Raw genomic sequence first — 58,963 nt, forward strand, 5'->3', positions numbered from 1 at the left:
TTATTATTAATATTGAATTTATATAAAAAAAAAGTTATTATTTTTTTTTTGCATTTTCTTCCAATTTATGTCCACTATGATAAGCGAAAATTTCAGCTCTTGACAGCTCTAATTCTTTTTTCTACTTCTTCTTTGTCTCTGGCTGTAGCCGGCTACTCTCATCTACATTCAAGGCGAGGTGTTTGTCATCTCAAATGAGCTCATTGTGTTTGCGGATCTGTTTGCTGAAGTTGGTGGCTAAGATTTAATATAACTCGGCCATGCTGCACTTAACACCAAAAAACATTTAATTTAATTCAGCACAATATTTCAGTTCACTTAAAAAAAAAACCCTAAAAATACAATTCTTTTTCTTTAAAGAAATTAAAAACATGGATTAACCAGATTACTATTTAGTTTTGCACCCAAACAGTTGCTAGTCTCTAAAACTTGTTCCAAAATGTAAATTCCATGTCATATTCATTTACATTCACATTCAAGTTACCTGACGTGCAACATAAATTGTTACCATAAATTGAAAGAAACAGAGATGCGAAAGAAGAGTTAAGAAGATGCGGGAATACAAGAACCTATTAAAAGAAGACATGCACAGTAATATTATGAAAACACAGTAAAGCACCTCATTAAAGAGTGGTGACATCTGAACAGACAGTATAAAAAATATCTGCATTTTCAATTTATTTAATAAAAAGTCCTCTTACCCTTAGATGAAGCCAGTAAGCTCGCTGAGACTGAGTGAATGTTTGTGGAGTGAGGAACTGGAATTTAGATAACAGACAGTTAACCCTTGAGCCACAGTGTTACTTATAAGAAATGAATAAATTATTAAAAAGGAGCTGAGCAAAATGCACTTACATTTGTCTGTTCAGCATAATTAATGTTGTTTTTCAACGTATTCAGTTAGACTATGTACAGTAATTGTGTTAAATTAAACACAATTAATTAAACACATTGTTTTTGGCCGAGATGGACTGGTGAATAGGGAACACTGAGTCTTTCTCATTAAGCAGTTTTTTGTTGCACACAGTGGAACCAGTGAGGTTTAAAGGGGTCAGAGCCCAGGGCCAGCCCAAGTCTAATCAAAGTATGTGGCTGCTTTTTTTCTTCTTTTGCTTATTTTTTCCTTTAAAAAAAAAAAAAATTGATAAAATAAATTATTCAATGTAATACTATATTTTGTTAACAGGCTGCTGCAGGATCTATGCAAAGCTACATTATGACTGACTGACGTAACTGAAATTTATTGAAGATCTATGATCAAAAAATCTTTCTGTTGCGGGAGAAAAAACCGAAAACAGAAAATTTGAATAGGCCTATGGCTGCGTCCGAAATTGCCTACTACTCAGTAGGTACTGCATTTGAATTTAAACGTACTACTCGGCTGTTCGAAAAGAATACAGTATATAGTTCTATATATTCTGTGCATATATATATATATATATATATATATATATATATATATATATATATATATATATATATATATATACAGTAGTTCTATATATACTGTATATTTTATACAGTATGCATGTCAGTAGTATGAATGAAATGGACGTACTACCAAAGTCCCATTAAGGCAAGTCATTTCACTTGGTGGCCATCTTTGAAATGCCTCTCGGGCAGTATTCTTGGGCATTCTGTGTGAATGGGGAAATATCAAATTCTCCAAAACAGCTTGCCAAGCTTATGATTACATTACATGTTTGGAACCACCGATAAAATAAAACATCAACTTTCTCTTAAATTTAGTTTCTAAATGTTCGAATCAAACTAAATCTGCATTTTTTTTAGGTTGTCAAAGCTAATGCGCATGCACACTCAAAAGCAATGAGATCACGACACCAACCTCATTTATGTTTTTTTTTCGTTATTCATTATCATCCTCTGGATAATGATTGTCAGACCGCGCTGGTCTTCTGAAGTAATTCACAATTTAGTGTTGATAATGAATCTCCTCCAGAAATGACAGCGACTCTTTGTTTACAAGTTTGTGGGCGTTTGAGTAGTTGCTGTCATGTGATGTGCCTTTGACAGGACAGACTGTACCTCACGTATGTTTCATACAGATTACAAAATCAAAAAACTTTAGTTTTCAAGTGCACTTGGTTCATTTTTAAAGCACAGATTTCAAGCTTTATATGCATATATTCTTATGTCTGTGAAGCAATTATTCACTGAGATTCCAGTGTGTTTGTTGACCACCAAACTGTCGTAAAAGCACACGTCTGCACCAAGCTTTTCCCCCGGAGAAACTTCAGTCTATAGCGAGGCTGATTGGCTCCTGTACAAGTAGGCGGGGCTTCATATGCCATATTGACCATTATACTTTTCCCCATTCAAAACTATACGAGTGACATGTCTTGTGTATTCTATAGTCTTTGGTACTACATCTGCCATTTTTGTCATGTGACCTACCCGCATCAGTCGCATCACTTTTCTCTCATTCATGATTTCTTTCGTGGTGCATCATGGGATTGCGTAGCGTCCATCCGATGTGCACTTCAGAATCTTGCCGGAAGTAGGTCATCCAGGTACTTCTTGCATACATTTATTCAAATTATATTTGTGCGTCCCAAATCGCATACTTATGCACTATTCTACGCCATTTTGTAGTATAAATAGTGTAAGTAGTGCGTTCACCCTGAGAACTCTAAAAATAATAAGTGCACTCTAAATACCCGGATGATGCACTTATTCAACCGCTAAAATGAAGTGTGGAATGATGGACAGAAGGGGCAGAGCTATCGGGCGCTCATGTTGAATTACTTTAGTTATTTTGGATTGTGAAAGCCTCCCGATGGTGAATGCGATTATACCCATGGCAGGTATTATTTGGTAGTTTGGTCATTTATTTTACTAATTTGGCAATCGTCAAACATCATCTGGTAAACGATTTGAATTTCCGCTTAGTAAAAAAACATTACTGTTCCATTTGGGACGACACTACATATAATTACTATGCTGTTCAGTGTGTAAGCGCATAAGTACATAGTGCATCAGTGTATAGTGTGCCATTTGGGAAGCAGCTTATGAATGGAATTCGGACAAACTGCACCCGCCGTTTTGTCAACATCATGTGACCTACCCGCATCACTTCACTCTCATGTAGCGGAGCTTCCGTCTGATGCGCATTTCCAACACAATCTCATGGCAATTCGTAACTTTGATTTAGTGGCTAATTTGTATAAATTCGTACGATCTAATTTGTACACTTTAGTACGATTTGCTCATCCCCCAATGACGGTTGGGGTTAAGTGCCACGCCTCCTTTTTAAAATCGTACAATTTCGTACGACTGAACTCGTACGAATTAGTCACTAAACTGACAAAACGTAAAATACTTATGTTTTCTCATGAGATCAGGCTATAATTTCAGAATCTTAGAAGTAGTAGTTCATCCGGGTACTTCTCACATACTGTTTTTAGAATTCTATGAATTTGTACATACTACTCGACTCGCATACTGATTTTAGAATACTAAATAGTATGAAAGTATGCAATTTCGGATGCAGCTTATGTCTATGGTATAGGCCTAAACATTTGGGCTTTATTGAAAGCTAACATTAGCTGGCTATAGTTCATTAAATCAGCAAGAAAGTTAAGGTTTGATTAAACATTCACAAATAGCTTTTGCAATTTTAATATATTATTATACGACATATTATTTATTTGGTTTAACTTTTTGCCTTCTGTGTAAAAAAACTTTCTTGGATATATTTCAATACAATCAAGCTTATGTTGATGATAAAAAATGCTTGTTTTAAAAATCTAGAAATTTACTTAAGTACTAAAAAACAGGATAGTATTACTTTTACACAGCCATGTACTATGAATCATCTTGACAGTTGGTAAATGCACTGCAAAAAGTGCTTTCCTAGCATTTTATCTTGTTTCTCTATCTATCTAAAAATTCTTGAATCAAAAAAACATTTTCTAGACAAGTATGGAAAAAATACTGACTTATTTTCACAAATATCTTGTCAAAATTAAGTGTTTTTTTCATAAACATGCCAATGGGGTTAGTAAAAAAATCTTTTTGCAGTTTCAGGATTATTTTACCCCATTGGCAACATTAGTTTTCTAGGTTGCAGTGCATTGAGCTCTCTTGGCAACTGTATGCAAGCCTTTAGCTAACATTTCAGAGCAGCACCACCAATGATGTATCCAAAATTGCATATTTCGCTACAATATGAAACGTGGAAAATAGTACATGATCCAAGTAGTAGGCACTAGGCAGTTTTAAAAAGCAAGAATTTCCTGGCCTATTACTACTTACAAAATTCTTAAGTGTACATTGGCAGAATGCATTATAAAAAGCATCAAATGATTAGCAGTTTACTTTAGCTAGCTTAATGTGCTAGGTAGATGTGCATTTTTATTTATTGTTTAAGAAAAAATGATACAACTTTGAGTACAAATTTTTTATACTTTTGATTTTTGAAAAGAAAAATCTCTGAGATACAGATGATCTTTCACAGAGAACACAACATATTTTTATTGTAAACTTTATTATAATGAAATTAGCATACAACAGAGAATATAATGCAGCATGTTACATCATATATGACAGCGCTTGATTGCCACAAGTTGCATAGATGTTTCGAAGACTACAGTAATAATGCTATAATAATGCAAAAAACTTTATTCAAGCCAAAAAGTTTGGAAGTGTATACATTCGTGTATTTTAGCTAGTAATTTCAGCATAGCTGGGAACAATGATGCTGGCCCATTTATAAATAACAGGGATGAAAAGCAGAGCAGAGCCGAGCAGTGATACTAAGAGAAATGCCCACAGGAAAACCCGGTCCAGAACTTGGGCCACAAACTTCCAGTCCTGAACAACCTGAAATGAGACATTACATGAGAATTTATTAGAAATCAGAGCTCATGCACACATACAGTTGAAGGCAAAATTATCAGATGCCCGGGGAAATTTGAATTCTTTTTCAATTATTCCCCAAGTCCCAAGTGATGTTTAACATTTGTAAGAGGTTTGATTTAAAAAAAAATTATAGGTCATTTTTATCAGTTGTGGATAGCAAAACTTGCTTTACCTTCCATATAAGTAGTTTTTTTGGCTTCATGGGCTAAATTAAAAACTTAAATAACAAAGTATAACTAAGATATGTCACTATTTAGGGCAGCGATGCCCAAACTAGGGCCCACAGGCCAAAGTTGGCCCATTCTAACCTTTGATTTGGCCCACTATTCCAATTGCGAAGAGAGGGAGAATGATTGGTTGGTGGTTGGGGCGAATATCTTTGAAAAATATTAGCATTTTGAATGTAATGGAACCATTTATTTGTTTGTTTTTTAATTTCTTTAGTTTTGTAAATTCATCAGATTTTTCGAAAAATGTAAATTACTGTCACTCGACGGATATCAGGCAATGCACAAGACATTGGTGAGCAAATCAAGGCAAATGCAGGTGCAGCTTAGTGTATTCAGCATTGAATTCTATTGTATTAATGGGATTGTTTATGTTTTTGCTGTAAAAAATTAAACTTTTTAAAAATATACTGCATTCGTTACTGTAATTTAAAGCAATGTTTTCTATTTATTTTTAAATATTAGGAAATAAATTAGGAGATTACTCATGGAAACTTTAATTCGGCCCTCAGTCAAGTTTGGTTTTTGGCCCTTCATAATAAAAAGTTTGGGCACCCCTGATTTAGGGTATGTAGAGTTGCTGCTCTACAGCAACACAATAGGTGGGTCAAATTAACCCACGAACAGAACAAGTGTTTTCAAAACCCAGCAGCAAATTAAATCTTGTATGTATGTATGTTCATAACCCTAAATGAGGAGAAAGTTGCAAGGTTTCAATTTTCAAATTTTGCTGAAACAAAATTTATAGCACAATTTTACAAATTAGCTGGTAAAAATTCAGTTACTATTTATGGTCTGTAAATGTGCTGTAGAACATTATGATATGTGGGAATAGAACAGTGTGTAACATAAAAGTTGTCAAAACACATCAGCAAGTTCATGACCCTAAATGCAAAAAGTCTAGAAATTATAAGAAAAGACATAAGACACAAATTAAAAAAAAAAAACATGGCAAAACTGGCATTTCCAACAACAACAGAAACAAAAAATTGGATCAGATTGATCCAACCATATTATAAAGGTCAATATATTGTTTTCGTCTTATTTCTTTGATTTCTTTAACGTAAATAAAATAAAAAAAAATTGATATATATTTTTCAAGTGGATGATGGACATGCAGTGTTCTCCAGCCTCCAGACTGCAGCTCTGCACAAGTAGTTTAGGCAGAGGAGAAATGGTTGTGCCCAACTAAGCCTGGTTGCTCTTGAGGTTTTTTCCTTCACTTTCGTCAATTGGTGAAGTTTTGTTCCTCCCCAGTGTCACCACTGGCTTGCTTGGTTTTGGGACTTGTGGAGCTGGGCATTGATGGATTTGCTCTTCAGTGTTTGGACTTTCAGCAGTGAAAATTAAACCACACTGAACTGAACGAAACTGAACTTCAACTCTGAAAACTGGACTGACACAGTTTCTATTTACTAGAACTTCTATGTTAAGCTGCTTTGACACAATCTACATTGTAAAAGCGATATCCGCTTGTTAAGTCGTGACGTATCAGTGACGTATGGAATACTGTTTCCGGGTCCAAGCCGCTACTCATTCGAATTGAGAAAATATTTGTTGATGGCCACCAGGGGCGTAGCTAGACACTAGGGGCACATGTCCCAGTAAAAATCTCCAGTGCCCCAGTAAATGCTTTGAGATATGATTTACCTCATATGCAAGTGTATTTATTAAGAGTGGTAATTCCGAAATATAGACCCTATTCTCTATGTGCAACCGAACCAACGCTGGTGAAAGCAGTGTAATCTAAAAGCAAACTGACGCGTCTCTGCGTGTGCGCAGAGAACCCGTGCGCCTCTCGCACGCGTTGCTCTTCTGCTGGTGCAAGTCCCGGTAGTTAACATGCGCGCCAAAAAAGCAGGCTACTTGCTTGTTATGCGCCGCTTATGCGTTGTAAAACCGGTGCAACAGTCTTTTTTGTTTTGCAAGTCGACAAAACTAAAGCTTAAATGATATGATGGTGATCTTACTAAGCATGCCTCCTGATAGATTTTTTTTGTTTGAAGCAAAATAGGAGGGATGAGTCAGGGAGGTAACCTAATTCTCTGCCATGTGTCAAGTCTACGACAACAGATAATTCTATAACGCATATTTTTGTATTTTATTGAATTGTCTATAGAATTTCATTCCAATGAAATTAATATTTATGCAAAAGTTTTTTTTAAATGATCTTAGCATATCACTCTAGTTGTCTTAACATTGTTTTCCAGTTACATGTAAGATGATTTAGAATAATAATTGTATAATAATATGTATGTATGTATATACACATACACACACACACACACACACACACACACTGACTGTATATATAAAAAAATATAAATAGTTTGTGGGGGAGATGGGGGAAGGGGGTGCGTGCCCTAGTAGAGCTTTATGTCTAGCAACTCCCCTGATGGCCACTTTTCAGTAATAATCACACAGTAAAATGAATTTTATATAAAAAACAGTCTCTGGCCTTGCTGCATCACAAATACCAAAATGTTAACAATTTCTAAACAATGAATCACTTTCTGGCCATTGGATATTAGCCATGGATGGATATACAGTTGAAGTCAGATTTATTAGCCCCCCTTTGAATTATTATTATTTTTTTATATTTCCCAAATAATGATTAACAGAGCAAGGACATTTTCACAGTATGTCTGATAATATTTTTCTTCTGGAGAAAGTCTTATTTGTTTTATTTCGACTAGAATAAAATTAGTTTTTAATTTTTAAAAACATTTTAAGGTCAAAATTATTAGCCCCTTTTAGCAATTTTTTTTCAATAGTCTACAGAACAAACTATCATTGTACAATGACTTGCCTAATAACCCTAACCTGCCTAGTTAACCTAATTAACCTAGTTAAGCCTTTAAATGTCACTTTAAGCTTTATAGAAGTGTATTGAAAAATATTATCAAATATTATTTACTTTTAATATAACAAAGATAAAATAAACCAGTTATTAGAAATGAGTTATTAAAACTATTATGTTTATAAATGAGTTCAAAAATCTTCTCTCCATTAAACAGAAATTGTGGAAAAAATAAACAGAGGGGCTACTAATTCTGACTTTAACTGTTTATATTGCGATTGTGATTTTTTCGAAAGTATTACATCGCTTTGTAAACATTTATTATTACCATTTGTTGAGTCTCCCCAAACAGTTTGATAGAGTGCTTGGACTCGGAAGTCGCTTCGCGTGACGTCACACTTAACAAGCGGATAGAAATAAAGATGAATTAAACTGAATTGAAGTTCAGTATTGAAGTCGCCATAAATTGGAAGTTCAGATCAAAGAAGGAAATCATCCACCGACATTTTTTTTTCTCATTTCTCTTTTTCGTGGTGTACATTCACTTGCAATGGTCCTAAATTTAGAAACATAATGTAGGGTTGTGGGGGATTTTGTCCTTTTGAGAACCGATTGAATAGTTGGAAGATGGGTGTTTCTAACAGAATGAAGGAAGATTGACGAATAGATTAATAGCCCCACCCAAAAAGTATCCCAGAAGTAAAGAAAAGTCATTTAGAGGGATTTTTAGGGGGAAGTTTTTTTTTTTACTAAATAATGAAGTGCACCGATACACTACTATTAGGAAGAGTGCATTTGGAAGAGTAAATTTGATTTCATTTCGACTTCTATGTTTTTTTTTTTTTTTTTTTTTTTTTTTCATTTTAAATATTTGAAAAAGAATTGGAATTTCACAGAAGGGCGAATTATTTTGCCTTCAACTGTAGATATCAAAAACATCAGCTTTACCTCTCTGACTTCATTTTCCTTTACCACATGGCGTGTGATGTAGCGAATAGACTCTAAGGCCGCCTGCAGATTGTGTTCTGCATCGAGAAGGTTGGTATCCTGACCCGAACTCTTCCCATAGCCCAGTCTTCCTGTTCCAGTCCCAGCTGTGGTGGCGTAACGGTCCACATGGCTACGCATGCAGAGCAATCTAGGCAAGTGGTGAAGAAAGATACGGCGGACCCAGGGAGCCATGCTATGATGGGTGGATGAGGAGCGATGGTGGATGTTAATAGCAAAGACGGTGATGACAATGGAAAGTGTCACGAAGATCATAGTGAAGACCAAATATTCTCCAATCAGAGGAATTACCTGGGACAGAAAACAAGAGAAGTGCAAAACAATCATATGACAATTGAAATGCTATTTGAAAAAGAATCTACAGTTGAAGCCAGAATTATTAAACCCCTTGAATTATTAGCCCCCCTGTTTACTTTTTTTCCAAATTTCTGTTTAACGGAGAGATTTTCAACACATTTCTAAACATAATAGTTTTAATAACTCATCTCTAATAACTGATTTCTTTTATCTTTGTTATGATGACAATAAGTAATATTTGACTAGATATTTTTCAAGACACTTCTATACAGCTTAAAGTGACATTTAAAGGGTTAACTAGGCAGGTTAGGCAAGTTATTGTATAACGATGGTTTGTTCTGTAGACTATCGAAAAAAATGTAGCTTTAACTGGGTAATTTTTGACCTTAAAAATTCAAAAAAAAAAATTAAACTGCTTTTATTCTAGCCGAAATAAATCAAATAAGACTTTCTCTAGAAGAAAAGATATTATCAGACATACTGTGAAATTTCTTTGCTCTGTTAAACATCATTTGGAAAATATTTAAAAAAGAAAAAAAAATTCAAAGGGGGTTTAATAATTCTGATTTCAACTGTATTATTGCTTAAATTACACTAAGCGCTAAGAGACTGCCCTGATGCTAAAGCTGTTTATACTAACTCCGCCCACTTGTGCCTGGATGAGCCAGTCAGAATTTCAAACATGTTTATCATTCTTGTTTATACTTTATATGTTTTTATTGCGAACATACAACAACACTGAGGTGCAAATTTTAAATAGTATCTACCATTATTAACAATATTAACAATTCTAACAAAGTGTAAATAGAATTTATCACTATTTACCATTTGCAACTTCTTTAATATTCATAATCATTACTGGAAATAATTTCAGTGTGAAAAATATGCCAGTTTTGATGTACAGTACATTAATTTAATAAATAATTATGACAATTCTACCATTGACATTTACTAAGTTTCACATTGCTCCATCCCCATATGATATGTGTTAACTTTTGACAACATGCATTTAGATATTTAAGGACACATAAGAGGTTTTATTTACCTACTGAAAGGCCAGGTAAAACACATAATTTGAGGATATAAAAAGCTTATTTTGAAGTCAGTCTGCCAAAATAAATATTATTGGTTCTTGTGTAATACGTATGAATGTTTGAGACTCCATATTACCAAGTGTAATGTGCTCTGTGTACTGTATGAGTGTAAACATTCATTCCTTTTTCTTCGGCCTAATCACTTATATATCAGGGGTCGCCACAGTGGAATGCATCGCCAACTATTCTAACATGATTTATGCAGTGAATGCCCTTCCTACGGAAACGCAGTACTGGGAATAAACAAAAAAGCCTAAATGTATCTGTTCATCATACAAAACAATTGTATCTCTTCATAAATTTATTCATTTTCTTTTCGGCTTAGTCTCTTTATTAAATCAGGAATCGCCACAGCGGAATGAACCGCCATCTTATCCAGCATATGTTTTATGCAGCGGATGTCCTTCCAGCTGCAACACATCACTGGGAAACAACCATACACTTTCATCCACACACATACACTACAGACAATTTAGCTTAACCAATTTACCAACAGCGCATGTATTTGGACTTGTGAGGGAAACAGGAGCACCTGGAGGAAACTCATGCGAACACGGGGAGAACAAGCTCCACACAGGAGTGCCAAATTACCCAGCCGAGACTCAAACCAGCGACCTTCTTGCTGTGAGGCCACAGTGCTACCCACTGTGCCAACGCACATAATCCAACTACTTTTATAAATGGACTTTTAGCAGAGAAATGTTATTTTTATTTTGCATAGGCTATGTTATATATTGGGCTGCACGGTGGCACAGTGGATAGCAAGTTCGCCTCACAGCAGAAGTTAGACTTTTCTTCCTTTTGTCCGTTCATTTTTCGTTCGTTCACTCTGCAGCTTTCAGCATTGAATTGAATAATTTATTCTAATCTTACGTTTATGTTTTGTAGCAGAAATATTATGTGTTTATTAAATTCAAATGCGTATAAAAATATTGCAAATTGTATATTTCTTACTGCAATGCTTCATTTTTGTTTGAAGCAAACCGTAGACTTATTTTTCATAATGTAACAGACTTTTTATAGCAGATAACTCACATTCAAGGCAACATAATAATGAGAAATGTAATTCATTGTTTGTATTATTGGAATTATTGCACACATATCAATGTCATTACAGAATTAGAAAGTTGTTACTGGATTTTGTTAGTCCTGATTGATGTTGTTTTCAAATACAACACATTTGCAGTGGTGCTCATTCATTTTTGGTGGGTGCTTCTACATTTTTGAAGTTAGGAACACCAGTGCTACCAAGTAAAAAAAAAAGTACATTTTTAAGCCCTGCATTAGACAAATACAATTTTTTATTTATTCTTATTTTTATTCATTGTTCTGTAATATATTTTCAGTGTAAAAATATTACTTATGTTTAAATGTAAAAAATAATGTCACCTATTTTTAAGCACAAAGAGAGAAATGGACTATTGTTTGTTTTTTATTAATATTTTGTGCTGTATTAATTGGTTACTGAGCAGCAATAAATAACACTAAAGTATAAGGAGTCTTTCTAAACTAGTAGTGTTTTGAAATTAATAAATGCATGATACTCATGAAACGATGAAATACGACTATAATCGTACAACAAAAATCTATAATCATTGCATCCCTATTCCAAAGTGGAAGCAAATGGTTAGATTTTGATTAAAAATGACCAAAACAAACATTATTTTGATTAACTGTTAATTAATAAGTAGACAATAACAATGTGTGCTAGCAAAATAGACAGATAACGAATAGAATAATGGTCCATTAGTGGATGTTACTGTATTTTCTAACATTAACTAAGTATGAATAGTCTTGTAAAGCATTTATTAGTCATATTTCAACATTAACTAATGCATTATTAAAGTCTAAAGTTGTGCTTGTTAAAGGACGTGAAATTAAAGTAGATTTTTTTTTTAGATGTTTTCATCAGTATTATTCGTTTTTAGGATATCTATAAGCTAGTGCACCCAAAAACAGTGACAAAATTCACATTTAGAAGATATAAATCTATTATAAACATGTAAAGCTTGTAGTTTGTCACATCCGTCCAAATGGATCCACGTTTTTTTTTTTTTTTTTCACGTCACCTAACACTATACTTTCTCATCTCATCATAACCAATCATATGCTCTCTAGTATCTGACATACCCCACTCCCTTCATGACACTTTTTATTTGCTTTTCATTTGATGCGCTTGAGCTCGACCACCTTCACTGGCAAAGCTGTGATAAAACGAAACACTATTGGCTGTTTTTTTTAAATAGGGGAGGAGCTACCCTCTCTTCGTGTTTCAGTTGAGATTTCATCAAACTTATTATATTTATAAAAATATTTGAAAGCATATTATGGGACCGTTAACCTTAATTAATGGACAATGAGTTAAGAACTAACTAATGTTGTTAAACTTAACATTAAACTAAACCTAACATTAACAAAGATTAATAAATAAATTAAGAAATGTATTACTAATTGTTTGTTGATGTTAGTAAATACATTAACTAATGAACCATTATTTTAAAGTGTTACCAAATAAACATTGTGCATTTTAACAAAATTTAATACAACAAAATATGTTCGATAAACTTATATTTGCTGTACATTTTTATCACAGACAACCAATAGCACACAAATACTGCAGTTTACTCAAATTGTTTACCAATAATGGTAACTGATTCAGAATAGCAATGTGTGTGGCACACTGACATACACTCAAGATATCATTTAAATAAATAAGTCACCTTTGAGGAGGAAGGGATGATCTCTTCTATCACCAGAAGGAAGACCGTAAGTGAGACGAGGACAGACGTGCAGAGGGAGATTTTTTCCCCTCCATTAGACGGGAGATAAAAGACTAGCACAGTCAGGAAAGACAATCCAATGCAGGGGATGATGAGGAAGAGTGTGTAGAAGAGAGGAAGACGTCGGATTATAAAGGAGTAGGTGATGGATGGATAGAAAAAAGTCCCATCTCTTCTCAAACCTCGGTTACCAGTGGCCTTCACGATCTCCCATTCGCCATTGTCAAAATAGTCACGTTTGTCCACATGTACGTCTTCAAGGAGAATGTCGACCTTTAAAAGAAGAATATTGTACAATTCCTGCATAAATATGCATGTATTAACCATTATGTACTGCTGGGGATGTTTTTATCCACTCTGGGGTGATTTTGAGTCTTAATTTGGCCATAACTTTTTCTTTTGTTTCAGCTAGCGGAATGATTTTGGGTGAAAATTCATATTTTGACACATAATTTGGGAAAATGCTTTGAAAATTGTAAGAAATTCAACAAGTCACTCAAATTTACTACCCTTTCATTCTGTTAACTAAATTATAAATGATAAAACTGCTGTAACAAATATTTAATATAACAGTAATCAGATAAAAGTATCAAATGTAACCAACCCAGACTCATTCTGAAAACGTACCACTTTATACATTTCTGGAGAGCGCCAAATATGTTTCAGGAGCTACACTTTTTTGCAGTTTTTGTTTTTGTGAATCCACAAAAAGCCACTGTGAACACTTTTTGTGATCTCAAATTTCTCTCGCAAGTGCCATTCTTGTCTGCTGTTCTCGCGTAAATCCACCAGAGGCAGCTGTCGACTGACTGACTAATCGACTGACCCACCCTCCTCCTTCCCTAAACCCAAGCAATAGTGTTTTCAAAAGCACTGATTGACCCGCCCACCCACTTCCCTAAACCCAGCCGACAGTTTAAAAAAGCAATCCAGAAAAAGAAAAGCATCTGATTTTTACCACATTTTCAGATTTTACCACATTCTCACCCTGTTATTTACTTGTTTATTTTATTTTTTGGCTTCTGTTTTTGTCTTACCCGCTTTTGAGAATCGTTCTTCGCCGGACTCCAACCCCGTCGTCGTGGTCAACTCCTCTCTGCGTCTTAAGTGGACGTACATGGCGAGCTACTGGACAAACTGGTAACAGCCATCCACATGGAGGTAATCAGTCAGCTGGTAACAGTGTTGTGCACTAGCACTGCTACGTACATGTAGTGACATTACCAGCTTAACTACATTTCTCAGTAGCATCGCTATTTTCTAAATCAAATAGCTTTTCACTAGCAAAGCTTTTTTTTAGTCAAGTAGCGCATTAGCGTCCACACAAGCTACAATTACCGATTGCGGATCAATAAGTAATGGCACTGACATTTACGGAGCTGTAAGGCCGGTGAAAGTAAATCCAAATGATGGTCAGAATGACGATTTCTTCTTCTACCTGTTTTATGGTGGTCGTCAACAATTTTTTTGGTGCAGCACTGACACGTTTCGCTCTGATCGGTGACGTCGCCAACCAATAAACTTCCACGAGAAATTTGCTTGATGGAAAGATGACTGAGGGAGAGGAGTTATTTCTGAAGCAGGATTCCTTGTGACCATACCTCGAGAAGTACATGTTAAGATGCAATAACGTTAATTCTGATGCTGTGCTCAAAAAATACTTTAGTAATTTATAGTAAGTACCATAATGTTTTTAAACTACACAGTAGTGAAGCACTCAAATTCATTTGTTGTGGTACTTTTTATTAAATACTGTAGTAAAGGCCAAAGTATACTATGGTAATTAGTATTAGTTCATGATAGTTACTAATGATACTACATTATATAGTGTAAGTATTAATGAAGAGTTGTAAATATACAATATAATGCTTATTCCTAAATATTTCCCTTTACTATAAATTACTATGGTATTTTAAATGCATAACACCTGGTTTTATTAGATTTTGTGTTTTTGCTGTTATATACTATAGTTTGTTTTATATTTATTGCAGTAAATAACTGAAATGAACAATTATGTTTCATAGGGTATATGCCGAAGCATGCTAATAGGACTTTTAATTTACCAGTAACCTGGGTTACTCGTTTCTGGTGAAGTGTATGCCAATGCAAAATCGGCGCGTTTAAGGTTTTCTGTTTTCTTTAAAAATCAGCGATCTCCACTGAGTGATATCCTATATAAAGTGAGTCTCAGATTGTACAAGAAGCACTGCATTAAATTACATTTTTCCCGCCATGTCTTTATAATATGAGAATTTATTTTACCCCAGTATATTCAATGGAGTTTCTGCGCTAGCCTGCCGATTCTGACGGGCGCGTGCGAGCAAATAGCTTGTTATCTCATTTTACGCTTGAGCAACTAAAGGAATGCCAAAGTCTGTTTAACTGATTGTATTTGAATTACATTACAACATCGATGCTGTAAAAGGAACAGTATAAAATGAAAAAAACTCACAATAACAGGTCACCGGAAGTTTATCAGTATGGGAAAAACACTAGCTCGGCATATACCCTATTGACAGTTTTATTGATCACTATAAGATACGATTGACTTGGATTTAAGTTGCATTGATTTAAAACTGAAAATTGCAAAAAATTGCTTAGATGTAGCCAAGCTACTTTTGCCAAGTATCTTTTAGCTTAGCTTGCTACATTACCCAGAGGGTAGTTTTAGTGTACTGTAGTTAAGCTAAATTTCAGTTAGAGTAGCTAATAGCTTAGCTCACTACATTTTTCAAGTATCTTGCCCAACACTGGCTGGTAAGCAAAAAAAAAAGGAACGGTGTAATACCGCCCTTTAGCATTAGTTTTAAAGATGAAGTGCAGCCATACGTACTTCTAGCTACATAGCTCGCGATCTCCAGAAACATATATAGGAGTACATTTTCAGAATGAGCCTGTGTTGAATGTAACATTGTTGAATGTAACAGTGCATAAGAGCTAAAGAAACAGTCCACTTAAAAAAAATGCTAATTTTACATTATAGTTATATTTGATATATTTGTTATGTTTAATCGACTTAATGAAATAAAAAGCTAACAAACTAGTTTTTGTAGGAACAACATGAATTTAGCTTTTGGTTTATACTAAATAAAAACATACCTGGGAACCGTCATAGGTCCAAGAACCAAACTTCATGGAGCAATTCTGAAGGTCAAAGGGGAAGAAGGTCACATCAATGGTGCAGGCAGATTTATAGTTGGCAGGAGGAGTCCAGGAGATTGTACCATCAAATCTCACCACTGCTTTTGTCACTGTGGCCTCGAAATTACCATCTGCACTGCAATCAATCAACCATGAGATATAGACAGGCTCCAAAATTAACACTGTGCTAAATTAACATGTCTGTCTTATTCAGTGTAGCTTTTCAACATTGCAAAATGTAATGTTTTGTTTACATTTACAAATGATTTGTTTAGATTTTCTGACAGGAAGCTGGAATCATTAGGAAATAAAAACTGACCTATTAAAATGACAGTCTGAGCAATTATCCATTCATAATTGCAGTTTAACATAGTTCACAACAGTGGTGTAGTCCTTGCTATACTCACGTATACTCAGTAAATCTACTTTTTTCTACGAGCTGTTTGAGTATTACGACTTCTGAGGATCATACCCTCTGTATACTCACTTGTTTTCATGATTAAACGTCCCTAATTTATGTGTATTCGCATCTTCTTTAATGGTAAACCAAATGGTTTTTTTAACTCGGATAACTTGTTGCAGTTGGTGCATTTTTGTTTAACTTGCGCCATTCCCTGCCCCTTGACAACCGCAGCAACTGTGAGAATATTTCGTGAGTTTTTCGAAGATCACAACAAATCAGCTGAATGATGTCTCATTGAAACATTCAAGTAAAATTATAAAACAGCATGGGCGTCTCTTTAACACAGTGCATGTGCATTAACTATAGCACACATTCATGCACAGGAATAAATACAGTGACAGAACCACGTAATGAATGTACTCATTTTAACAGCATATCTGAGTGACATCAGAGTCTAACAACATGTGTTGTATCGAATTAAAAATTATTTCCTATTATAACTTATATAATGATAGTAAAATATGTAAACTAGCCTTTAAGTTTTTAATCTGTTTATATTTATGCTATGATGAATTTAAAAAGTGTCAGTTTTATTTAATACATGGATAAAATGTACTTGAGAATAGGCTAGTATTTATTTTTATATATATATATATATATATATATATATATATATATATATATATATATATATATAGGCTCATATACATTTAAATACAGCTCAATATACTCAGCCAATCTCCAGGTCAACTGGGGTCACTATTACCTACAGTAAGCATAAATCATTGAATTGGGATTAAAATGAATAAATTTGTTTAAATACTTTTCCATTTTAAATGAATAGTTCACCCAAAAAAAATTTAATTGTCATCATTTACTCAATCTTTACTTGTTCCAAACCGGTTTGTCTTTTTTTTATTCTGTTGAACACAAAAGAAGATATTTTGAAGAGAGCTGGAAACCTGTTACCATTTACTTTTTTGGAAGTCAATAGTTACAAGTAACTGATGTGTAGAATATATATATATATATATATATATATATATATATATATATATATATATATATATATATATATATATATATATATATATATATGGATTGGGTAGGTAATAGTACACCACCTTTTTTCTAGGACTACACCACTGGTTAACAAGTTACAAAAACATCTACCTTGAGAACTATTTACGCTTGAAACAACATTTAAAATAAAAGTATTTAACGTGTCTAACGTCTGAATAGTATGAAAAATATACAAGATATAGGCAAGTCAGGGTAAATTGGAAAATCATGCTATAACAATGGTTTGTTCTGTAGACAATGGAAAATTGCTTAATTAGGCTAATAACATTGACCTCAAAAAAGTTTAAACAAATTTTAAAACTGCTTTTATTTTATTCTAAATAAAACAAATAAGACTTTCTCCAGAAGAAAAAATATTATAGAAAATACATTGAGAAAATTCTCTGTTAAAGATCATTTGGAAAATATATAAAAAAAAAAAAATCAAAGTGGGGCTTTTGACTTCAACTGTATATTGCTCAATTTTCCCATAATTTTGGCTTTGACTTTTGCTGATTAATATTATTTTGCACACTTGCTGACAAATTATTGCAGTGTGGCATTTATAATTTTATAACACCACATACTTGTCATAGAGCACAATGTCAGGAATCCAGATGGAGTCTGAAGGCACCCTGATGGAGGTGATGCCCAGGTAATGATCCGGATTCCATCTGAGCTTCATGTCTGTCCATTCCTGAATGCGAAAGAGATTGATTTGTCTCACACAAATAAAACTAAAGAAACTCATTATCAAAATACAACCAAAACAGCACATTTTGACATAAGAAAAATATTATTGAATTATACAGTACTGCTTTACCTGCTTCATCCACACATTGGTCGTCATCAGCTGGTTCTTCTCATCCTATTCAACAAAATCTCAATCATTACTAGTAGTTTACTTTATTTTCCTACGTAAACCAGAAACAGGGCTAACAATAAATTACTGAACCACTTTGATCACATAAATTTGGTTTCACTCTATTTTACAGTATGTGTAGTTACAATGTATACTAGGTAGGTATAGTTATTGCCCAGTTTATGTGGTGGGTGAAATTATGCCATGTAGGGTGCAATCCTAGATTAACATATTGATCCTGGAACATCATTCCTGTTCGAAAATGTGATCCATACCTAATTCCTACCTCTAAACTCAACTCTAACTACATATTATTCCCAAAATCAGAGGGTATTAATAGTTTCTTAACCTGGCCATGTTTAGGTTAAAATATGTAAACACATCCCTTAAATCTGATTGGTTGATTTGAATGTTGTATTTCTGTTGTTGATCCAGTAACATGTCCCACTTATTGAAATCAAACTAACCCAGTTTATGTAATGACTATGATAAGAACAAAGTATGTACATGGAAAAATGGACTGTAAAATCAAGTGCTCATTTAAAATATTAGTTAAATGTAATTTAAATATATCACTTCCATCCAAAGATGCTAATTAAATATGTGCAAAACTGGAATATCGCATAAAACATTTGCAAATAAACCCTATTTCCATTCAACGAGTTCAAGAGAACAAAATCGTAGACTGGCGCCAAATATCAAAATGGAAGTTTCTGCGTTAGGAAAAGGCCTTTTTTTCTTATATAATAACTTACTTGTGTCTTAGAACGCCTGCTGAATTTTCTCTTTTCAGCCATGTATTCTTGCTTAAGGTTCTTTTATTGATTACACAAAATAGTCCACGGTTTTAGAATCATCTCCGTTCTACTTCTTGGAAGATTTGCACATTCCGCTCATGTTTTCCATCTGACCAACTAAACTTCTCTGACCACATTTCTAGAACTGCTCGATCTTGCAGATTCGCACTCTATAACATCAGAAAGGTCCGACCCTTCCTATCTGAACATACCGCTCAACTCATTGTTCAAGCTCTTCTTCTCTCCAAACTGGACTATTGCAACTCTCTACTAGCCGGGCTTCCAGCTAATTCTATCAAACCTCTTCAGCTGCTTCAGAACGCAGCAGCACGAGTGGTCTTTGATGAACCCAAAAGAGCACATGTCACTCCGCTACTCACCCGTTTGCACTGGCTGCCAGTTGCTGCTCGCATCAAATTCAAAGCTCTGATGTTTGCTTACAAAGCGACCTCTGGCTTTGCTCCTTCGTATCTGCTCTCACTTCTGCAGATTTATGTGCCCTCCAGAAACTTGCGTTCTGTGAATGAACGTCGCCTCGTGGTTCCATCCATAAGAGGGAAGAAATCACTTTCCCGAACTCTCGCATTCAATCTGCCCAGTTGGTGGAATGAACTCCCTAACTGCATCAGAACGGCAGAGTCACTTGCTGTCTTCAAGAAACTATTCAAAACTCAACTGTTTAGTCTCCACTTTCCTTCCTAATCTTAACTGCCTCTCTGGCTATACCGCTAACTGTACTCTCTCTCTCAAAATAAAAAAATTAATAAAAAAATAAATAAAATAAAATAAAAACTTTACTAAATGCTTTGCTTCTTAGACTTTACACACCTGAAACTTGTCTATAGCCCTTGTTCACTGCTGCTCTTATAGTTGTGTAAATTGCTTCCTTGTCCTCATTTGTACGTCGCTTTGGATAAAAGCGTCTGCTAAATGACTAAATGTAAATCAAGGATGGTTGTCAACTCATTCTCGCATATAACATTTATAAATATTCGAACCTCATCGTCCACCCAAACATACCTGTCACTTTCTGCCAATTTTGGTGTCACATGATCTGTTGAATGCGCATGCTGGACTTTATTCGGTAAATGGATTTCCATTATGCACATTTTTTCTAATCAGATAAAAAGTTTATCCTCCTCATCATTTTATGGCATTTTCAAGCTTTATGTGCATCTTGGCATTTCCATCCAGGGTTCTTTATGCGAGATTCCAAAATGCGATTAAGAATAGGTGGATGGAAATGCAGCTAATGATGTAGAAGCATGTAACTCTTAACTGTAAGCATGAACTTAACTAAAACTGTAAACATATGCCTTAAATCTGATTGGAATATTGTTCTAGGATCAACATAAATGTTGATCCAGTAACATCTCCCACTTGTTAAAATCACACTAACCCAGTTTACGCAATGGCTATGATAAGTACATAGTATGTACATGCAAAAATGGACTGTAAAATAAAGTGCTCATTTAAAATATTAGTTAAAATGTTGTTTTATTATGGCACTTCCATCCAAAGATGCAAATTAAATATGCGCAAAACTGGAATATCACATAAAACATTTGCAAATAAAGCCCTGTTTCCTTTCAATAAGTCCAAGAGAACCAAATGGTAAACTGGCACCAAATATCAAAAGTAAAAATGGAAGTTTCTGCGTTAGGAGAAGGCCTTTTTTTCATATATAATAACTTACTTGTGTCTTAGAACACCTGCTGCTGAATTTTCTCTTTTCAGCCATGTATATTTGGTTAAGGCTCGTTCATTCATTACACAAAAAAGTCCACGGCTTCTCATATCCTTTTACCATCATCTCCCCTCACACTTCTTGGAAGATTTGCACATTCCGCTCATGTCTTCCATCAAGGATGGTTGTCAACTCTTTCTCGCATATAACATTTAAAAATGTTCTAACCTCATTGTCCACCCAAACATACCTGTCACTAAAGCATGAACTTAACTAAAACTGTAAACACATCCCTTAAATCTGATTGACTGTAATATTGTTCTAGGATCAACATAGATGTTGATCCAGTAACATGTCCCACTTGTTGAAATCACTCTAACCCAGGTTATGTAATGACTATGATACACATGCGAAAATGGATCGTAAAATGAAGTGCTCATTTAAAACATGTTAAAATATAATTATATTATAACACTTTTGTATGAGAATGCTGTTTTAGGATCACTCACCACATCCACCAGCTGGGAAATTGCCAAGCCAAACTTCACTTGAATTGTTGTGTTTAAATCTTCGATTGGTCTCACCCATTTCTGGTAGTTGCTGAAGAGATGTTTAAACAGCTTGTCTTCAGTCTTGGCATAGGAAGACAGCACAGGAGGACCTTGAGTAAAACATTGACATCCTGTTAATCTCTTAGATTCAATCAGAACAGACTGGGACACTACACAACAGTAATTAGAAGGCAAAAGTCTCAGACACAAGAACCACACAAGCTTATAAAGGCATGCCATTTCATCAATGAGCATATTGATCGCACTCAAGACATATAGGTTTTGTAACAACCTTGCACCTGCCCCTCTTAGTGACGACAAACACAATTCAGATCAATATAGTTAATTCCTATAAGGAGTATCAGGCAATCTTAGAGCTTGGGCCGTCGTGATGTAGGTATGAAATGAAAGCTGCAATAGTAACACTAAAGAGATCTCCCAAAAATGAGAATTAACCCACTATCTACTCACCCTCAAGTGGTTCAAAACCTTTATGAGTTTCTTTCTTCCGTTCAAGACAAAATAAGTTATTTTGAAGAAAGCTGAAAATCTGTAACATTTGACTTCCATAGTAGGAACAAACCGTTCTGAAAATGTAGCCCTATATATATTTCTGGAGATCGCGAATTATGCAGCCAGAAATACGTATGGCTGCATTTCATTTTTAAAACGAACGCTACGGGGTGGTATGACACCGTTCCTTTTCTCACTAACCAGATGACTGCTTACCTCTGTATAGATCGTTTTCCTACTGTTACCAGTTACCTTGTCATGTACGCCAGCGGACTTGAGATGCAGAGAGGAGATGACCATGATGACAAGGTTTGAGTCCGGTGAAGAACGGTTCCAGAAAGTGGGTGAGGCAAAAGCAGAATCCAAAAAATAAAATAAACAAGTAAATAAGAATGTGGCAATGTGGTAAAAATCAGGCGAGGGCTTTTCTTTTTCTGAATTGCTTTTTAAAACTGTCAATTGGCTTTAGGAAAGTGGGTGGGCGGGTCCATCTGTTCTTTTTAAAATACTATTGGTTGGGTTTAAGTAAGGAGGAGGGTGGGTCAGTTGATCGATCAGTCAGTCATTCAAACAGTCAGTCGACAGCGGCCTCTGCTGGATTTACAAGAGAACAGCAGATGCAAATGGCAATCGTGAGAGAAATTTGGGATTTCAAAAAGCATGCATAGCGGCCTCTGGTGGATTCGCGAAAATAAAAACTGTAAAAAACTTTGCTCATTCACAAAGTCTTTGATTCTAAAAGCACATTTAAACTAAAACTTACAATGGTTGTCACACCTCCAAGCTCATCTGATTGGTCTACTGCATCACTGTACTGACAGTGATGAGCAGTGCTGTAAGTAAAATTTAACCCATGCTCATTGCGGATACGTATTCAGGTCTACATTTCTGGGGACATTAAAATATGTATCTGAAGGTATGCCTGCTCGCAGTTTTTGTTTTCGCACATCCACCAGAGGCTGCTGTGTACACTTTTTGATGATCTCAAATTTTTCTCATGCGTGCCACTTGCATGTCCTCTTATTGCGCACCAGAGGGCGCAATATACACTTCAGTTCACCAGCTTGCTGTCGACTGACCAACTAAACTACCCACCAGCTTCCCTAAACCCAACCGACAGTATTTTTAAAAGCGATCTAAAAAAAAAAAGAGAAAAGCCTTCATGGCCGCGTGATTTTATTACGTTTTCAGTTTTTACCAAGTTTTCAACCTGTATTTTTATCTTTTTTGCTATTGTTTTATCTGGTTTCTGGAAACGTTATTTGCCAGACTTGGACCCTGTCATCACAGTCCACTCCTGCTCTGCATCCCAAGTCCATCGGCCTATGTGGCGAACTACTGGGCAAGCTGGTAACACCGGAAAAGCCGTCCACACGGAGCTAAGTGGTCAGTGGTAGCATGAAAAGAAAAAGAAGCTTTTTTTCTTTGGTGTCATACCATCCGTAGAATTCGTTTCTCACACAAAATGCAGCCAGACATGGTTTTCCAGGGTATGTATCCATTACTAAAAAAAAATACAATTTGAAGTGATTTTAACTTGACATCGTGTCTAAAAAATTAGGCATTCACCTGCGTGGCGCTTCAAAAGAGTTGCAAGCTTAACAACAAGTGTGTGTTTACAATAAAAATAACATATGAGTAGTGACTAGACACTATATTAAACTTTTGTGGATTGACCTAAATCTGTTGCCGTGTGAATGGGACCTTAGTCAGCATGCATTTTCAAGTGAAAAGCAGCATCTAGTAAAGCTATTTTTTTATAATTGGTTTCAGTGGAAGTTGCCCTTCTCTTATGAAGGCTGCAACACTTCAGTCCTTGGTGCCAAGGAAGCACTGAGAGTGGCAGTCATGCTCTCTAGAATAACTGCCAATCTCAAGACCTGGTTGTTGACTTTTGAAAGACAAGGATGTGCCTTAGTGTTGTTGAGGTTTGACAGACAGGACATAATGGATCATCTCCAGCCCACTGGTTTAGTGAATTCCAGCTCCTGAATATTTCCCTCTGCCAAGCTAGCTTGCTGCAGTGGTTATGTCACATGTATTTGGAAGTCCTGAAATCTCTGAAAATGAACTTAGGGATTCTAAAACTGTTGAATTTAAATTATGCTGACAAAACTGAAATAACATTGTAACAAGACATTTCATGAATAGTAATTATTCTTAGTAATTTCTTACACCCTTACTGGAAAATGTATTATTATTTCTGTAATATGTTACAAGACACTGCATGTGCGTGCACCATATAATGGAGCACTGTCTAATGAAGCCCATTCTGCATTGTTATTGGATCTCCAGCAGCTGCTGCTATAATGCCAACTTCCTGATCAGATTTGCCTCTCAGGACCTCCACAGCCTGAGACACAAGGGAAAACTCAACGTGATTTGCTGGACACGTGCTCATCTCTTCAAGGGTGGGTAGACTTGAATGGAGATTTATGAATTTCTGTGTGAAATTGGTTTAGATGATCTGGGTAGTGTTACCAGCTGTGGTGAGTAGGATGATCTTCACTGTGGTGTTCAATACTCTATATCTCTATTCCAATACTGCGCTACTGCCTACATAAACAGCTGCATCCACACAAAGCATATTGAATTCAATGGAACCTCACAGGAGACTGATTTAAAATGCTTAACATATGCAGTACCTTCATGCATCCAATCCTTTTCATGTGCTAATGAATGCTGAAGCACATTTGAGTTTGTCTTACCCATGTTGTTAAATTTAACACCTTATGCGTGTACATTATGTACAGACTTGCATTTAATCTATTTTATTCACACTTTCCACATTTTTAGGACACTGCTTTTTTATTATTAAAGGAACCCTCATTTTACAAGTCCCCTAAAGTTAAACAGTTAAGTTTAATCATTTTATAATCCATTCAACCGACCTCTTGGTCTGGCAGAAGCACTTTTAGCTTAGATATCATTGAATCGGATAAGACCATTAGCATCTTGCCCCAAAAAGAGTTATCCAAAAAGAGACTATTCTTTAGCTATATTGTGTAATAAGACCAACGAAAAATGAAAACTCACTATTTTCTAGGCCCATATGGCTAGGAACCATACTAATATCATTGCATCTGCTGCAGCCATTGTCTGGCAGCAAAGTCCCTTAATTATTATTCCAAAATATAGCCAAATCGACCTGGAAAATACATGTTTTTCAATTTAATATTACACAATGTAACTACAGAAGGGTCAAATTTTAAAAAGGTTTTGGGGGTCTCTTTCATTGTTTTATAATACGCATTTATTCTTACCTAATTATCCCAATGACTCCCGTATGATCCCGTATGATTTCATTTATTCCCAAACCCCTCCTGAGCACTTTGCTAATCTGCACTGATCGGCTCGATGACCCAGTCTGTTGCGATTGGTCGACTGTATTCAGCATGAGAGAGATCTAGAGTGCATGAAGATTATATGTGTGAGTCCAATGCAAGAGTGCATTAAAGCAATGCAGTTAAACACCAGTGTTTTGCTCTATTCTTAACCATAAATAAAAACAAAGACATACATTCAGTATTAATCCTCACAGTGGCAAAATCTGAACTATTTTAAAACTTAAACACTAAAACACGTGTGTAGGAACAGCTGACTGTGGCCATAGCAATGACAAACGGCTGGATTGCGAGCCCACAAATGCATTTAAATCCTTAAAGTAAGTAGCACGGATCGCGTTTTCAACATAGCTTTAGACACGATCAGAGAATATAAAGAGTTAACCAGATACAGTACAAGCCGCGTGGAGTTACAAAACACAATTAAATACATATTCTGCAAGCATTGGCAACCATTTAAATCGCACTTACTTAAACTTGTGAACTGGAGGAAGAAACTGATCCATGAACTGTGTACAAATAAAGTTCCTGTCAAGCTCTGACAAAGTCCTAAACATCATTAGTCTTTTCTGACCCTTCCTTTAACAAATGGCCGATGAACCTCCCGTTGCAGGGTAGATTATTGCATTAATCACCAGAGAGTTCACTCATTAATGTTCACTCATCTTCAGTCACGATCAGTCCCACAAACACCCGCACACTGCTAGCGTTTGAAGAGAAAGGCGCGTTCACGTTTTACCGGATCCAGCACTTCATATTTGGTATTGTTTCATGTCGACGTAGATACGAACAACGAATCATTTAAACAACTCTGAGTCTAATCTTTTATTAGAAAAATTGATATTTCTAAACAAGCACTTTCAGATTTAAACATCAGCTGGATGTTTTCATTCACTTAAAGCAGTGCCGCCCTGTAGGGTTGAGGGGCCCTAGGCGAGATAAAAAATAATTGGGCCCACTGGTGTAAAAACAGTGAGAAGAAAGCACAAAAAATCCAATTTTAAATTTGTATTAACTGTAACATATTTAACCTATAATACATATGTAAAAATATTTACACATATTTAAACAAATACGTTTGCAAGCTAGAAAACACCTGTTTAAAAAAATAAAGCATATATATGTATGACATATACAAATAAAACATGAATCAAATGCATTTTTTGTAGATGAATAAAATACAAATATATGCATAAATAACTAGAAATGCAGGAGACAGTTTAGCTTGTTTTTACACAGAGCTTTACACAAACAATTTTGACAGAATGAGGGGGAAACCTGTTTTTTTTTAGCAGGGTGAATTAGTGGGATAGATAATTAATTGATTATTTAATGAAACATGCTAAATGTGGCCTCTTTTTGTCTCACATATTACACAAGTATTTATGTGATCATGGGCATCGTTGCATTTATTAAAACAAGTCTTAATACTACTACTACTAAAAATGTATTATGCATAGCAGAACTTTAGCATACCTTTACGTTGAGCTTGCATTTCTTTCTCTGCATTTCTTTTTTTTTCCCTTTTGGACGCCAGTTGTTTTCAAATTAAAATTAGATTAACATCGATTAAAAATAGTAATGACACTTGTGACTTTATATTACTTGAGACTTTAAGACACTTTTTCGGCTTTATATCCAACATGAGCAATTTGGAAAGATATGTTGACTCTGTGTAGGAAAATGTTACGTTCTAGTTCACCCAATAGCTGATCGCAGGCTGGGTGATCTATGCTAAGATACAGTAAGCTAAAAGTTCTTCCGCCAGATCAAAGATCAGCTGAATGAATTCAAAGATTGTAAAATTCAACTTAACCTATGGTGACTTGTAAAACTAGCCTACTTACAATAACAATTTACAAAATTAGCCTTGTAAAATTTGCCATTTACATGTTCTAGAGAGTTTGTCTTAATATTTGTAGATAATTTAAGTAATTTTGTGTTTTGTTTGTTGTGATTTAGTCATGAGTAGGCCCACACGGAATCTGCACGCACAGATTTTCCGCAGATTTTTAGCCCATCGTTAATTCTGTTTATTTACTTGAGTAAATGTGTGCAAATCTATATTTATTCAGTTTTTAATTTAATTACAGTAATATAATTGACTAATGTGAAAATGTTCATCTGATTTATGTACAATGCAGTGTGTAAAGTAATATGTTCTGTCTTTTAGTAGATATATTCAACACAATCTCATGGCAATTTGTAACTTTTTGATTTAGTGACTAATTCGTACGAATTCGTACGATCTAATTCGTACAATTTAGTACAATTTGCTCATCCCCCAATGACGGTTGGGTTTAGGGGTGGGGTTAGGTGCCACGCCTCCTTTTTAAAATCGTACAATTTCGTACGACTGAACTCGTACGAATTCGTACAAATTAGCCACTAAACTGACAAAACGTAAAATACTTACGTTTTCTCGAAAGATCAGGCTGGATAAAGAGACTTGCTTTGTTTACCAAATAAAGTGAATCTAATTGGATTTGCATTTTATACATATACAAGTTAAAAAGATATTATTTTTTATTTCACATATTAAGATTTTAGTTATGATAGTCCCAAAATAATTCTGCACAAATCCGCAGATTTTTACCAAAATTCTCTGCAGAAATAGCAAAAAAAGTCTGCAGATTCCAACCTCACAGTAGTCATGACGCATGTACTAGACACACGAACCTGCTTTGAATCTACTGTAAACCAAATATACAATTCAGTTCTAATTTTTTTGTCTGAAGGTTGATGTAATATAAGATCAATCATCTAGCTTCACTGACATTTAAGGGAATGATTTGACCCAGAAGCTATAAAACACTGCAAGTGTCATTTTTCTCATTTCTGTCTAAAATTGAGTTTGTTGGCCACGGTACTGCATTTATCCTATAAAAAGTGTGGTAAGCCTAAATGGCATTTATTGATTCATGTATTTCGTGCCTTTTATTTAGCGCTATATTTAGCTATTGATTGGTTTTTGCAATGCTATCCTCTCCCCAAAGCTCGGTTTCTGTGCTTATAAATCTTGTTCTTCGACTGGTCATTTCACAGACAACTGCAGATGGTTTTCCAGTTTCAGCCTGTTTCCCTATTGATCAATATCTGTGGTTTTGGTCTCCCTTAATCAATGTAGGACTGATTAGAACATGTATTAATCCTCCGGTCACACTGTTAACTCTGACCTGGACTCTCTCATGAAGTGATAATTGGTGTGGGTGAACATAAAGATCATGACTTATTAAAGGGATAGTTCACCCAAAATGGAAATCCTGTAATCATTTATTCACTCTTTACTTGTTCCAAACCTGTTTTAGTTCTACTGAACACAATGAATGTAATTTGAAGAAAGCCATTGACATCCATAGTATTTGTTTATTCTCCTATGGAAGTCAATGAGTATGTTTGCATGGAGATCAATACTCAGACTTTAATACATTAAGACTGTGATTAAGAATCTACCATGTAAACAGAATTTTTTGATTACCTTCATCCGGTTAAAGTCATAATCGAAATAAACAAATATTTTAGTAACATTTTCAAAGTGCAGTACCGAGATGTAAACCCCTTAATCAGACTATTAACATCCTGTAGGACTTTTCGACACATTTTGTAACAGGATACACTCGGGCTACAGTAGTGGTCAGTCGTGTGGTTAGCTGTAGCATTAATGAAATATTGCTAAATTAAAGGGCAGAGAAGACCTATCCCTACTGAAAAAAAACTGACCTAACCTGGTTGGCTGGTTTTAGCTGGTCGACCAGCCTGATTTTAGAGGGGTTTTGGCCACTTCCAGGCACTTCCAGTCTGGTCTTAGCTGGTCAGGCTAGAAAATGACAGCTAAAACCAGCTTGACCAGCCTATATAAGCTGGACATAGCTGGTTTTGGCTGGGCTTCCAGCCTGGCTTGGCTGGTCAAGCTGGTTTTAGCTGGTCATCTCCCAGCCTGACCAGCTAAGACCAGGTTGCAAATGGCTGGAAACCAGCCTGGAAGTGGCCAAAACCCCTCTAAAACCAGCCTGGTTGACCAGCTAAAACCAGCCAACCAGCCTAGGCTGGTTTAAGCAGTTTTTTTCAGTAGGGGTTGCTGGAGAATTTATATCTGCTGTCTATTTGTATGTATTGCATGATAATTAAACTGCAGTTGAAGCTGTTAAAAATGTTAAAGGGGTGGTCCACTACGATATCATATTTTAAACTTTAGTTGATGTGTAATGTAGCTGTGTGACCATAAACAACATCTCTGAATGTAATATGCTCAAAGTTTAAAGCAAAGAGAGACATTTGGCTTTTACAGAGTTAGCTTAGCAAAACCTACAGCGAACGAAGCTTGGGGACTACAAATTATACATATCCGGGCTAGTGAGAGAGATCACAAGGGTTTCCAGTTACACGCATTTACGACATACACACACCCTGCACAGGGAAGGGGCATGGCCAGAGGCGGTGTAATGTTACAGCAGAGAAAGCTAAAATGCTGTCCAAACACTGCTATTTCCACAGAGCGTGTTCTGTTTGGGTTTCCAAAGGACACGACACAAAGAAAGAAGTGCCAACAATTTAATTTGAATTATGTTCCAGAAAATTATTAAAACATATATAGCTAGCATTTGACTAAGGAGAACTTTCAGAATCTCTCCCAGTTTAGTGCTGGTTTCGGCTAAAAAAGGAGCAACTCCAACCACAATGGACGAAGCTGTGAGCCACAACCTGTGTTTTTATTTGTTAAAATTGACCATTACATGCACAGTTTCTAGTGTTAACAGTATGTTGTAGCGAGGACATAAAAAATTATGTAAACAATGGGAAATGCTGTTAGGCACCGCTAACAATTTAGCTACAAATTTATATTTATCAGTCAAATTGTCTCTCTATGCAGCAGCTTTCCCTGTGTTCTACATCTCAAATAACAATACGCAAAAGATATGTGAACGTTTCATATTACTTAAACATGCTTATTCCGAATATATATGAAAGACACTTGTCAGGTATTATTTTAGAGAGCCGGTGTAAAGTTCTGCTGTGTGCTCTGTCTGATTCAAGCAGTTAACACTGCTAGCAGCTGCTCTGACTAACAGTATTTACACAGCGCAAAAGCACATGCTTGTAGAGGCATGACGTGGAACCACACCTGCCAACATTTGACTCTGAAAATCCGGGAGACCGAGGGGTGGGGTGTCCAGAGGTGAGGTATATGAATAACACTGTTGTTGAGAACAGGGTTAGTAACTGTACTATGGAGTGGGTTTCGGGCGGACACTGTGATCGGATACTATACCAAAGTTGGCAACCCGGGGGTTACAGGAGTTTTTCGGGAGAAATAACAAAACGGGAGGGTGGTGGAAGAGAAGATGGGTCTGAAATACAGGAAACTCCTGGGAAAAACAGGAGTGTTGGCAGGTATGCGTGCAACTAATCTGCGAATCACAGCACATTATGTTAGCTGACCAATCAGAGCCTCTTGAGGCCGGGCCTTTTAAAGGCGCTAGGAAATATGACGTTTTCATGTTAGCGAAGTAGCTAATATAAAATTGTATATAATCAAAGTAAGATACATGAAAAAATAACGTATAATATCGTATAATATAACGTAAAATATCTTATAAACACAACCAAGCCTTAAAAATACACTGTGCACCACACCTTTAAATAACTTACATATACGCAATACACAGAATATATACACACACAAACTGTTGATTCTGAAGAATGAAGAGTGATGATTTTGACATGCCACTCAGAAGGAAAAGTTAGATTGTGACATAATGATATTATTTAATCAACTATAACATGTAAAATGGGAACATGAAAGGAACATACTAAAAGAAGCTCATGTAAACACTTTAAAGGGCACCTATTTTACTCTATTTTCGAGATTTAAGACAAGTCTTTTGTGTCTCCAGAATCTGTTTGTAAAGTTTCAGCTCAAAACACCCATCAGATTATTTATTAGACCTTTCTGTATATTGGGAATTTTAAGTGTTAAGACATTGTAGCTGTTTTTTTTTTTGTCTGTGCCTTAAATGAGCTGGTTCTACCCGCTCGCGTGCATGTCACACCTATAGAGATTGCTCACCTTTATGAAATTAACAGCACAGTGACAGACAAAATTAAGCAGATCTCCCTTACTACAGCAATAACTTTCCCAAAAGTTATTTGATGTATTTGTTGTGGAGTTAGAAAAGTTGTTATAAAGTTTGCGTGCACATGTGCTCACACGCACACACAAAGACACACGTTTAGCTTTGCACTGTTTTTGCAGGGCAAATGTGACAGGATACACCTTAATATACACTGCTGTATGGATATCCGTAATGTTAATGTACAAAATAAACCTGATTTAAATCTACAAACTGGGATTGAAGCATCTTTTTATAATTGTGAGCGATTTTGCTGTCCTTATTACAAACATGCACTGTTTTAAAATGTTTTAAACTTGTAAAACTCATTTTGAGCTGCAGATGATCACAGAGAGTTGGAACAGATCTTTTAACCCCAGTTGCTTTGCACACGTCCTGCCTTTGGATATGATCATACGCAGTACTATGGAGTCGGCGGCTGTATATTTTAATATGCGGCTATCAATCCATTCGGTCGGTGGAGAACTGCACTCCTACGTCACGTTGCAGTGGGCCTCAAAATAGGAGGGACTTTAAATCTATTTTTAACATCAGAAAATAAAAAAAGACTTATTGCGTTTCTGTCACTACAAAATAACTCTAGACACACTATATTGACACAAGGTTCTGTCCAAACAGCTTCCAAAAGTTGATTTCATCATAGGTGCCCTTTAACAGACTTTTTTGATTCTTACTCAGATTAGGGTAAATAATTTGATTACTGATGTCCATGTAAACATTAGGGATGCAACAATACAGTTAGCCTACGGTACAATACATACCTTGGTTTTTTAACATTATTTTCGGTTCTTTTTTTGTTATTCTATGCTTGGGCAATAGGGACAGTAAGGGGTTAAGGAGAAAAAATTAAAACAATATATTGCAATACGCCTTTGTTTTACCTAAAAGCCAAAAAAGTACACCAGTTCCTAGTGTTTTGTATAAAACAAAAATTTACACTGAAAACTCTGTGTAATATCTGAAAACAGATAAATTCCTACATTTTGAAAATAAACATACATGTAAAGTTAATAAACATAAATTAACGATTTCAAATAAACATATTTGTACTTCAGTAAACATAAATAAACAATTTCAATTATCTCGGTGCTGAAAAAAAGTGTGAGGCAGTAGTCTGTAACTCAGATCGAGTGCTTTTATAAGATGACAAAAGCCCGCATCTCCAATCACCGAAAACGTCTGTAAATCTTTAGCAATGCCACTGCCTTGGTTATTTTTATGCATGTCTTGGAACCAGTTGGGTATGTATGCTGGAAGGATTCAGCGAGGGATTGTTTTTTTGGAGGACTTTATTACCTTCTCTGCTATCCTGTCTTCAGACAGTGATATTGCTGGGTGATGGCACCGCAGATGTGCAGTCATGGTTATACGTGTAAAACAATGCTTGCACAATCATTTTTTGTTCACCGTTTTTTCTGTCATTGGTATTATACTCAACGGCAAAAACGAAATGTCCTCACACTGCAGATTTAAAAGTCGCCACCGCTTCCTCGTACTGTTGCCTCACTTCACCACCGCTCGCGATGTTAAAGTGTGGAATGATGGTTAAGCGCCCCCTAACTTTAGAGCATATGATTGAATATTTACTTGCGGGGAGGAATTTCCTCATCTCAGCTCGAAGACTTGCAGGCACACACAAACAGTCAATTCGGGGAGATATAAAATGCACATAAACTATTTAAATAAATAAATAAATAAACGCAATTCACAAGCGCGTATTGAACTGTGGATGTCGTACTGAATGGTTCAATATTAAATTGAGAATTGTGGCATCTCTTGTAAACGACAAAAGTCATTGTTTACTGCTTTCTTCAAAATATCTTCATTAGTATTCAACAGATGAAAGAAACGCATAAAGGTTTGGAACCACTTGAGTGTGAGTAGATAGTGAATAAATTGTAATTGTTTGGGTAAACTATCCCTAAAATGATCTGAATCAGGTTATTGCTGTTTCAGTAGTCTACAAGGAACACTTTTGCACATTTTGTGTTTATTTATTTATTTAAATAAATTAAATATGTTAGTTGAACACTCAATTGCTCATTAAAATACAAAGTATGAATGCACAAACAAATGCCATATATATTGGTATATCTGATAGATTTACCAATAAATAAAAAACACCATCTAACAACACACATTTTTCACTTTTCACACAGTATCAATGCTATGAGCCCAAGGGAGAAGCCAAGATAAATTATTTCCTCAAGAGTGCTGTAAATGTCATTTAAGCCAAAAAGGTCTGCTAGATATTACATCTCTGAGGTGAACTGTGTCCACAGATTGTAATCGTAAGTTTCTCCTTATAACCTTAAATAACCGTATTCATTTTCAGCTGTTACACATAAGTGCTCATTAATAAAATATTTTAGATAACCACTAAATCCACAGGTTTGTTGTGATGCACTAGATTGTGGTTTTTGCTATCACTTATTAAATGCACTGCATCCAGCTTGTGGCATGATATTTGTAATGTATAAAAATAGGTGTCTTTGTCATTGCCTGGTCCGGATGATCTAGCCTCTCAGTGACTAAAATAGAGAAGACAATCCATTTTCAGAGTGTGATCTTTATCTGCATCTCTCTGTCACGCTGATGGCCTCACAGAGAGGGACAGAAACGAAAGTTGTTGGATAAACCCTGAGTGATTCAGTGATTCATTTCATCCCAAAATAACAGCAAAAAATTTACAGTAAAATAAAGCAATAATTATCAGAAATTAGATCTATATTATATTATATTATATTATATTATATTATATACAACAAACAATGGTATTATACACTGAACGTGTGCTGCAATACCACAGAAAATCATTATATTCACAATGAAATTTCATATTTTATTATGTGTTACATATACGTGGAAACTGCAGTGTTTACTATACATTAATCAAACTTAAATGTACTATTAATAAATAGTGTTCAAAATGACTGTTGAGTAATCTCTAATGAAATGAGCAGCATGTTATTTAATTAAAATTGTCATAGAACTGTTGACCTGTAACTTATAAACATTACAACCAACTACTAACCATTCTATGTTAAGAAAAGTGTAAAATATATATTTTTATGTGCAAGTTGGAAAACTTACATCATCATATTGTCAGCAACAGGAAATACATCCCATCAGACTACAAGAGATGAAAAGTATGCCTTCAGGGGATGAAATATGAATAACCAATTAATGATAACAAGAGCAGAGACATGGAAATCCACACTGGCAAACGGCACCCTAATTACTTTATTAAATTATATTATATTATATTACATTATATTATATTATATTATATTATATTATATTATATTATATTATATTATATTATATTATATTATGGCAGCGCGGTGGGGCAGTGGGTAGCGCTGTAGCTTAACAACAAGAAGGTTGCTGGTTCGAGCCTTGGCTGGGTCAGTTGGCATTTCTGTGTGGAGTTTGCATTTTCTTCCTGTGTTCGCGTGGGTTTCCTCTGGGTGTCCGGTTTCCAAAAGACATGCGCTATAGGTGAATTGGGTAAACTAAATTGTGCGTAGTGTAGGATGATAATGAAGGAGAGTGTATGGGTGTTTCTCAGAGATGGGTTGCAGCTGGAAGGGCATCTGCTGCATAAAACATATGCTGGATAAGTTGGCAGTTCATTCCGCTGTGGCGACCCCTGATTAATAAAGGGACTAAGCCAAAAAGAAAATGAATGAATATTTTATTATTTTATATTATATTATATTATATATATATTATATTATTGTACAGTTATCGGGAACCCTGTATTCTGATTTATGCCATACAGTGTCCTCCTATGTATCGATAAAATCAACATTGTGAAAAATTTTATTGTTTCTGATTTAATTACCTTTTTTTTACTTATTATTATTTTTTTAATTCAACTGCTCCCATTTTATGTACTCTTTTACTTGAGCTAAATATATATATATAGTAAAAAGAAATTTTGACTTTCATTGTATTTCAAAAAAAACTAATCATATTATATATAGTTAAAATAATATTTGATATCAAAATATTTCAGCTGTCAATGAAAAAATGAATAACTGTTTAATAATTATTTATTATATACAGTTGAAATCAGAATTATTAACCCTATTCGAATTTTTGTTTCTTTTTTAAATATCTCCCAAATGATGTTTAACAGAGCAAGGAAATTTTCACAGTATGTCTGATAATATTTTTTCTTCTAGAAAAAGCCTTATTTGTTTTATTTAGGCTAGAATAAAAGCAGTTTAAAATTAAAAAAAAAAACATTTTAAGGTCAAAATTATTAGCCCCATTAACCTATATATTTTCCAATAGTCTTCAGAACAAACCATCATTATACAATGACTTGCCTAATTTAACCTAACCTGGCTAGTTAACCTAATTAACCTAGTTTTAGCCTTTAAATGTCACTTTAAGCTGTATAAAAGTGTCTTGAAAAATATCTAGTCAAATATTATTTACTGTCATCATGGCAAAGATAAAATAAATCAGTTATTAGAAATTAGTTATTAAAACTGTTATGATTAGAAATGTGTTAAAAAAATCTCTCCGTTAAACAGAAATTGGGGAAAAAAATAAATAGGGCTAATAATTCAGGGGGTCTAATAATTCTGACTTCAACTGTATCTATAATATAATATTATATTTGAATGAGGGGGCAGTTATAAGGATTTTCTATAGGATTTATTATATTTTCTAAATATATTTTCTATAAGGATATTCTATTTAATCTTTCCTTTCTTTTCATTGTGAGTTGAATTATGACCCAGGCATGTTCTTGGCAGGTTTTGTGAGATCTCAGTCTCACCCAGGCACAGATGTTTGCTGTGGCGTTGAGCCAAGGTCAGATTCACTCACCTATAGCGGAGCACAGGACAGCAGAGCAGACCAGCGGGAGGAGAGCTCTAACCAAGCTGAGAGCTGTTACCATGATACCATCAGCGGCAGCCAAACCACAGAGAAGAAGATCTGCAAACAGCCATAATAACACACAAATACTTGCCAATCTGCTACTGATCATTCACAAGCACGTTAAACATGTACGTAGTAACAGAGAAAACACAGCACATCTACCTGCATGCAGCATCCTCTGCACATTTTATCATGTGTGATGATCACAAATACATAAACTATAATCACAGACAAGAATTTCACTATATGTTCAGCAACATCCACACCTTTACACAAGCAGACAAAGCATGAATCTCTCCACCTGTCTGCTGAGATTACACACACATTCATCAGTCTGCAAACACCCATTGTCTCTGTCCAATTCTCTCCCTTGCCCCTTTCTTTGTGTTTCCTTACCGGATTATGGACTGGAAGAGAGCGGAATCTTCAGAATTTCTGTCTTCCATTTGGTTGTCGTGTGTCCATGCCAATCAGCATGTGTGTGGCTGCTTACACACATACAACCGTCATGGTCTCCCGCTCCTCCTCCTCCTCCTCCTCCTCCAGAAAAGACAGATCCACCCCTCCTTGCATTTTCCCGCACAGAAGAAAACAGCCAATCATAGTCATGAATCCCCTATTATTTCGTAAAGTCTGCCCCCTCCTGTTCAAAACATGTACACATGCTAATGAGCAAACAGCTGAGGTCTTCAACCTTTTTTTTTTGGACAGTGAACATTTCCTTTATAAAGAACAAAGCATAAATGACATACCTGTACCATAAATTGTAAATCTGACAGGATTTTGACCTCTGCTATAAACAAAACACAACACACAGTGTATAGATTTATCATATTAATCATATTAAATTCATTCTTTTTTTTTTCGGCTTAGTCCCTTTATTAATCTGAGGTCGCCACAGTGGAATGAACCGCCAACTTATCCAGCAGGTTTTACGCACTGGATGCCCTTCCAGCCGCAACCCATCTCTGGGAAACATCCATACACACTCACTCACACTCGTACACCACGAATAATTTAGCCTTCCCAATTGACCCGTACCGCATGTCTTTGGATTTGTGGGGGAAACGGGAGCACCCAGAGGAAACCCACACGAATGCAGGGAGAACATGCAAACTCTCCACACAGAAACGTCAACTGACCCAGGTGACTGCATCACCTATTAGATTAATATTATTTATAATATTAAATCAACATGAAAATTGACCCTATTTGCTTGATGCGCTTTGTCACAATGTAAAGGATTCATGTCTTGGTCTTCATCATTTTTAATCAGAAAATAATAACTTTGCTTTTATCCATTATCATCGCACACTGTAAAAATGTTTATTAATGTAAGTTCATATATCCACATGTGATAAAGTGTGTTATAAAATGTAACAAGTTAATATAATTTGATCATTAAAGGGATAGTAAAATTTGTAATGTACTACTCACCCTCATCTGAGTTTGGGCAGGACTCTTAAGGCTAAAGATAAGGTGTTGGTTGATGAGGGGGAACTGTGCAGAACCAGCGAGGAAGGGAGAAGCAAAAAATCAGACCAGGACAGGTGGACCTTTTTTTGGATTAGACAACCAGTCAGAATCTGGTGTGACCACCATTTCCTTCACGCAGTACAACACATCTTCTCATGTCTGGTGAGTATGTTCAGCTTACAGGAATTTTGTAAAGATCCTTGCAACATGAGGTGATGTTCGTTGATGAATGCCACATCTGCCGACTGCCCTTTCCAGTGAAAACTGCACATTTTTCAGTGGCCTTTTATTGTGGCCAGCCTAAGCCACACCTGTGCAATAATCAAGGTGTGATATGTCATACCTTTGAGGTGCATGGATTATCATACACTATTTCATAGCAATTTGTAACTTTTTGATTTAGTTGCTAGTTAGTATGAATTTGTACGATTGCATTCGTACAATTTAGTACAATTTGCTCATCCGTCGATGATGGTTGGGTTTATTGGTGGGGTTTGGTGCCACACCTCCTTTTAAGATCATACATTTTTATATGACAACCTGTATATATTATTATGAATTAGACACTAACTTGACAAAACTTAAATATTTACGTTTCCTCGCTGTATATCTCATCAAATTTCAAGTGAAAGATTTAGAAAAAAGTTTTAGATCTTTGAGCTCATGAGCTCAATTGAAACAAGATTTTTGCCTTTATAGATTTTTTAATGTATAATAAAAGAGAATAATAATAATTATGTCTGTACGTAACTTTAAAATAACTGCATCGTTATAAGTGACTTAATGTCAACTACCAGTTAACTAAAAAGTATACTAAAAGTATGTCTTCCTAACATCGACTGAAGTAACTTTTCAAATAGGTGGCAACTTATTTACCCTAACCTACCAGAACTTGCAGGATTTTTTTTTTTTAATTTAAATAGAGGAGCTCTGGATTTAACGACACACTGTATAACCTAAATCTTCGTTTACCTTTATAAAAAATAGAATTAATAAAAAATAGAATAATGTTACCTTCTGAGAACTTTCTGGCACTATAGATGCTGTATATACAAAATAATGAAAGTTTGAAGCAATGTGTTTGCTACTTTTGTATTTTGGACTTATTAGGTCAGTAAAATCACTGACGATTGGGTTTAGGGGTAAGGTTTGGTGCCACGCCTTCTTTTTAAAATCGTACATTTTTGTACAACTGAACGATTAGCCACTAAACTGACAAAACGTAAAATAGTTAAGTTTCCTCAAGAGATCAGGCTGTACAATTCCTTTTTCCTCCATGTGTTCAAAATAATGACACTACTTTCATCACAGAAATGTAAGCCTCTGCCATCTTGGTTTCTGTCTGTTCCTGTGGGGAGCTAATTTTCTCATTCAACGTGCGTGATTCAACGTGATTACACTAATTTTAATTCAGCAAACGTTTTTTAAAAGCATACTCGAGTGACATAAAAAAAAAGGAACTAAAATATTATTACTTAATTTCAAAAGTTACATCCAACACTGCAGTCTACAAATATCATAGTGAGAGTTAGTTGACATCAGTGGTGTAGTCTGGGCTATACGCACGTATACTCAGTATGCCTACTTTTTTCCACTAGCTGTTTGGGTATTACGACTTCTGAGGATCAATAATTGCGAATACCCTCGGGATACTCACTTGTTTTGCTGATTAGACTTCCCTAATTTACATGTATTCGCAACCCCTTTAACTGTATACCAAATTTTTTTTAACTCCCATCTTAATTTGTTTTTCGAAGTCAACTGAATGATGTCTCACTGAAACGTTCAGGTAAAATTATAATACAGCATGGGCAGGTTGGGTGGGTAATAGTACACCACCTTTTTTTTAGGACTACACCACTGGTTGACATGTAGTTGCAAAGTTACATACATAGTCAGGGCCATCAAACTAAACCATTACATAATAATATTAATGATAATAACGAAAAGAATTAACAATGATAATTTCAAGGTTATGTCTGCACAATTTTACACTTGAGGGCAGTGAATACTATAAAAAAATAAAGCTTTAACAAATGACAATGTCCCAAAAGGATGTCAGCTAATAGGATCTCTACCATGTAATCCTATAAAATCTAATGACAGAAGCATTTCAATCACAACAAAATAAAAAGTCATATTTTTACTTAATATATTGAAATGACAAGGCCACTTCATACGACACTTGCTTGTTTGGTATTCAGTGGATCAGAATTGCAGAAAGTTTTTGTTCAAGTTTCCACAGCTTGTTATAGCAAGCTAAAATAAATTGAATGTGGTTAAAGCTGTTATACGAGCAGATGTAGAATTGTGCTCTGTTTATAGTTTCGCATCCTATATGGTATTTGTATTATGTAAAAGCTTTAACCAGATTAAGAAAGCTATAAAGGTTATGGTTAAATACAGCTTAGTTGTGTGTCAGCGGTTCCCACAAAGGAAATAATTATTATTAATACTAAATAGGGTTTACGTGAAAATGTGAACATGCAGAAAGCTTTCTGAGAAGGTTTAGGGTGAAGCTTATATTAGATCTGTATGAAAATAAAGTTTATGGCAGGCCACCACGAATATACAGTTGTAGTCAGAATTATTAGCCCCCTTTGAATTTATTATTATTTTTTAAAAATATTTCCCAAATTATGTTTAACAGAGCAAGCACATTTTCACAGTAAGTCTGATAATATTTTTTCTTCTAGAGAAAGTCTTATTTGTTTTATTTCGGCTAAAATAAAAGCAGTTTTTAATTTTTTAAACACCATTTAAAGGAGCCCCTTTAAGCTGTATGTTTTTTTACAGAACAAACCATTGTTATACAATAACTTGCCTAATTACCCTAACCTGCCTAGTTAACCTAATTAACCTAGTTATGCCTTTAAATGTCACTTTAAGCTGTATAGAAGTGTCTTGAAAAATATCTAGTAATATATTATTTACTGTCATCATGGCAAAGATAAAATAAATCAATTATTAGAGATAAGTTATTAAAACTATTATGTTTAGATATGTGCTGAAAAATCTTCTCTTCATTAAACAGAAATTGGGGGGAAAAAATAAACAAGGGGGCTAATAATTCAGGGAAGCTAATAATTCAGACTTCAACTGTAAATGTACAAACTTTTTGATTTCACTTAGGGACCTTGTATTTTTTGATGATTTTTTTTTTTTTAGTTTGACCTGCAAATAAAAAACAATTCACATGATGTGTGCTAATATACCTAGGATACTGTACATTTGTAATAGCTGTAATAGCTGCAGAGACACTTTACAGTCAATTGCTTTGGCTGAAATCTTGATTGAAATTTTTTATTTTATTTTATTTTTTTATTTAAGTTTAGATCTCTGAACAATTAGCTTATTGTTCACTTAGAGGAGCATTTCTTATTGATTTAAGCTAATTGCAAACGCTTTGGCACATGTGTGGAAACAATAAGTACACTTATCTGTAGTTTGGACAAAAACTAATTGCATATGGCTTGTTGATCAAAATAGATGAGTCAAATCTCATTTGAACTGTCAAACTCTTCACAACTTCTCAATCATTTTTCATCATGAAAGCCATCACACTCAAAACAGGCTATTCAGTTATCAAATATTTGTATATGCACATTTATACCTTAAATATCTAATAGTGACATAGTTTCAACCCAGGCTTATTCTGAAAATGTACCTCTATATACATTTCTAAAGACAGCGAATGTCTCAGGGGGTATGTTTTTTTGCAGTTCTTGTTTTTGCGAATCCACATGAGGCCACTGTGTACGCTTTTTGAGACCTCAAATTTCTCTCGTGAGTGCCATTCGCGCCTGCTGTTGTTGCGTAAACCCACCAGAGGCCGCTGTTGACTGACTGACCGACTGACTGGCTGATCGACTGACCCACCCTCCTCCTTCCCTAAACCCAACCAATTTTATTGATTGACCCACCCACCCACTTACCTAAATCCAATCAACAATTTTCAAAAGCAATCCAGAAAAAGAAAAAAGCCCCTGTCTGATTTTTACCACGTATGATGTTTTATTGCATTCTCACCCTGTTATTTACTTGCTTATTTTATTTTTTGGCTTCTGTTTTTTGGTTTCTGGAACCATTCTTCACCAGACTCGGACCCCGTCATCGTGGTCAACTCCTCTCTGCATCTCAAGTCCGTTGACGTACATGGTGAGCTAATGGGACAAACTGGTGGGAAAACGGCGTGAAAGCCGACCATACAGAGGTAAGCGGTCAGCTGGTAAGCGCGAAAAAGTATGGTGTCATACCACCCTGCAGAGTTCATTGGCTCTGGCTGCATAAACCGCGGTCTCCAGAAACATGTATAAGGCTACGTTTTCTGAGTGAGCCTATGTTGCACTGTTTGTAATGTCTGAAAACTTTATAAATTACCTGATTTGCTATACAATTTGCATCATCTATTTAACCAATCAGGTTATAAGCATATATATATACTTCAACTGTGTGTTTATTTATATATATATATATATATATATATATATATATATATATATATATATATATATATATATATATATATATATATATATAAACACACAGTTGAAGTCAGAATTATTAGCCCCCCTGTAAATTTTTTTCCCCAATTTCTGTTTAACGGAGAGCAGATTTTTATTTTCAACACATTTCTAAACATAAAAGTTTTAATAACTCATTTCTTATAACTGATTTATATTTATCTTTGCCATGATGACAGTAAATAATATTTTACTAGATATTTTTCAAGACACTTCTATACAGCTTGAAGTGACATTTAAAGGCTTAACTAGGTTAATTAGGTTAACTAGGCAGGTTAGGGTTATTAGGGAAGTAATAATGATGTTTTGTTCTGTAGACTGTTGAAAACAAATATAGCTTAAAGGGGCTAATACATTTTTAGCTTAAAATGGCTTTTAAAATATTAAAAACTGCTTTTATTCTTGCCGAATTAAACAAATAAGACTTTCTCCAGAAGAAAAAATATTATCAGACATACTGTGAAAATTTCCTTGCTCTGTAAAACATCAACTGGGCAATACTTAAATAGAAAATACAAATCAAAGGGGCTAATAATTCTGACTTCAACTGTATATACGCACACAATCACTAACTTTTTTTTGAGAATGAAGAACTTTCAATTTTTGTCAATTGCTTTGGCACATTCTCTAAACTGTGACTGCAAATCTCAAAACTGTTTGCTGGAACTTCAGAACTTTATTGCATGTCTGCAAAGTGTAGTTACTCATCCAAAATATTTCATTCATGCTTCAAAACCTAGTTATTGTGTCAACAAGTGCATGTCAACTAACCCTAACCCTAACCCCAACCTAAAAGCCTACGTATAATCTAATGAGAATTAGTTAGCATGTAGATGCAATGTAATTTAAATTCAACAAACGGACCATCAAAATAAAGTGTGACGGCATACTTTAATCAAACAAGACAAATAACAAATTATATTCCAATACAAAGTGAAGCTTATAAAGCATACTATAATGACACCTAACAAATAATATTCCAATACAAAATAGAGCGTATAAAGCATACTAAATTTGATCCACACACAACAAACAAGTTGCAAAACAGAAAGAGCACAGACAACTCCAGCGAGTCAAACAATAGCCACACACATACCAAAATAAAAATAACATAAGATGATTAATATAGTCATGCTGCGATGAATGATGATATTGTACTACACATCAAACTATTCATTGTACAGTACTGGTTCATCTGTAGAAAAAAGACATTTGTTTAATTCAAAAACAGCTAGTGCTTGTAACTTTATAATGTATATAATTTCAATATTTCAGTGCAGAAATACAAGAGGCTTATGTTTTTTTGTTTGTTATTTCAAGATTGCATAAAACTTTCATAATTCATTTACAACAAATCTTTTACAGAGCAAACTTACTGTAATCAGAGAAGTCCTTACACACTGAGGCAGCGCTGAGACATCATGGATGTTGATTTAGAGCCATTTAAAAATATATAAGAAACAAAACTACAAACTATATATGGGACATGATTTATGAAAGACTTATGAATTTATAAACATGTGAAGTCAGTCAAAAAAATGTTGTTGTTGTTGTTGTTGTTGGCTTACCAGACAATGCTTTGTATTTCACCAGTACCAGCACTATCAGGTTTCGGTGAAACTAGAATATAGATTTGTGGGGAAAAAAAAGATTAAGATAAGAAAATAGTGGTGAGTAGCTTTGAGTATATTTCTTTATGGTTATCTTTAAGGTACTTTACCCCTAAATGCTGACAAAAGCAACATTTAGCAGATACATATTTCGGATAAGAGTTAAAGCCAAAAATGAAAATTATGTCATCATTTACTCACCCTTTACTTGTTTTAAACCTGTAACCATTGACTTCCATAGTATTTTTTTCTTATGCTATGGAAGCTAATGGTTACAGGTTTCTTTTGTGTTCAGCAGAATAAAGAAACTCATAAAGGTTTGGAACCACTTGAGTAAAAAGTTTTTCTTCTTCTCTTGAATTAGTATTTATGAACATGGAATAGGAATAGCAGAAACATGAAATAGCACATATACATCTTTACTTTGATTTTATAGTATTTCCAGAATAAGTATTGAAGTTATATAATTTATATTTAAGTTAAATATTGAGTTAATTTTTACCAAAGTAATTCAATTATAGCTCATGATCTATAAAACATAACCTTAGAGTGAATGTATTTTTCTTTTGAACACAATAAATATTTTCAATATTTACGTACAAACGTAGCCCCATATACATTTCTGGAGATCGTGAATTATGTAGCCAGAAGCATGTTTGACTGCATTTAATTTTTTTTTTTCAATAGTATTCTGTGCTTTTTTAAATACTATTGGTTTAGTTTAGGGAAGGGCGAGGGTGGGTCAGTCGATCATCAAACAGTCAGTCAGTCAAACAGCCAGTTGACAGTGGCCTCTGGTGAATTTACGAGAGAACAGCAGGCACGAATGGCACTCGCAAGAGAAATTTGAGATCTGAAAAGGCGTACACAGGAGCCTCTGGTGGATTCGCGAAAACAAAAACTGCAAAAATGTAGCTTCTGGGATGTATTTAAAGGTCTCCAGAAATATATATAGTGGTACGTTTTCAATATGAGCCTAGGTTGAATATATTTATTAATGTTAAATTACATTTTTCAGATTCAACCAAGTCAAAAATGTGAAATTTACCTGGAACAAATACAATTTTGGTTGGACCAAAGCAAAACTATACTTTGTTTTAAGAATAAAAAAGACAAATCCAAAATAAAAAATCTATGTTGTAAAAATAGTCTAACGCAGCATTTACACCAGATACGGATGAAGCATCAAGCGCGAGTGATTTATATGTTAAGTGAATGCAAAGATGAGAATAGACATCCTGCGGCGCGATACACGCAAATGAGGTGGCGCGAAATTTTGTAAGTTGGAAAATCTGATCTTCAGCGGACATTCACCCCACGTTAACCAATCATGAGCTTTGTCTTGTAGGGACATGATTATGACGTAGCGCCTGTTGTTGGTGTCCTGGGGGAAAATCCTCCTGCAGACACTGGACAACAGTTTTTCAAACTGGGCTCGGCTCAGTCAGAAGCACAGCTGAAAGCTTCCATCATCCAGGTATAGTTTTCTTGTGAGTTTATAAACTCACAGAGATGGGTGCACCTCTGAATGGATCTAGTGCACTCAGACATGGCTCAAAACAAATCGACGTTGTTTTTCAGTCTACCTAAAGCACAAAAACACAGCTATTCTCTCAATAAAATCCATGTTAACCATTTAGCAACAAAGCTAGTCACCGGGCAGACAGAATCCCCGCCCATGACGCGAATCTGCGTCTATTGTGAAGTGAATTTGATGCGCAAATGAAGCGAGTAAACTCAAAATGTTCATGTGTCTATTTCCGTGCGAATAATGCGATTTATCCGCACATACCATGTCTGGTGTGAACACAGCATAAGACTTTGTGTAAATGTAAAATTTTTCTTGACCACAATAAATATTTTTGACTGGGATTAAATGAAAAATTTCAGTTTAAATAAAAGGTAAACATGCTTTGATAAAAACTACAAATTGAAGCTGCAACAAATTACAGTAATTTATTTAAGTTTGTTTAAAGTTTATATATTTTTCTGTGTACCTAATTGCCCCTTGTGGGATTAATAAAGTTGTTACTTAACCACTTTACACTTTAAATTAACAACTTAAACTTTTGTATTCAGCCAACCCACTTACACCCCTTCTCCTCCACCCCATGTGACTTCTGCCACTGCTTAAAATAGTTGCGTTACATCTCCATTCAGTGTAAAAACATCAAATGAATACCTTCGTAAATCACTTCTGTTTGTTCAAGCTCTGTCTCAATCTTCAACGATCTGTTTTTTAAGAAATGCATTGTAAATGTCCTATAAAATATTGTATATTTTATTATATCAATGAAACAAAATTAAAATAAAACAGACCTTTTCTTTCCTACAATGCACCCTGTAAAAAATGATAAGAAAATACAAAATTATTTGAGTGTTAAGATTTAAGCAGAACTTTTAAAGAAGTGAAACCTGTAAAGATTAACTGTAGTGAAAGTGTCACCATACCTTGTTTTTGGATGAGGAACCAAAGTCCCAGCAACAAAATAAACAACATTATCATGCCGTATGTTAAGATGATTGTGACGGTGTAAATGCTCCTATCAGACTCCTCTGTCAAGGAAAACACATTTTTATTTTGTCAGTTTAATTATTATTATATTTGAATACTGTAGTTACATACACTTGTGAAAATGTGGCTAATTTTACTGAACGTACTTTAAACCATAGAACATATTTATATGTTCTATAAGTTATATAAGTTATATATATGTTCTTGTTATATAAGTATTTTTTTTTCAGTATTTTACATATAATTCTTTACTGATATTTAAGGAAAATATTGATTTAAAGTGCTCTTTTAAAATTTTAAGAACACTTTTATATTTCATTGCACAGTAATGTATATTTTATAAAGAGTACCTTTGCAATGAAGTCAAATTAAAAGATGCACTTTTTAATGTGTCTGGCACAGTACAAATATTATTGGTCACACTTTGTTTTGATGGTCAGTTTGTTGAATTTAAGTTACATTGCAACTAATTCTAATTAGATTCTAAGTAGGTTGGGGTTAGTATAAGTTGACATGTACTTGCAAATTTCTTATAGTCAGTTAAATGTCTGTTGAAGGAGAAGTATCAACAGATATTAAGCAGACAGTCTACTAATACTCAAATGGACCATCAAAATTAATAATTAATTGTAATTACTATGGTAAGTACACGGAACATGTAAGGGTACCTTAAAATAAAGTGTTACATGTACTGAAATTAAAAGTTGAAATGAATATTAGTAAGTTAAGGCAACTCAAATCGTTTGAGGAAACCAATTGATACAAACCATTTGAGTTAAAAAAACTAATCCTAATGAATACTGTGAACTTACTCCATTTAAGTTGAAGTATTGAAGTATTTGATTAACTCATTACCTTCAACAATGAGTTCAAAACTCTTTTCAAATAAGTAGAATTAACTTTCAGTAAATTTTGAGTTAACTACACTCATTTCATTTGATAAAGTTAGCTGTTGGGTTTTACAGTGTATGCTTAATAAATACTTAAAATAATTAACTGCAGTAAGAAAAATCATACTAAATATTTAAATGTTGCAATTTAGACACTGTAAAAAATGTAATGACAAAAAGTCAAGAGAACAAACATGTTTATGCTCAGGTTTCAGTTAATTTGTTTTAAGTTATACAAAGTTTAACTTAATATTTTTAGTCTGTTTGATTGATCATCAAAAAAATTAATCACAGTAGGAATACATGGCAGTATTGTTAATTATTTCACACGTGTGCTAATATACCTAGCTCTAAAACATTGTGCAAACTTTCTGTCAGATATAATTTTAAACAGTCTACTGAAGTGAACACAGAATGTAAACTTAATTTTGTTCTAATTCTCATACAGAATATGAAACAAATTAAATAAAATAAATTGCCTTGAAATGTCCTGTATGTATTCATTAGATTAAAAAAAAAAACAATTCAATACAGTCTGAACCATTTAATCTATCTTTATATTATTAATTATTTAATGCTCTTCAATTAAAGCTCTTGAATAAATTTTCTTGACTTTATATTATTAACCAAATTACTTTTGGCTTGTTAATTATTAAAATAGTTTTGTTTGTCTTACCAGCTATCTGAAAGTGGACTTTATTATTTTGCTTAAATTTCCTTTCATGGTAAGGAAGTATGTTTAACAACACAGCACAGCTGTACGTTCCAGCATCTTCCATCTTGACATCTCTAAGGGTGAATGTCGTCTTCATCTCCTCCGTGTTCCAAATGTTGACTTTAACAGGCTTTTCATTTTTAATGAGGTAAGCCAAAATCATGTTCTTGGACTGTGTTTTGTTTAAAGGACTTGATGTTGAACATATAAACTCGGCATCACTTCCCTGTAACACCTCAGACTTCTCCACATGAATATATGTGTTAATCAGAGATTCTGTGGACAGGAAGAGAAAACATATGGTTAATATTTGGAATTTTTTTCAGTATGTCTGATAATATTTTTTCTTCTGGAGAAAATCTTATTTTTTTTTAATTTCGGCTAGAATAAAAGCAGTTTTTAATTTTTTAAAAAACATTTTAAAGTCTAAATTATTAGCCCTTTTAAGCTATATATTTTTTTCGATAGCCTACAGAACAAACCATTGTTAAACAATAACTTGCCTAATTACCCTAACCTGGCTAGTTAACCTAATTAACCTAGTTAAGCCTTTAAATGTCACTTTAAGCTGTATAGATGTGTCTTGAAAAATATCTAGTAATATATTAATTTACTGTCATGTCATAAAATATTTAGTGAATGTAATAAATCAGTTATTAAAAATTAGTTATTAACTTTTATATTTAGAAAAGTGTTGAAAAATCAAAATGGAAATTGGGGGAAAAATAAACAGGGGAGGCTAATAATTCAGGGGGTTTAATAATTCTGACGTCAACTGAACTTACATGTACTTATTATTGCAAAATTATACACTGTAAAACCTAACATTGAAATCAATAAATGAAATAAGTTAGTTTAACTTAAAAAAGTTATTTTGACTTAATTAAAAAGAGTTTAAATGATTATATTAAGCAGAACTCAAACAGAATGAGTATTTATTTTTTTGTTAACTCTAATGCTAGAAGCAACACCAAACCTTTTGAGTAGCTATATAGTTGTTTATACTTAATTTGTTCAATTAAATGATCTCATACCGATTTGATAACTTTAAGTTACGAATACTCTAAATATTTGATAATATCAACACAAATAATATATGTGTTATGAAGCGGACAGGAGACAGAGGTAAGGAAACGTTAGGGTGTTTATTGAATGACAACAAGGAGCACATGAAGGATAGCCAGGAGGATCAGGAATGATGTTGGGGTCTTTTCCTCCGTGGCTGGGTAACAGGAATACACGAGGATGGACAGCACACACCAGATACAGCTGACAGAGGATGACACAGACTTGGAAGGACTGGAAGACAGGACGATTCGGGAGGACCAGGAAGACTAGGAGGAATACAAAGAGAACAGGTAAGTAAATCGTTTGTTTAGCTGAGGATGACTACGCTGAGTGGTCGCTCAGTTGTCCGCTTTCGTCGAGACGAGCCCGGACAATGAGCGACTGGAGTGCTGTGCTTTTATCTGGTGCTCGTGAATGTGATGCAGCTGTGTGCTCATTAGAAGTCAGGTGATGGTGATCTTCGTGAGTGGGGGTCGTGAGAGCCTGACCAATCCATGACAGTACCCCCCTCCCCAGGGCCCGCTCCTGAGGGCCGACACCTCCGACGCCGTGGTGGTCTCCCTCTGCCTCTAGGCGCTGGGAACTCAGGGTGGCTCTCATGAAACTCCACCATGAGACTAGGATCGAGAATATCAGCTCTGGGAACCCATGTCCTTTCTTCGGGGCCGTACCCTTCCCAGTCCACCAGGTACTCCAACTGGCCACCACGACGTCGGGAACGCAAGATCTCCTTCACTGCGTAGACGGCTCCTTCTTCTAGGAGCAGTGGAGGAGGGGGTTCCTCTTCGTGGTCAGGCTCTGTGGAGGGAAGAACAGGATCGTGATAGGGTTTCAGGAGTGATACGTGGAATGTAGGGTGAATACGGTAGTGAGAGGGTAATTGTAGTTTGTAGGTGACGGGGTTAACCTGTTCCACGATGGTGAAGGGACCAACAAATCGGGGACTTAACTTGCGAGAGGGCAGTCGCATGCGTATGTCCCGGGTGGATAGCCACACCTTTTGTCCGGGTGTGTATCTGGGTTCTTCAGACCTTCTTCTATCGGCGGTTACCTTGCTTCGACGGACTGCCCTCTGCAGATGTTGATGAGCCTCGTCCCAGACTCTCTCGCTCTCCCGGAACCAGTGATCCACTGCGGGGACATCAGATGGTTCGCCATCCCAGGGAAAGAGCGGTGGTTGAAAGCCCAGGACGCACTGGAATGGCGTGAGTCCGGTGGAGGGTTGCCGCAGTGAATTTTGGGCATATTCTGCCCAGCCCAAATACTGGCTCCAGGAGCTCTGGTGACCACTGCAGAAGGTCCTCAGGAACCGTCCCACCTCCTGAATCTTCCTCTCTGTCTGCCCGTTGGTTTGGGGATGATATCCAGAAGAGAGGCTGACGGCCACACCTAGGAGCTTGAAGAAGGCTTTCCATAGACGTGAGATGAACTGTGGACCTCTGTCCGACACAATATCTTCTGGAATACCAAATGACCTGAAGACTTGATTAAAGATATTGTCGGCTGTTTCAAAGGCTGTGGGAAGACCTTTCAGAGGGATTAGTTTGACAAACTTTGAGAATCTATCTACTATGACTAGAATACAGGTATTACCTTCTGACGAAGGGAGATCAGTGATAAAGTCCACTCCTAGGTGTGACCAGGGACGGTTCGGAATCGGCAAGGGATGGAGCTTTCCAGCGGGTAGATGACGTGGGCTTTTGGATTGGGCACAGTCCTTACAGCCCTGAACATATTGCCTCACATCCCTTGCCATGTTTGGCCACCAGAATCGTTGGGATACTAGCGAGAGAGTATTGTTGATCCCTGGATGTCCAGTGCCTAGCGAGGTATGTAAGGAGTGGATCAGATCTACCCGGTGTTCAGGTGGTATGAACTGCCGATGAGGAGGGCATCCCGGCGGAGCAGGGGCTTCCGGAGTGGCAACGACTGGAGGAGCGTTCCAGGTGATCGGACAAATGGAGATGTGTTCGGGAAGAATCTTCGTTGGGAGTTCTTCATGATCGTGATGCTCGTGTAAACGAGAGAGAGCGTCTGCTCTTAGATTCTTGGGTCCTGGACGATAGGAAATGGAGAAATCAAAACGTGAGAAGAAAAGTGACCATCTGGCTTGACGTGGACATAGTCTCTTGGCCTCTTTGATATATTGGAGGTTTTTGTGATCTGTGATCACCTGGAACGGATGTTTGGCTCCCTCCAACCAGTGACGCCACTCCTCCAAGGCTAGCTTGATTGCTAGCAGCTCCCTGTCTCCTATGCTGTAATTCTGCTCCGCCGGGCTCAACTTCCGAGAGAAATAGGCACAGGGATGCAGTCGGGGCGGTGTATCATGATGTTGAGATAATACTGCCCCGACGCCGGTGGTGGATGCGTCCACTTCCACCACGAAAGGAAGATTTGGGTCAGGATGAGTCAGGAGTGGGGCCCTTGTGAACTCCTTCTTAAGAAGGCGGAAGGCTGCGGCTGCTTCTTTGGTCCACTCCAGTCCTTTGGGTTTACCCTTGAGGAGATTAGTGAGAGGTGATGTAATCCTGCTGTAGTCCTTGATAAACCGTCTATAAAAGTTAGCAAACCCAAGAAACCTCTGGAGCTCCTTAATGGAAGTGGGTTCTGACCAGGATAGAACAGCCTCAATTTTCTTCCCATCCATACGTATACCGGTTTGATCAATGATGTATCCCAAGAAATGAATCGACTTCTGGTGGAATGAGCATTTCTCCGCTTTGAGGTAGAGGTGATGTTCTCTCAATGTGTGTAGGACCTCCGCAACGTGTTGGCGATGTTCGGCCTCACTCCGGGAGTAAATGAGGATGTCATCTATGTACACTATTACAAAGTGGTGAAGAAACTCCCGGAGGACTTCATGAATGAAGTTTTGGAATACGGAGGGGGCGTTGACCAGACCGTAAGGCATGACCTCATATTCATAGTGGCCAGTAGGGGTCACGAATGCTGTCTTCCATTGGTCCCCCTCACGTATTCTTATCAGATTATACGCGCTGCGGAGGTCCAATTTAGTGAAGACTTTAGCTTCTCGGAGCTGTTCCAAAGCGGCTGGTACCAGAGGAAGGGGATATCGGTATTTTACTGTACCGTTATTTAGGACCCTGTAGTCGATGCATGGACGCAGCCCTCCGTCCTTCTTGGCCACAAAGAAGAAGCTTGAGGCGGCTGGTGATTTTGAGTGACGTATGTACCCCTGACTCAGAGCCTCCCTTATGTAATCTTCCATTGCCTGATTCTCTGGAAGCGAGAGCGGGTAGATCCTACCTCTTGGCAACTGGGCATCTGGAACTAGGTCGATCGCGCAGTCCCATGGCCGATGCGGCGGTAGCTGGGAAGCTCTCTTGGGGCAGAAGACATCATGAAAGGAGCTGTACTCCTTAGGAATGTGGATAGACTGCTTCTCAGGAGGGCTCTCGACCGATGTTGCAAACAAAGAAATGGGGTTCCGACCTTGAAGAGGGAGATTTGGAAAACAGGTAGGTGTACATCCAGATCCCCATTTCTTTATCTCTCCTGTGCCCCAAGAGATGATGGGATCGTGCTTCACCAGCCACGGGCGCCCTAGAATGATGTCCATATTTGCACCCTCCAGAACCAGAAATTGAATCCTCTCTTGATGTAACAGCCCCACTTGAAGAAGGAGGTCTTCGCATTGTCGATGGATACGGGTCGAAGATCGAGTGCACTGGGTTATCGGTTGTATCTGGTATATATGCGAGGACGCCTCAGTACGGAGGTGGAGTTGACGACAGAGGGATTGGGAGATGAAGTTCCCTGCTGACCCGGAGTCGATGAGGGCTGTGACAAGGAGAGAAATAGAGGCAGTAGTTATTTGTACGGTGGTAGTAAGTGGTTTACATTGTTCAATATTCGTACTGAATACACTCACTGAAGTCCGAATGGGACGAAGGGGACACTCCATACGGGTGTGTCCACTGACACCGCAGTATAGACACAGACCCCGGGTCAGCCTCCTCTGTCGTTCCGCTGATGTCAGTCTTCCAGACTCTATTATCATGGGTTCTGGTTCTGGAGAGGCTGTTGACTCAGGCGATTGGAGGAGTGCAGACGAGGGGGTGATGGTGTCCTGTTGATAGGAACGGAGACGATCGGAACATCGGAGAGAATGTTGGATGAATCTCTCCAGACCCATTGTATCATCTAATGTGGCCAGCTGGATTCGGAGAGTGGGTTCCAAGCCGAGCCGGTACGTGGTCAACAACGATCTCTCATTCCATCCACTTGCAGCTGCTAGAGTGCGAAACCGGAGAGCATATTCCTGTGTAGATAGAGTACCTTGCTTTAGATGATACAGCTGCTCTCCAGCGGCTACTTCCCCATCAGAACGTCCAAACACCTCTTTGAAATACTCCGTGAAGGTAGTGATGGAATTCATGACCGGCCCGGCTTGGTTCCAGATCGTCTCAGCCCATTTAAGTGCAGGTCCAGAGAGTAGTGATACGATGTAGGCGATCTTTGACTTATCTGTGGGATATAGAGAAGGTTGCATTTCGAATATGAGGGAACATTGTAACAGAAAACCATTGCACTCCCCCGCTCCGCCTGAGTAGGGCGCTGGTCGGGCCATGGGACTGGAAGGAAGGGCCGAAGAAGAAACTGTGGAGGCGGAAGTGCTCGGTGCTGGTGGTGCGTTGGAAAGTGGAGCTGGTGGCTGTAGAATCCGCTTCAACTGGTCCACCAGCTCTTGAAAGTGATCGAGGGTGCTCATGTTGTCGTCGTTATGGGTCCGGGCTTCTGTTATGAAGCGGACAGGAGACAGAGGTAAGGAAACGTTAGGGTGTTTATTGAATGACAACAAGGAGCACATGAAGGATAGCCAGGAGGATCAGGAATGATGTTGGGGTCTTTTCCTCCGTGGCTGGGTAACAGGAATACACGAGGATGGACAGCACACACCAGATACAGCTGACAGAGGATGACACAGACTTGGAAGGACTGGAAGACAGGACGATTCGGGAGGACCAGGAAGACTAGGAGGAATACAAAGAGAACAGGTAAGTAAATCGTTTGTTTAGCTGAGGATGACTACGCTGAGTGGTCGCTCAGTTGTCCGCTTTCGTCGAGACGAGCCCGGACAATGAGCGACTGGAGTGCTGTGCTTTTATCTGGTGCTCGTGAATGTGATGCAGCTGTGTGCTCATTAGAAGTCAGGTGATGGTGATCTTCGTGAGTGGGGGTCGTGAGAGCCTGACCAATCCATGACAATATGTGTGTATGACTCAATATATCTGTTTAGCTGTGCCTTTACTGAATGAGCACCGTGCTACATCCCAGAGTTCGCACTTTTGTCTTTCTTTTCTTTTTCATTCTTATATAACCAGTTTGATCACATTTTAATCGGTTTTTATCAGTTTTTAATCACTGTTATTATTTGTTTTTATTTTCTTATACTTGTCTCTTTTATTATATTCATGTTTATGTTGCAATTTGAATTTCCACTGTGTATAGAATGTGCTAAATAAATAAACTTGCCTTGCCTTACCTATATAAGTTTACAGTACTCAAACCCTTTAGTTTCAAAGCTTAAATGGTTTGCCGCAATTGGTAAAAAAGTTTTTTTTCATAATAAACGTACATTGAATGTTGAATGTTCTTTTTTTTGACCACAATAAAAGTTTTTGATGTAGATTAAATTATTTTAAAGTTTGAACCAAAGTGAAATAAAATTTTTGCAAAAAAAAAAACAAAAAAAAAACAAGTTGCGACAAATTACGTAAATTTTTTTAAGCTTGTTTAAATTATTATTTTTTTCAGTGCACAAACACTTTGACAAATGTGACCCTGGACCACAAAACCAGAGTGAATTTTCTAAAATTGAAATTTACACAACAGGTGAAATCTAAATAAATTATCTTTCTTTTAATGTATGGTTTGTTAGGATATTATAATGAATATCTAATATAATGGCTGAAATGTAACTGTTTGAACACCTGAAATCTGAGCATTCAAATAAAATCTAAATACTGAGTTGTCCAAATTAAGCTCTTACATTATTTACACATGTATTTTTGATATCTTTATTGTTGGAAATGTACAAAATGTCTTCATTAAACGATCTAATACCCTAACGACTTTTACTTTACCTAATGATTAATGACATGAAAGAAAATTCAATATCAAAATTCAATCTTGTCTGAGACTTTGGTTTCTTTGTGGGAGAGGGGGCTTGGATGTTGGCTATTCCTACACTATAAAACATTTTAAAGCTGAAATGAATTACCTTATGAATCATTTGAACTTATATTATATTAAACTGACTTAAAACAGCTTGCTTAACATATAAAATTAAGTTAGAACATGACTAACGTAATAAGTTACCTAAAAAGAAATGTTGTCATGATTAATTGATCATATTCTTTTTTACAGTGTACAAATATGTGTGTTAAGGATGGTTTTGTAGTCCAGACTAACAAATCTATTCAGAAATGTCAGAATATCTTACCGGTCACATTGATGAAGACATTATTTTGACCATATCCCATAACTTTAGTTATCTCCAACTTCTCTTCTGAAAACACACAGCTGTAGTTGCCAGATTGGTTCGTTTCCACACGCTCTATTTTAAAGGAGACATCTTGTCCAAATTGCACATCTACAGCTTTACCGTCTGTACACAGATAGACATAAACTGCCTTTGTTGCCAGACCAAATGCACTGCAAGTAACCTCCAGTTTACCCCCTTCTGGCACTTCTTTGTTTTGACTGAAAATCTTAGCCCGTTGAATGTTTTGACCTGTGAAAGAAAGAAGAACTATTTACTCATCCTGATAATGTTACATTTACTGTGTTGTTGTTTATATTTCAAACATACCTTGACTCGGAATGAAAAGATACACTGAGATATCTTTAAGAAAAGGAAAATAAATTGATAAAACTCCTCCTACAGCACAGTGTAACTTAAATATATTGATTAGTTCTGCTTTCTTTGATAGATTTTTAAATTTCACTACTTACATGCAAGGAGAATCACACTAACCATGACTGCTAATCAATATGTCTTTACGCTACACAAGATCATTTAGTTTCTTTTGGTTTGCGTCCAATATACTGTTAAAAAGCCACTACACTAAACAGAACAGAGAAAAGGGCAGTGCTTTCACTGAGGTACAGCATCTATAATAATCATGCTGTAAGGGAATTATTAAAGCGGAAACACATGCATGCACAAACACACACATACGTACAAAACAGTTCTGAGAATTCTATCTTAGGCAATTTTATAACAGGCTACTTTGTGGTGTTTTTTTTTTATTTAATCATTTAGTTAGTTAGTTAGTTAGTTAGTTAGTTAGTTAGTTAGTTAGTTAGTTAGTTAGTTAGTTAGTTGTATCTATATGCATTAAAAATGTAGAATGTCTTGTAACCTCTTACAGTTGAATTCAGAATTATTAGCTCTCCTGAATTATTAGCTCCAATATTATATTCAACTGTATATACCTGGGTTAAAACCAAAGTTGTCCTAAAACCAAAATATATAATAAACAATACCATTTTGTGTTAAGACAACTTTGATAAAATTACCTCATATACATTAAGGCAGAGATCACCAGGTTTGTAAGTTTAGCACACCGTCCCTACTGCACCCAACCTGCTCTGAGCTGGGATCGAAACAGCAATTCTTTGCATGGGAGTTGACTGCTAAACCAACTAGAGTTCAGAGGAGTGAGGTTTTAGCAGCAAAGCACTTCGCCAGCTGGTCTGTTTCACTTACCACCCTATATGTAAAATAGTTACAGAATAAAACCGACAGTGTTAATTCAACTATATTAGAGATAATTTCAAAACTATTCTGGTGTCAACATTATAATCACTGACAGAGTTATTAATTAGCACCAGTGTCAGTGTTTTGGGTTTTACTCTAGGGTTTTACTCTACTCTCAGTGTTGGTTATTTTACTCACTTGGTGTTAAACTCTTCATTGTAGTTTACATTTCTACATTTATTTATAAGAATTTTCACATTTATAACAATCCAGAACTACTAGAAGTGAATATAAGGGTAAATTTGTGTGTGGTCAACGTTCAAAATATTTACTTTTTTTCTAAATTCCATTTATATGAAATGAGGCACAAACATGACTGTTTACTTCTCAAATATAAACAAGATTTAAACATTTTTTACATGTTTACTTATTTAGCTTGAAAAAATCCATGTGAAGCTTACAATTTATGGCTAAATCATTTATAAAACATAACTTTTTATTTGAAGACATAAACAAAAAGGAAAACTAATAAAGACAAATACTAAAGATAAATAAATGCATTTCCAAAACACAAAATCAGAAAAGCTTTAAGCAAAACACTATCAAACAATGAGGATGTAACACATACATGCCAGCCTTGTTATTCAGTTCAGTTTAGCTTTATTTCTATAGATATACAATTCTATTACAATGTAGATTTTGTCAAAGCAACTTTGACAAAAGCCATAAGTCAATCCAGAAATAGAGAGTAGTTGTAGAATGCTGGTGTATTTCTAGTTCAGTTTTGTGTAAATGTAAGTATCGAAGTTCAGTTCATTTTAATACAAATCAGTGTAATACAAAATTACACTAATCCACTGAAGCACAGCCCCACCAGCCCCAACAAGGCAAGCCAGATTGGACAATTACAAGAAACCAAAAACACTACCAAATTGGCAGAAGTGAAGAAAAAACCTTGGGGGAAACAAAGCTCATCAGGGGTGACCAGTTCTCCTTTGGCCAAATGTAGAGACAATCTGTCTGGATGTCAAAGGCTTGATAACAAAGAACATCCATCATGAAAAAGAAGCAGGTCCAAGTAGTTCACCAGGTGGATTTTCAGACGCAAATATAAATGAATTCACATTTAAAACAACATTCAACACTATTGCTTGTTGGACTAACTGAGTAGTTATTGTCTAAATAAAAACATAAAAGTGAAGGAGGACATAATCATATTCAGCATTATAAAATTGGGCTCCATCCTACTGACGAGATAATTATGGTTTCCTTATTAGTTTTGTAGAATTGCTTAATCTGGTTCTCTGTATACCTGCCAACATCAAGGAGATATGGCTGTCTTCCTTCTAGTTGCCAAATATGTTGATTGAGACTTGTATTAAACAAAACTACAGAGAGACATGAAAAAAATTCATTCACATAATGAAACGAGGAACAGGAAAAAATACTATAGTTCCTTATAGACGTGCAGTTGTTTGATTTAAAAATGGCATCAAACACATGCAGTGTTATAGTGAGCATTTCAAAATAATTTGAATCCATTTTACTAATTCCTTAGACAGTTAACAGTGATCACATGAGCCAACTTGCTACACAGCAGGAATGAACGATAAATGCTCTTTAAAATACATACAACGTCATAGTTTTATTATATTTCTGGAGATAATCCCAATGTAGTTAGCCAGCAAGTTCATTTTATTTGAGCTGAGACCACCTCATTCAGGCGATCTTGGACCGATTGTTTTGGCTTGGATCCGAGCGCGTTTGTTGGATTTGCATATGCCAAATGAACCACACTAACTGGGGAAATGCGTTCTGAAACAAGTCTAGGTGTGAAAGCACCCTTACTCTGTAAAAAGTTTTTTTTCATAATAAACGTACATTGAATGTTGAATGTTCTTTTTTTTTGACCACAATAAAAGTTTTTGATGTAGATTAAATTACATTTTAAAGTTTGAAC

At 35.8% G+C, this 58,963-nt stretch overlaps 2 protein-coding genes and 1 long non-coding RNA gene across 3 annotated transcripts in view; all 3 read right to left on the minus strand.

Annotated features, from left to right (window-relative positions):
- Positions 1-727, minus strand: part of zgc:101040 (Arylamine N-acetyltransferase, pineal gland isozyme NAT-10) — a 6,753-nt gene extending 6,026 nt beyond the window's left edge. The window contains exon 1 of the mRNA XM_056478509.1: positions 702-727. The gene's annotated coding sequence lies outside the window, so the exon portion shown is untranslated. The remainder of the gene's footprint in view (positions 1-701) is intronic.
- A 3,800-nt stretch (positions 728-4,527) lies between these two features.
- Positions 4,528-36,990, minus strand: chrna5 (cholinergic receptor, nicotinic, alpha 5). The gene is made up of 9 exons (XM_056478821.1): positions 36,874-36,990; positions 36,424-36,534; positions 21,549-21,700; positions 18,517-18,561; positions 18,281-18,390; positions 16,187-16,364; positions 13,028-13,360; positions 8,857-9,207; positions 4,528-4,842 (listed from the first exon to the last, which is right to left on the minus strand). Exons 2-9 carry the CDS (start codon positions 36,494-36,496, stop codon positions 4,684-4,686), a joined length of 1,401 nt encoding a protein of 466 aa, XP_056334796.1. The 5' UTR covers positions 36,497-36,534; positions 36,874-36,990; the 3' UTR covers positions 4,528-4,683.
- A 6,268-nt stretch (positions 36,991-43,258) lies between these two features.
- Positions 43,259-46,327, minus strand: LOC130245214 (uncharacterized). The gene is made up of 3 exons (XR_008839312.1): positions 46,269-46,327; positions 43,853-44,096; positions 43,259-43,671 (listed from the first exon to the last, which is right to left on the minus strand). It is a non-coding gene; the product is annotated as an uncharacterized LOC130245214 (long non-coding RNA).
- Between the last annotated feature and the right edge of the window lie 12,636 nt (positions 46,328-58,963).

The sequence above is a fragment of the Danio aesculapii genome, chromosome 18, assembly GCF_903798145.1.
Source record: "Danio aesculapii chromosome 18, fDanAes4.1, whole genome shotgun sequence".
NCBI lineage: Eukaryota > Metazoa > Chordata > Actinopteri > Cypriniformes > Danionidae > Danio > Danio aesculapii.

Coding starts and splice junctions, on each gene's coding strand:
- chrna5 (XM_056478821.1), bottom strand. CDS start 36,496: ATGGTAACAGCTCTCAGCTTGGTTAGAGCTCTCCTCCCGCTGGTCTGC. Junction 21,701..36,423: donor TGTCCTGTGCTCCGCTATAG/GTGAGTGAATCT, acceptor GTTTTACTCAAG/GTCCTCCTGTGCTGTCTTCC. Junction 16,365..18,280: donor GACATTGTGCTCTATGACAA/GTATGTGGTGTT, acceptor GATTGATTGCAG/TGCAGATGGTAATTTCGAGG.